The sequence below is a fragment of the Heptranchias perlo genome, chromosome 27, assembly GCF_035084215.1.
Source record: "Heptranchias perlo isolate sHepPer1 chromosome 27, sHepPer1.hap1, whole genome shotgun sequence".
In the NCBI taxonomy this organism is placed as follows: domain Eukaryota; kingdom Metazoa; phylum Chordata; class Chondrichthyes; order Hexanchiformes; family Hexanchidae; genus Heptranchias; species Heptranchias perlo.
Window position 1 is genome coordinate 5,645,035 of NC_090351.1, and position 72,089 is coordinate 5,717,123.

The 72,089-nt window shown below is 44.7% G+C and overlaps 1 protein-coding gene and 1 long non-coding RNA gene across 2 annotated transcripts; one reads left to right on the plus strand and one right to left on the minus strand.

Moving 5' to 3' along the window:
- The first annotated feature begins 736 nt into the window (after nt 1–736).
- Nucleotides 737–28,210, plus strand: si:ch211-105j21.9 (sialomucin core protein 24-like). Its single transcript, XM_068007797.1, has 4 exons — nt 737–962; nt 14,423–15,056; nt 18,908–19,075; nt 26,180–28,210. The coding sequence occupies exons 2-4, from the start codon at nt 14,447–14,449 to the stop codon at nt 26,407–26,409; spliced, it is 1,008 nt and encodes a 335-aa protein (XP_067863898.1). The 5' UTR covers nt 737–962; nt 14,423–14,446; the 3' UTR covers nt 26,410–28,210.
- Nucleotides 28,211–43,629: 15,419 nt separating this feature from the next.
- LOC137344671 (uncharacterized) lies at nt 43,630–58,691 on the minus strand. Its single transcript, XR_010968427.1, has 4 exons — nt 58,655–58,691; nt 58,086–58,235; nt 57,651–57,737; nt 43,630–44,958 (listed from the first exon to the last, which is right to left on the minus strand). It is a non-coding gene; the product is annotated as an uncharacterized lncRNA (long non-coding RNA).
- Between the last annotated feature and the right edge of the window lie 13,398 nt (nt 58,692–72,089).

Consider the following 72,089-nt stretch of genomic DNA (forward strand, 5'->3'; position numbering starts at 1 on the left):
AAAGCTTGTGAATTTAAAATAAAATTGCTGGACTATAACTTGGTGTTGTAAAATTGTTTACAATTGTCAACCCCAGTCCATCACCGGCATCTCCACATCATGTATTTCTGTACACAGAGGGTGATCAATAACTGAAGAATGGCTGAGCTGAAGCATCTGGACTCATTTAAGAAATAACTCAATGCTGTATTGGGAACACAGTAAGGTTGGTATTTTGGCAAAGGGGCCGAACAGCCTTCTTTATCATCTTACCTTGTGCGGTCTCCATTATATTGCAGTGCTATTGAAACAACCTTGAATATCATTTTGTACCATTTGCACAGAGCGACAAAGCGAACAACTAAACACTTTGGATGGCATCAACAAGGATACCATTTTGGGCAGTTTTTCTGTCATTAGTTTATGAAAAAATATGTCAAAAGGACTTTCATAAGAAACCATCTTCTTCTTTTTGATTGTCTAGATTTCACTGTCCCCAAGAACTGTAGGAAAGCCAATCTTAATATACCTGTTCCTTCCATCTAGTAAATATTTACTGTAATTCCTTCCCTCCTAGTAATCTTTTTCCCAGTAAGTACAAGTGAACCGAAACGCAGCAGTTACAACTGACCCAGCATCATAAAGTTTCAACCCAGGTGTGCCACTCCCAGCAGTTGTAGTGGTGAAACACACCAAATTCCAAGGCCCTCCTCCTGCTTACGTAGAACCAGTTCTGATCCTGCTGCTCCCTACTGCTCTCTCTCTCTCTCTCTCTCAGCCTCTGGGGAGTGAGAACAATGAAATGCCCCGGAAATGACAGCAAGGCAGGACTTGTTATTACTCCAGCAGTGAGACCAGGTGCTGCGGTTTACAGTCAAGCTATAGGTACATCAATCTTCAGCAACTTTAACACTTCACAAAATCACCAAAACTGGGCAGCAGAAAGGAACATTGTCTGAAACTCTACCGACTTTGCAATTAAGGTAAGTTTGGTATGGAATTTGTTTCAACTTAGAACCCTGGCTAGTATTTAAATCAACAGGAAATTATGAGTAGGCAGTGACTGCCTGTCTGTCTTTTATGGGAGTGACCATAAGAGACAAACAGATTGTTTAATAACCAGTAAGAGTTATATAAGAATAAGTGGCTTTCAAATTAAAAAGTTTAGTGGCTTACAACGTTCAACAATGCAGCATTTGAATCTTTTTTTGGCTCATTCGATACTGTTGGCAGATCTGGTTAGGGCTGGGGGAGGGGAGTAAGAAATATTTACAAATAACGTGCTAATCAGCCTCGTCGAAAGCTTCGAAGGTCAGTTTGTAAAGTGATAATGCTGCAAGTTCCTAGGGTTTCCCATCGATGGTACAGGAATATTATTCAGGCCTCACACTCTCATACTGAACAGTATTTTGTGCTGGTTCTTCAGTACATTCAATATCATTACTGCGGAAATCAGTTAATGATTTACAACAAAAAAGGAACACAGGATCTTGGAGTTAAGCTGTGAATAAAACCCATTATTAAATAGAAAGTTAAATCTAGTGGTAAGAAATGATTGGGGCTGTGCAATTACAGTCTAGTGTTTTGAGGTGAAATATAATTGCTCTGTTATAATTTTAATGGGATTTTTCTCTTTGAACATAAGCAGAGCTTTCTGTTGACAAACTTTATTTCATCCATTGAAGTACAGATCAATGTACAACAGCGTCATCTGTGTACTTTGGTGAAGTTGTGTCTAGTTATTGATATCATTTTGTAGGAAAGTTTAAGCTCATTACCTACAAGCTTAACGGCCAGTGGTTTTGACAGTTTTCTCAGACATAACCAGACTGATGACGGCCATACCTGAGCCCATGTGCTGGCCTCAGTGCTGAGTATCAGTGGTATCACGTTGGCTTCTTGTACATGAAATGTGAGTGGTGTTATTGAAAACAGGTTGGCTCGGCTTCAAACCACATGCACACACCCAGAGCGGGTCACAACATGACACAAGTCATAAAAATGTGAGTTACCGTGACTACTGAAAACTGGGCATTAATATTCACTAGTCATTTTATGTCAACTGATCTTCCATTCAGTATAAACAACATAGTAAACTATCTTTACATGTTGCAGAAAAATCATTGTGCATTTGCTGGAAGATATGTTTAGAACTGTGAAGATTGAAGATTTGTGATCAGCTTTAATTGTAAGATTGAGCACTGACAGTGACCCTCTGACCTCCCTGTTTCTTTCTAAACCAGTTGCCACTTGCTATCCATGGGATGTGGTACAGGAAACAAAATATCTTGCAGTTTTAAAACTAAATCTTGGTCAGGGTTGCTACTTTAGCCAAGGGCAACATCAAAGAGAGCCCTGGTTAGTGATAGACAGACAGTGGGCTCTAGTGCTTTCTTTGTTGCTGGTTAAAATTTATTTAAAAGACCAACAATAACAACAACAACTTGCATTTAAAAAATGCCTTTAACATAGGAAAATGTCCCAAGGCGCTTCACAGGAGCATTATTAAACAAACGTTGATACCAAGCCAAAGAAGGAGATATTAGGACAGATGACAAAAAAGCTTGGTCAAAGAGGTACGATTTATGGAGGGTCTTAAAGGTGAAGAGAGAGATAGAGAGGAAGAGACTTAAGAGGGGGATTCCAGAGCTTAGAGCCTGGACAGCTGAAGGCACAGCCGCCAATGGTGGTGCGAGTGGGAGATGCGTAAGAGGCCAGAATTGGAGGAATGCAGAGTTCTCGGAAGGTTTGTAAGGCTGGAGGAGGTTACAGAGATAGGGAGGGGCGAGGCCATGGAGGAATCTGAACAGGAGGATGAGAATTTTAAAATTTGTGGCGTGGATCAGGAGCCAATGTAGGTCAGCGAGCACAGGGGCGATGGTGAACGAGACTTGGTGCGGGTTAGGCAAGAGCTGGGTCGGATGATATTACAGAGGTGGAAGGATGTGGTCTTTTTGATGGGGCAGATGTGGGTCGGAAGCTCAGCTCAGGGTCAAATAGGATGCTGAGGTTGCACAAGGTCTGGTTCAGCTCAGACAGTGGCCAGAGAGAGGGATGGAACAGGTGGCGAGGGAATGAAGTTTGTGGTGGGGACCGAAGACAATGGCTTCAGTGTTCCTAATGATTGATAGAAGCTCATCCAGGACTGGATGTCGGACAAGCAGCCTAACAACACAGAGGCAGCGGAGAGGTCGAAAGAGGTGGTGCTGAGGTAGAGCTGGGTGTCATCGGCATACATGTGGAACCTAATGTTTTGTTCTCGGATGATGTCGCCGAGGGACAGCATGTAGATGAGAAAGAGAAGGGGCCAAGGATAAATCCTTGGGGACTCCAGAGGTAATGGTGTAGGGGTGTGAAGAGAAGCTATTGCAGATTCTCTGGCTATGATTGGATAGGTAAGAGTGGAACCAGGCGAAAGCAGTCCCACTGAGCTGGACAACGGAGGAGAGTCGTTGGAGGAGGATGGCGTGGTCGACCATGTCAAAGGCTGCAGAGTGGTCGAGAAGGATGAGGAGGTATAGTGCACCATAGACACAGTCACAGACGATGTCATTTGTGACAATGATTAGAGCTGTTTCAGTGCTGTGGCAGGGGTGGAAATCTGGTTTTAGTGGTTCAAACATGGAAAGATGGACACGGGTTTGGGAGGCAACAATACGTTCAATCATTAATGCCTCCACGTCATAAAGCACAGGAGTAAGGACATAACCACAGTCCTAAGGGTAGATTTTACCAATTCATGCTACTGGCGCAGAATTTGTCCCCTGGAAATCGGCTCAACAGAAGAATTTGAATTCATAAGATCTACTCTCTAGTTTTCTTAAAGAAATTACCAGACAGTCCACTCAAAAGCCAGACTCTGTGTTCTGTAACTGTACAAGTGGCACCTCTGAAATCCAAGGCCATTGGGGTAAAAAAGAACTAAGCATTATTGTCAATGTTAGATTATTTTTAGATTATTTCTTAGTGGTCACAGCACACACGGGGCTGAGGTCAGTTATTTCTAGCTGTTTCTGCAAACTGGAGGGAGTATACATTACAATTCTGCTAACAGTCACACCCCACAGAAAGGTAGAGACACAGAGATTTCACAAAGTTAGGGTTAGGGTTAGGGTTAGGGTATGCAGGGTTTGATTGCTGCTATTATCCATGAATGAGAACAATTCTAACAGGATATTCTAAGCATTTAGTGGAGATTGCTGAACCAAGTTGTCCAATTCAGTTCAAAACGCCTAGTCACAAATTTGCCGTGCGATTGCACTGGGAAATCAGCATAATACAGGTGGGTAGGTTGGCAAAGTGAGGCGGGAAACCATTATGCCTGATGTGAGGGTGGATTCCTTATATGCCTGCCCCCATCTGCAAAACATACTGGGGAGAAATTAGTCCTCATTACATCCGTTTTCCAGGTGGAATACTGGGGCAAAAAGGAGCAATTTTGGGGCACAACGTCCCGTACCTGATCTGCACCTACATTATGGGCACTGCCATTTGGTAAAGGCAGCTTTCCAGGTATCCCTGGTGCCCGCTTGACACAGGCATTAATCTCCTTGCATGTGTTAATGAGGAGTCTAATGCCTGTTTAAGGATCCCTCAGCAAAATTGGTTATCGCTGAGCAGAGAGTGCTATGCTCAGATTGTCAACTGCTTGCAGCGGCCTAACCAGCGGCCGCCAAAAAAGGGCAAGTTTTCAAAATTTAACTTACTTGCATGTGGAGCCAGGAGGATCAGGAGTGCTCAAACCGGCTCCACAGTACTCCTGAGGGCCGCTGCCGGCTTGCGATCACCCCCATTCTGTTTTCCTCCCTTCCCCTTTTCCTGGATTTACCCTGAGGGCTGCTGATGATCAGAAATAGGCTGATGAGGCCTGAGACCCAATATTGGTTGAGCCTCGAGTCCCCAGCTTCAGACATGGGCTTGGGGAGCACCAACCATTTTGGACCAAAAATGGACCTAAACAAAATTCCAGGCCATAATGACTCTTGTCTAACTCTGATTCCCGGACCATTGGGCCTACTTATGATTTGGAAAGGTGTTGCTGTGATTTCCCTCCATCATTAGAGGCATCAGTGGCAACATATATGGCCTTGGTGCCCGCTGAAATAGTTAGTGACCCTAATGTGGGAAATAAGTGGGATAAAGGGTGCAACCAAAAAATGGGCAGATGATCAACTACCATTGTGGTAGACAGAAAATTCCGAGTCTGTATGCGATTGATGTGTTGGGATCTTTGTGGATTCGATTGGCTGCTTTGTTGGGGTGAAGATGTGGGTCAGTTCTGTGGGAGGGGCAGGACAATGATTGTTAACGGACAGGTCTGTGGCCCACGAGCTTCCAATTTGGGGGCTTATATTTGGTTGGCTGCACTCAGTCTACCCGTCAATCTGAAGCCAGCAGAGATACTGAGAGAATCTGTGACTCCAGCATAGCATTTGTCATGTAAGAGGTGAGACGCCACATCTCAGGGATAAAATTTGAGTTGGGGTTTAGTGCAGGACATGTCTGTTATTTTGGCCTTTATGAGGTGAACAGTGGTTTGTAATTACTGTAAATATACTGTTTGTACTTAATATTGTTAAATACATTAGTTTGTTGATTTACAGTCTGCTGGAATGTAAATTCATCCACCTACCAGAGACAAGGAGATGACCTGACTGCCTGTGATATAGTACAATGAGCCGGAATACAGTGGCAAAGGTTCTCTGTTCAAACCCTGAGTCTCACTATATTTACCGAGATATTGAGGTGGACGAGGGGCACTCTGATTCTTAGGGGGTGCCAGGTCAGCTCACCAGACTGGGCACTGATGCTGAACCTAAGGGCATACCCTGCATCAGTGATGGCTAGCTCCAGAACTGACTGTTTATGGCAGACGCATGTTGCCCATTAAATATCATTGAACCATTTCTTGGCCACTCTCACGGGATTGTTTTTTGTTGGATGTAATACTTCTCCAGGTAACTGCGCCAGACTCCATTTTCGATTGGGATACAGTCGTTGTTTGTGGTACCAAATTGCTCCCTGCACCCCCCACGCGCCCAAAAATGGGAGTGCCCGAATTTTTAGGCCATGACATTTCCAGAGGTACATATCAAGGAGTTAATGGAATAAAAGTGTTTACAAGTTTGAAAAGCAAATATGAAAGTTGCTACGTATGTGCTCACTTTAGGTGGTGATTTGAAAGTGCCCAAAGTGAGGTCAACAGATTCACCTACAGGCTGCTTCCAGGCGTCTGTAAAACTTTTCTTTGCTGCTGAACAATGTAAAGTCATACCTGTGATACACAGAGATATTAAAAAGCAGTTTTTAGTGCAGCCGGTCCTACTCCAGCCGTTCCCCCAGATGTTTCCCTAGAATTATTCCCACCTAGGATAGACGTCCTTGTGATTACAGAATTTTAGTTTTTCCACTTGGGGGTTTTGCATTAGTATTTCACTTACTAACTGATCTCAATGAAACTCTTCCAAGTATCCAATTACATTGACCTTAAAAATAAAATAATTTTGTTCGCTACAGTGCCAAGCAAACGTTCCGTCTCACTTCACCCATTCCCACAATAAAGAAAACAAGTTGAAAAAATGGCAAGTGTTTCTACTGACTGAAACTGAGGAAATATAAATCACTGGGCAAAGTGGCTACAATCACTTTACTCCAGTATGACGTTCTGTTCCAGGGATACATTCATCTCACCCCTTGTGACAGCTCAATTGTGCAGTCAGGCACGTGAATCACTGGAGGGTTTTCTCCAGACCTGGTGTCAATGCACATTTCACCGTCACTCCAGAAACATTAGTGACACCTGTGGCACTAGGCAGGGTGCAGTCCAGTCAGGCAAGGGCTTCAATTTAAAAAATAATTTCTGGCACACTAGCTAAAGCTGATGCTATTGAAACATAAAAGAGTACGGTGGGGGAAAAACTGCTCCTGGGTGCCCCAGAAACCTTCAAAGATGAGTTTAAATTATGTTTTCACCTTTTGCTTTCTGTTGAATGTACAGTTTTCCACTAGGACACCACATTCTGCAGGGCATTCTGGAGGGGGAGGGTGAACAGCCACTCGTCGTGGTCCATATTGGTACCAACGACATAGGTAAAAAAAGGGATGAGGTCCTGCAAGGTGAATTTAAGGAGTTAGGAGATAAATTAAAAAGGACTTCAAAGGTAGTGATCTCAGGATTACTACCAGTGCCACGTGCTAGTGAGTATAGGAACAGGAGAATAGACCGGATGAATGCAGGGCTGCAGGGATGGTGTAGGAGGGAGGGATTTAGATTCTTGGGACATTGGGACCGGTTCTGGGGAAGGTGGGACCTGTACAAGCGGGACGGGTTACACTCGAGCAGGACCGGGACCAATGTCCTCGCGGGGGTGTTTGCTAGTGCTGTTGGGGAAGGTTTAAACTAGAGTGGCAGGGGGATGGGAACCTGAGCGGGGAGTCAGAAGGGAATAAAGTTGAGAGCAGCAAGAGAGGGGAAGACCCAGGGGAAATCTACAATACAAATAGTACAAACAGTTGTTCAAGAACAAGTGAAAGGGAAAAGCGTAGAGCAGTGGAAAGAAAGTGTACTTTAGGCACGACAGATAAAATAAAAACTAGAAGGCGTAAGGCGATTAACCCAGCATCAAAGCTGAAGGTCAGGCTAGGGTGTGTGGCCCAACTAAGAGTTCTATATACAAATGCACGGAGTATAAGGAATAAATTAAATGAACTACAGGTTCAAATTCAAATTGGAGGGTGTGACATGATAGCTATTACTGAGACTTGACTGCAGGATGGTCAGGATTGGGAACTAATTATACCGGGTTATAAGGTCTACAGGAGAGATAGGGAAAATGGAAGAGGGGGAGGAGTAACCTTAATGATTAGAGATGAAATCACTTCAATGATAAAGGAGGATATAACGAGAGGTAAGCAGCCAACAGAGACCTTATGGGTTGAATTGAGAAATAGGAAAGGATCTAAGACTATAGTGGGAGTTGTGTACAGGAGCCCTGGCAGCAGCTCTGAAGTGCTAGATTGTATAAATGCAGAGATTAGACAAGTGTGTAAGAAAGGCATAGTGGTCTTAATGGGGGACTTTAACCTTCACATAGATTGGGAAAAGCAGACTAGCAACTGTCAGAAAGGTAGTGAATTTCTTGAGTGTGTCCGGGATAGTTTTCTATAGCAGTATGTCCTAGAAACAACAAGGGGGCAAGCCATACTAGATTTAGTAATGAACCAGATTTAGTTAACAGCTTAACTGTGCATGAACATCTATCCAATAGCGATCATAACATGATCGAGTTCAATGTAGTGTTTGAAAGGGAAAAAAGTGAATCAGCTGCTAAGATTCTAGACTTGGGCAAGGCCGACTTCAATGGGATGAAACAGAGACTGTCCACAGTAAACTGGGCAAATCTGTTGATAGGTAAAACGACTGATGATCAGTGGGAAATGTTTAAAGAAACATTTAACGTGATACAGAATCGGTTTATACCCCTGAGGGGCAAGAACTCTACTTGCCAAAAAAAACAGCCATGGACAACTAAAGAGGTAAGGGACAGTATAAGACATAAGGAAAGGGCATACAAAAAGGCAAAAAATGGCACAGATCAACAAAGGGTCACAAAACAGATAGTAAGGGCTACAAAAAGAGAGTACGAAAAGAAACTCGCAAGGGATATCAAAACCAATACGAAGAACTTTTATAGTTATATTAGGAAAAAGAGGGTGGTCAGGAGCAGTGTTGGCCCCTTAAAAACTGAAAGTGGGGATATTGTCATTGACAATGGGGAAATGGCGGACATGTTGAACAATTACTTTGCGTCAGTATTTACAGTAGAAAAAGAGGATAGCATGCCGGAAATCCCAAGAAAACTTATATTGAATTGGGGACAGGGACTCGATAAAATTAACATAGGTAAAGCAACAGTAATGAAGAAAATAATAGCACTAAAGAGTGACAAATCCCCAGCACCAGACGGTTTCCATCCCAGGGTTTTAAAGGAAGTAGGTGAGCACATTGCGGATGCCCTAACTATAATCTTTCAAAGTTCTCTAGATTCAGGAACTGTCCCTCTGGATTGGAAAATTGCACATGTCACTCCGCTTTTTAAGAAAGGAGAGGGAAACCAGGGAATTATAGCCCAGTTAGCCTAACATCTGTTGTGGGGAAAATGCTGGAGTCTATAATTAAGGATAGGGTGACTGAACACCTCGAGAATTTTCAGTTAATCAGAGAGAGCCAGCATGGATTTGTGAAAGGTAGGTCGTGCCTGACAAACCTGATTGAATTTTTTGAAGGGATGACTAAAGTAGTGGACAGGGGAATCTCAATGGATGTTATTTATATGGACTTCCAGAAGGCATTTGATAAGGTCCCACATAAGAGACTGTTAGCTAAGATAGAAGCCCATGGAATCGAGGGAAAAGTACGGACTTGGTTAGGAAGTTGGCTGAGCGAAAGGCGACAGAGAGTAGGGATAATGGGTAAGTATTCACATTGGCAGGATGTGACTAGTGGAGTCCCGCAGGGATCTGTCTTGGGGCCTCAATTATTCACAATATTTATTAACGACTGAGATGAAGGCATAGAAAGTCTCATATCTAAGTTTGCCGATGACACAAAGATTGGTGGCATTGTAAGCAGTGTAGATGAAAACATAAAATTACAAAGCGATATTGATAGATTAGGTGAATGGGCAAAACTGTGGCAAATGGAATTCAATGTCGACAAATGTGAGGTCATCCAGTTTGGATCAAAAAAGGATTGAACAGGGTACTTTCTAAATGGTAAAAAGTTAAAAACTGTGGATGTCCAAAGGGACTTAGGGGTTCAGATACATAGATCATTGAAGTGTCATGAACAGGTGCAGAAAATAATCAAGAAGGCAAATGGAAAGTTGGCCTTTATATCTAGAGGACTAGAGTACAAGGGGGCAGAGGTTATGCTGCAGCTATACAAAACCCTGGTTAGACTGCACCTGGAGTACTGTGAGCAGTTCTGGGCACCGCTCCTTCGGAAGGACATATTGGCCTTGGAGGGAGTGCAGCGTAGGTTTACGAGAATGATACCCGGACTTCAAGGGTTAAGTTACGAGGAGAGATTACACAAATTGGGATTGTATTCTCTAGAGTTTGGAAGGTTAAGGGGTGATCTGATTGAAGTTTATAAGATATTAAGGGGAACAGATAGGGTGGATACAGAGAAACTATTTCCGCTGGTTGGGGATTCTAGGAGTAGGGGGCACAGTCTAAAAATTAGAGCCAGACCTTTCAGGAGTGAGATTAGAAAACATTTCTACACACAAAGGGTGGTAGAAGTTTGGAACTCTCTTCCGCAAACTTCAATTGATACTAGCTCAATTGCTAAATTTAAATCTGAGATAGATAGCTTTTTGACAACCAAAGGTATTAAGGGATATGGGCCAAAGGCAGGTATATGGAGTTAGATCACAGATCAGCCATGATCTTATCAAACGGCGGAGCAAGCACGAGGGGCTGAATGGCCTACTCCTGTTCCTATGTTCCTTTGTTCCTATAGCCCCACCACCAGAGCCAGTCACAGCTATTACATTATAAAAAATGGTCAACAGAGTTGGGAGAGACAATGCATGTAAGTGGAGAGCTGCCATTGTGCACCAATGTATGTCAGATGTTTTATGATAGATTGACCTCAAATTAGCACACTGTCTGGTGCTGTTCTACAATCCAATTTCAAGCTGGATCATATCACACGTGAACTGTCAGTGTTTAAACAACGTTTTGGGGGCCCAGTCAGTGTGTCAGCATGTTGGATGTGGAAGAGTAACTGTTGAGGTAACTTTTGGGGAACAGATGGTCGAGTTGGTCTGTTGAAAATCCCATGTTATGTTTTTCTTTATAAAATATTAATTGTGAAATATAAAAGTGCTTAAAATTAACCTGAATCTATCACTTTTAATGTAAAAATTCAAAATGTTTCCACCTCTTCACCCGTCAAGAAATGTATCACTAATTTTGTGCCTTCAACATTTGAATTTCCTGCTCAGGCTGTTATGTTTTTATTTATAAGAACATAAGAAATAGGAGTAGGAGTAGTCCATATGGCCCCTTGAGCCTGCTCCGCCATTCAATAAGATCATGGCTGATCTTCGACCTCAACTCCACTTTCCTGCTCGATCCCCATATCGCTTGATTCCCTTCGAGTCCAAAAATCTATCGATCTCAGCCTTGAATATACTCAACGACTGAGCATCCACAGCCCTCTGGGGTAGAGAATTCCAAAGATTCACAACCCTCCGAGTGAAGAAATTTCTCCTCATCTTAGTCCTAAATGGTCGACCCCTTATCTTGAGATTATTCCCTCTAGTTTCCTCCGATATGAGTGTAAGAATATTGGCCTAGAAATTGGATCGCGCAGCCCATGCAAATCAGGGGCTGAACGCCTATTTGAGGCCCTTTTCCAATATTGGATCGTGACTGACAGCAGCAGGCACCGTGTATGTGGAGTCAGTCTTCTCAGGCAACAGCGGCCAAACCAGAGGTCTTTAAAGAGACACAAATAGGCCGATCTCACTAGTCCCCTTGCTCATCACTTTTGGCGCGATGGTTCATAGTTGCTGCTGGGCTCGTGCTCAAAGTCAGGCGCGAACCAATTTCTAGGCCATTGTGTGTACACACAGCTGAAGGTATAAACCCAAGTAATTACTTTCTTTCACATCTCAGGACTGTTCTTGAGTTCTCAGCTTTGGGGTGGGGGGTGGCGATTGATCAGCTTTTGTTAGTTTTCTAGGTTGGCCTGTGTGCTATAGGGGGTATAACTGTCTGCCTGACTCAATTGTTGTAGTTTTAAATACAGTACACAATACAAGACACCCTTAAACCACAAGCCAACATATTCTTGTACCGAAGGAATGCTGGCAATAGTGCTACCATTTATATCCTATCAGTTGAACTGATAGGAATAACAAACTTTCACATGTAGTTAGCTGTGGCTAAGTGGTAGCATGCTTGCTTCTAAGTCAGAAGGTAATGGGTTCAAGTCCCACTCCAGAAACTTGAGCATGTAATTAAGGCAGACACCTCAGTACAGTGTTAAGAGAGTGCTACACTGTTGGAGGTGCCATCTTTTGGATGAGACATTAAACCGCGGCCCCCTCTGCCCCCTTAGAAATTGAAGACAGACACACCTATTAAAAAGTCTCAACACTGAATCATCCTATCCTCGGTTCCCTGGCAACAGTTGTTACAGACTGGGCTTTGTGCCAAAACCTTCGCTTGTGTGAATGGCTAGGTGATACCTCCCACAGGTAAAACAAGTCTTGCATAAACTGAAACCAGCACCTTTATTCTCTCGCATGATTTGGAGTTAACTATTTCTCCCCTCTGAGTCAGAAGGTCATGGGTTCAAGTCTCACTCCAGAGACTGGAGCACATAATCTAGGCTGACACGTCAGTGCAGTGCTGAGGGTGTGCCGCGCTGTTGGAGGTGCCATCTTTTGAATGAGACGTTAAATCGAGGCCCCGTCTGCCCTCTCAGGTGGATATAAAAGATCCCATGGCACTATTTCAAAGAAGAGTATGGAAGTTCTCCCCGGCATCCTGGCCAATATTTATCCCTCAACCAACATCCCTAAAAGAGAATGTCTGATCATTTAGCTTATTGCTATTTGTGAAATCTTGCTGTACGCAAATTGGTCACTGCGTTCAATGCATTACAACAGTGACTACATTTCATTGGCTGTAACTCTTTGGGACATCCTGTGGCCATGCTATATAAATGCAATGATGTGGAGATGCTGGTGATGGACTGGGGTGGACAAATGTAAGGACTTGCACAACACCAGGTTATAGTCCAACAGTTTTATTTTAAATCACAAGCTTTCGGAGCTTACCTCCTTCATCAGGTGAGTGACGAAGGAGGTAAGCTCCGAAAGCTTGTGATTTAAAATAAAACTGTTGGACTATAACCTGGTGTTGTGCAAGTCCTTACATATAAATGCAAGTTCTTTCTTTTAAAAAATCTATCATTCTGCTGGTTTCTCCCAGCTAGCTCTTAGAAAGACAAACACCGGGAACTTCCACATGGATTTTCCTGATCGGCTGCTGTCACTTTGGCAGAAACCCAAGATAAACCCTGTAAATGGGGTTTCCGCTGAACTCCCGCCAATTGGGAGAATTCTCGAGGAAATTCTCAGTGACAATCTCTGGTAGTACATAAGTCAGTTTCTTCTTCATTATGGAGCCCTATCCACCCCAATCATGTATAGAGGCACAGTTATGAGAAAACTGATTAATGGACACTTGGCCTGATATTTATACACTGGATCCCTTCCCTTTGATGTAGAAACAGGTTCTCGACAAACAGGATCTGCACAGACTAACGTCACATTAAGCAATGTGTTCCTCTCAATGGTGTTCGCACCTTTACAAGAAGCCTGGTTTTAACAACCAAATATAAGGACCCTCCCTTTGTACTGCTATAGGACGATTTTCTCAGACTTTGTGCACTTACTGTACAATACCAGTTTCCTGTGGATCAATTCTGTCTGTGTGCTTGTATTGGAGATTCTCATTGCTGTACTGCATTTAATTTCACTTCTCAAACTTGTACACTAGGATCATAAACAGAGCTTGAGTCTTAACAACAGTTGAAAATTATATTTTCAGACTGTCATCACCAAGATGAATTCACTTAAATTAGCTCTGCATAGGATCCCACAGAATAAAAACAATGCACCATTTTTTGGGTAATTAGATATGGATACAAAACAAGAAAAACACATTTAGCTCAGGCATTTGCATTAAATAGATTGAAGAAGGCTAACTGCAATGCAACCAGCCTTGTATATTGATGATCCGCAGACTAACTTTACCATAGAACAAAGGAAGACCAGGCTGGCTGATGTAATTTTTTAATATAGAGTTACTGTATTTAAAGTCACATAAAACCAAAGACAAAAGAATCTCCATTTTTGTCACAGTAGTACGTGTGGATATCAATTGCTGCTTAATTAGAGTTAAATTCATTTCAAATTTCAAACAGAGGATATTTTTACTATTATTCAATCCAATTTAGATTTGCTGCAATCTCTACGCTAGCTTTTCTAGTGAAGCTGATCCATAAAAGGTAGTTTAATTTGCATGAAATACAATGCACCCTCCACACTATGAATTGGGGCTGCTAGTTCAATGTGCGGAAAAGCCATGGCTGTGTTCAGCATCATACCCTGAGCATAGGTAAGTGGAATACATATTCAGCAGTGCAGCAACACTATCAGGGCATTTACGAAGGCAAGTTGTTGATTTGCAAGTCAAAAATACATGATGATCAGGCGAAAGAGATACCTTTATTAGATTTTCTATAAGAGAGGGTCTGTCTTCATGCAGGATAACTCATTTCCTACTGCTACGATTTTTGTCATTTAGCTCAGCACTGGAAGTCATGTGTAATCCATTACCCATTCTCTATATTTTACAGGGTGAACTTGGAAAATTGAAGGAAATGACGAGCTACTGTACATTGAAAGCAGTAAAAGGAAGTAATATGAGACCCAGGATTTGGCTAACTGCGTTTTACACTTTATTTACACTATGTGTTGTCGTCCTAGCTGTGAACTCTGCTAACGCAACAGAGCAAAAAGTTACTGCCACAACTGGTTCCCTTGGCAATGAGGGTAATTCATCTGAAGATCTTAATACAACTGCTACTTCTAACAGCCGTTTTGGAACTGGACCCAAACAGAACATGACAAGTAACAACATGACCACCTTAACCCCTGGGACTACTGTTGCCACATCAACCAATTCAGTTGAGCACTCTGTGCTTGATAGTTCTCAGTCTCCTATGACACCAACACCCACAGTTCAAACAACAGCACCACGCCATGTTTCAAGTCACAGCGCACCTAAGTCCTCTCCAACTCCGACACTTAATTCAACAGCTATAAAGAGCCAAGTTACCACAACGAGTCAAGTCTCTTCATCAATATCAACACCTGTATTGAAGCCTACACAGACAGAATTCGCTGTAACAAGTAGGCAACCAAACAGCACTGATGTTACACAACCTTATACAGGCTCATTGTATTCAATCCTAACCACTGGAACTTCAGGTAAGTCCTAACTTCTGACAATGGAATCAGATATTTAAAACGACATGTTCTGGGATTTTTTGATCATATTTCCACTGAAAGGATTTGGAAAAAGATTTACTTTTAATGTTCGATTTTTAAAAGCAATGAGTATTCTCACAAATTTTTAATAAAAGGCACCTGGATGAAAGGTTGTTAATATTCTAAACATATGTCAGCCTTTTTGTGTAATCAAAAAAACCTCATACCCATTGTATTGGAAAGCACTTTGATCTCTCAGTGTAAAGAAATTTAAGATAAGGGTGTGGCATAGGCAGAGAGAGAGACATTTGAGAATGGAAGGGTAGTCAGGTTTGTTAATTGTAAACAATTTTACAACACCAAGTTATAGTCCAGCAATTTTATTTTAAATTCACAAGCTTTTGGAGGCTTCCCCCTTCGTCAGGTGAACGATGTTAAAGGGAAGGCTGAGAGGCCTTTGCTAAGGTGAAGAGGTGCTGGAGGTTAGTTAGAAGACCTCTTGTTTAAATAAAGTAAGACAGCCACTAGTGTGGACGAGCACAGCGTTTTCTTTATTTTGTATTATTACACAAAATTGTACCAATTGAACAAAGTGAATCGGATCATAAATGTTGCTCTGTATGTTCACCTTACTTTGAAATAAAGTAGCTTAACGGCTAATAGCCTGACCTAGTATTAAATCAGTCTGCCTTTGAAAAGAATGGACAAGCACATAGGAGGAAGGGGAGAAAATTAACATGAACATTTTTTAAAAAGCTTTTAAATGACTGTGGTCAATAGACTAAAAAGGAGAAGCAACCTATGATGAAAATATGTCCTCCTTCACTAGTGTTCCTGTTAATTCTTGATTATCAATTAACAATTTTTAGGAATGAGTAGCAAATCTGAACTATACTAGTGGGAAAGTAGGCAATTCTGGTTCAGATCTCCATATATCCCTTTGAAATAATAAATAAGACTGCTCACTTCTGCAACATTGCCCACCTCCACCTCAGCCTAACCCATTCACACCAACAGACACTTTGCCCTGAAATTACATCGACAGCGATCCTGGCACTTATGCTGGGATCATGCCCGGCGATGTCCTTTAACACTGACCCCCACCAGGGTTTGCAGGATCAATGGGAGGACACCTCGTTTGTCTGGAGCCGGCAGGCACATATGTGACCATGGCTGAACCTTTGAGGCCCTGTTGCACCATACCAGCAGAAATTCAGTTGCGGGTGGAGGTTTGCCGAGCTACCCACACCCCCCCGTCTCCAGCAATGATATGATCAAGAGGCCCATCCAGAATTTTTTTTTAAATTGTCTTTTTCGGGGATCCAGGCCTCTTACTTCTGATTCAAAGAAAGCACACTCTATATTTGACCCAATGAACACCTCTATACTTGATCCAATGAGCACCTCTATATTTGATTCAAAGTATCCCTACATTTTCTTCAAAATACTTATCTATTTTATTCAAATTATGCCTCCAATTAATTCACTGTACTCCTCTATTTAATTCATTGTACTCCTCCATTTAATCCATAGCTCATCTGCTACTGAAACCCTCATCCATGCCTTTGTTACCTCTATACTCGACTATTCCAACGCTCTCCTGGCCGGCCTCCCATCTTCCGCCCTCCATAAACTCGAGCTCATCCAAAACTCTGCTGCCTGCATCTTAACTTGCACCAAGTCCCGTTCACCCATCACCCCAGTGCTCGCTGACCTACATTGGCTCCCGGTCCGGCAACGCCTCAATTTTAAAATTCTCATCCTTGCTTTCAAATCCCTCCATAGCCTCGCCCCTCCCTATCTCTGTAACCTCCTCCAGCCCTAGAACCCTCCGAGATCTCTGCGCTCCTCCAATTCTTGCCTCTTACGCATCCCCAATTTTAAATGCTCCACCATTGGCAGCCATGTCTTCAGCTGCCTAAGTCCTAAGCTCTGGAAATTCTGCTCTAAACCTCACCGCCTCTGTATGTCTCTCTCCTCCTTTAAGATGCCCCTTAAAACCTACCTCTTTGACCAAGCTTTTGGTCACCTGTCCTAATATGTGGATCAGTGTCAAATTTTGTTTGATAATGCTCCTGTTAAGTGCCTTGGGATGTCTTACAATGTTAAAGGCGCTATGTAAATGCAAGTTGTTGTTGTTGTAATACTCCTCCATTTAATTCATAATACTTCTCCATTTAATTCAATTTATCTAGAAAAGGGAAGACCGAGGCGTGACCTGATAGAGATCTTTAAGATTATGAAAGGGTTTGATAGGGTAGATGTAGAGAAGATGATTCCACTTGTAGGGGAGACCAGAACTAGGGTTCATAAATATAAGATAGTCACTAATAAATCCAATAGGGAATTCAGGTGAAACTTCTTTACCCAAAAAGTGGTAAGAATGTGGAACTTGCTACTGCAAGGAGTAGTTGAGGCGACTAGCATAGGTGCATTTAAGGGGAAGCTAGATAAACACACGAGGGAGAAAGGAATAGAAGGATATGTTGATGGGGTTAGCTGAAGAAGGATGGGAGGAGGCTCATATGGAGCATAAACACTGGCATAGACCTGTTGGGCCGAATGGCCTTTTTCTGTGCAGTACATTCTCTGTAATTCTATGTAATTTAATCCATAGTACTCCTCCATTTAATTCACAGTACTCCTCCATTTAATTCACAGTACTCCTCCATTTAATTCACAGTACTCCTCCATTTAATTCACAGTACTCCTCCTTTTAATTCACAGTACTCCTCCATTTAATTGAAAATAGTCTCTATTTCTTTTTCAATTTGCCCCTCTATTGCATTCTAAGTAAGCCTCCAATTCATTTCAAATATGCTTTCATTTTACTCAAAATGCTCCTCTAATTTTGATTGAAAGTATCCCTATTAATTTGAAGTACTGCATTTTGTTGTAATTTTTTAAAACAGTTAAGAATATGAAGCTGTATTTTTTTCAATATAAAACTTAAAAGTCATCACAACACCATAGCCTGGAAGTGCCTGTTAGTGATATCAGTGTATATTAATGGAGGCATCAATCCATTTTAGATAAGCTAATGCTATTGCTAAAATAACAGATGGGGGAATGTAATATGAGCATCTTAAGTATTTGTCCTCCGATATCTCTTCTGGCCTTGTGCATAACTAAATAGGTTTGCAATCAATGTCACACCTGCTAGTAATAAATGTTGCTACTAACATTTCCTCGATGTGGCACACTTGCCAGTACTAATTGATTATGGTGATAATTAACTATGTCAAAATTCAATCTCTTCTCTCAAAAGACAGTGGGGACGTGGATTTTTAAAACAACATTAGGACTTTTTCAGATAAGATGATTGTGCGTGTGTGTTTGCTTGGGTGGATATAAATTGACGTCTCATGGCATTGCTCACAGTGAGTCAGAGGATCTACAGTAGGGGTGTTTAATCAAAGTAGGGGATAACATCAGGGCCACTGATTTACAGCAACTGAATAAGTCAAATTCCATTTTTATTAAATAGAATTGTTTTTTTCTCCCCTATGTACTTTGGAGATTGAATTTCTCAACTTTGCCAGGTATTCTGTGAAAACGGTAACTGAGTGGACTTTATTTTATATATATTCCTTTACCTATGTATTTCACTCTCATCTCTTACCATCCTTGAAGCTGATGTAGCAAGATACACCAAGTGAAATGGGTCAGGGTTTGGGCGGAAGGCCAGAGCCATCAAAACTCCAGCCCACTATATGTAAACACACTTAGGAAGCAATGTGTGCATTTGAGTTTAATATTTTTCACAGAACACCTAGGTAGGCCAAAGAAAATTAATTTGTATCCAAAGAAAAACAATGAAGAGGTTAATAGTTCTAACTATTTTTTTCTAGGCTCAGTGTTGCATCTGAGAAAGCAAGAAATAATTGTGACCATCTGCTTGAGCACCATTCTTGGCGTGGTCATTCTAACCATTATTATGTACAATGTCACCAAATGCAAACGAAGGAGAGCACAGTATTCACACCGCCCTCTCTACACCAGTTCATATGAGGAGCCAGGTATGTACAGCAACACAATCTGTCTAATCTATGTAGCTAGGAAGTAGAACAAAATAAACTAAAATGAAGCACTTTGGGCCTTTGATAGTAAAGTCAGGCTTATTATTTGTGTTACAATTCAATTTTCCCAACATTTGCTGTCATGTTCACAGTTAGACAGCAGTTTCTGTAAGCACAACAAAACATGCATCTTTATTCTCCACCAAGTATGGGTTAATATTAGGGTTGCCAACCCTCCAGGATTGACCTGAAGTCTCCAGGAATTGAAGATTAATCTCCAGGGCACTGCTGCGATCAACTAGGAGAAAAATCAACGGGGCATTAAAAAAAATTGTCATTTTTCATTTTCTTTGAACACTTTCATTTATTAGCTATATTAATGGTTGGAGGCCAATCATCTCAGCATCTCAGCCCCAGGATATTGCTGCAGGTGTTCCTCAGGGCAGTGTCCTATGCCCAACCATCTTCAGCTGCTTCATCAATGACCTTCCCTCCAACATAAGGTCAGAAATGGGGATGTTCGCTGATGATTGGACAGTGTTCAGTTCCATTCGCAAGCCCTCAAATACTGGAGCAATCCGTGCCAGCATGCAGCAAGACTGGACAACATCCAGGCTTGGGCTGATAAGTGGCAAGTAACATTCGCGCCAGATATGTGCCAGGCAATGACCATCTGCAACAAGAGAGAGTCTAACCACCTCCCCTTGACATTCAAAGACATTACCATCACCGAATCCCCCACCATCAACATCCTGGGGGTCACCATTGACCAGAAACTTAACTGGACCAGCCATATAAATACTGTGGCTACAAGAGCAGGTCAGAGGCTGGGTATTCTGCGGCGAGTGACTCATCTCCTGACTCCCCAAAGCCTTTCCACCATCTACAAGGCACAAGTCAGGAGTGTGATGGAATACTCTCCACTTGCATGGATGAGTGCAGCACCCCATCCACCACCCTAAACATTCACTCCCTTCACCACCGGTGCACAGTGGCTGCAGTGTGTACCATCCACAGGATGCACTGCAGCAACTCGCCAAGGCTTCTTCGACAACACCTCCCAAACCCACGACCTCTACCACCTGGAAGGACAAGGGCAGCAGGCACATGGGAACAACACCACCTGCACGTTCCCCTCCAAGTCACATGCCATCCCAACTTAGAAATATATCGCCGTTCCTTCAACGTCGCTGGGTCAAAATCCTGGAACTCCCTTCCTAACAGCACTGTGGGAGAACCTTCATCACACGACTGCAAGGGTTGAAGAAGGCGGCTCACCACCACCTTCTCAAGGGCAATTAGGGATAGGCAATAAATGCTGGCCTCGCCATCGACGCCCACATCCCATGAACGAAAAAAAATATTGGAGATGGGGGGAAATAGGCTGTTTGACTGAGAGTCAAGAATCATCCATTCGGATATTGAAGAGTCTGTTCATTTCCCAATTGGTGCGCCATGAGGATGGACATGTTGGACAACAAATAGCCAGCGTGTGGGGTGGGGCAGTTGGAGGCAGGAGGTCATGTGATGAAACCTTGTGAAATATGTCCAACCAGAGATGGTAACCCTAGTTAGTATGTCCAGGTTTAATGACTGACTCCTAATCACAGTAAACTGAGTTCTGCAGAATACATAGGATACCAACCGTGGTCTCCAGTCACCTTCGAAGGAGGAAAGTAACACTTTACCAGATCTTGTAAGAAGTTACAGGGGCGTCTGACAGCATTGAACCTGAGAAGGTATCTACAACAACATTAGTACAAACGTATGGCATCCCTTTGTCCACTATTTTAAACAAATTAACATGTGTTAAAATAGCTGACAGAAGAATGTAATTGAAAGCATACTTCCACTATTATTGGCAACAGCTCATTCTAGGCTAATATTTCAAAGTATTGTTTGTTAGTTTTTATTACTTTTTCTTGGTAAATTAAAGATTTAGACCAAATTTCAAGTAAATTCACTCATATAATGACATTTATACTAACATTTACTACAGAAATAAAGTATGGAGCAACATATTAAAAGCAATATATTAGAGCAAGAACTGCTGTTTATTATCTATAACAAAATCATAAGTCAATTATTGAAGAATTCCTTTGTTCATTATTTGTAGCAAAATTATCAATGTGTTCTAAAAGAATATATTTATAATTTCGTTAGAAATACTCGCTGGAGGAAATCTTCACAAACGCATTTGCTGTGACAAAATACAAGAAAACGTTAATAAACTTGCAGAATGGATGTGTAATTGACACATGAATTTCAATATAGATAAGTGTGAAAATTCTCCAGTCCTCTGGCACCATATGGACTTTCAAAAGGCGTTTGATAAAGTGCCACATATTAGGCTTGTCAGCAAAATTGAGACCCATGGAATAAAAGGGGCAGTGGCAACATGTATATGGAATTGGCTAAGTGACAGGAAACAGAAAGTAGTGGTGAACGGTTGTTTTTCGGACTGGAGGGAGGTGCACAGTGGTGTTCCTCAGGGGTCGGTACTAGGACCACTGCTTTTTTTGATATATATTAATGACTTGAACTTGGGTGTACACGGCATAATTTCAAAATTTGCAGACGACAGAAAACTTGGAAGTGTACTAGGCAGTGAGCAGGACAGTAATACACTTCAAAAGGACACAGTGGGCGGACACATGGCAGATGAAATTTAATGCAGAAGTGCGAAGTGATACATTTTGGCAGGAAGAATGAGGAGAGGCAATATAAACTAAATGGTACGATTCTAAAGGGGGTGCAGGAAAGGAGAGACCTGGGGGTATATGTGCACAAATCTTTGAAGGCGGTAGGACAGGTTGAGAAAGCGATTAAAAAAGCATACAGGATCCTGGGCTTTATAAATAGAGGCATAGGGCTCGATTTTTGGACGTCCGAGTGAGTGGGTTCGTGGCGGGGGGGGCTCCGAAAATTGGGCATGCCGGCGGGATCCCACTTAAGGCAATTAATGTGATGGTTCAGGTCGTTAGCAGACCTGATTTGTAGGATATTTTAGGAGGGGTGGGATTTTCAACTAAACTGAGAGTGTTTCCCCTACTGGGGGAAACACTCCCAGTTGAAATGGACGTGTTGCAGCCACCAGCCTGTGGCAGCTGCAAAGGTCCATTTGACAGGTGGCGGGGGAGACCCTCGCTCATTGCAGGAGGCCACTTTGTCACTTTGGACAAAGTTTGGCCTCCACCACCCTCCTCCTAACAAGAAAATTCACAAACTTGCAACCTCAACCCCGGTGTGCAGACACATTTACCTACCTTGCGGACCCCCTCAAACATACATCTTCTGGATGGGGGCTGCCATAGCTGCAGCCATGACCTCCTCGGAGGACGAACAGCATCACCAGCCTCGCTGGCCACGCCGTCCACCTCAGACACATGGAGCTCCACAACACAGTGCTGTGACACATCCACCTGTACAGCAGGAGGGAGGGCTACCGCAGAGAGAGATGCATCGCAGAAGGCACTACCCTTGCCACAGGGTCTACAGACCGAGGCTCAGCTTCCTGGACCTCTCTGAGCAGCAGTGCATACAGAGGCTCAGAGTCACTCGACATGTAGTTGTACACATCTGCCCTCCTTCATGCCGAGCTGCTTCCGGCTGGCCCGAGCACCATCTTCTTACCTGTCGCTGTCAAAGTCACCACTGCCCTCAACAACTTCTCCTCCGCATCCTTCCAGTGTGCCACCGGGGACATCGCTGGCGTCTCTCAGTCGTCTGCACAAAAGAGCCCTGCAAATACACCAACACCCACTCTGCAGATCGGTGGCATCAGTTGTGGGGTCTTCATGCTGATCCTCAGGAAAGGGCATTATTGCACAAACCATTCAAGATTCGCAAAGACGTGGCAGTAGTGGTGCCAATATAATATGTAATGTGAGTTGATCAGAAATCAAATATAAGTAAAAACCATGACAAATCCTCAAACACTCTTGTGCAGCCCCTTCATGCTCACGACACATTTGCCTTATGCTTCCTACTGCACATATGTGATGCATGCACTGTGGCTGCAGCACAGGTAGTGGCAGGTTGGGTTAGGCTGACCGTGAAAGAGATGCATGAGAGGGTGAGTATAAGACAGAGCCATGAGATTGTATGAGGATTGGGTTGAGTGGTAGTGGTGGGATGAGTACTGGGGAGGTGAGTAAGTGCAGGTAAGATGAGGATGAGCTTTGAGTGGGTGTGAGGAGTGATGTGATAGAGTAGTGTTGGCAGTGCAGAAGGAGATGTGGGGTGGGGGCAGTGATGTGGCAGACGGAGTGAAGGGGAATGAGTAAGTGTATTCACTTCGGTTGACCTACTTAGGTCATTCGAGCGCCTCCTGCACTGTATGCAGGTGCGTGATACGTTGGTGGTGCTGGTGATCTCCTCTGCCACCTCGAGTCAGGCCTTCGTGGTGGCAGAGGCAGGCCCACTTCCTCCTGTCCACTGGGTGGAAGATCTCCCTCCTCCTCCTCCTCCCCCCATCCAGTAAGACCTGGAGTGAGGCATCATTAAACCTGGGAGCAGCCTTCCCCCTGGGCTGCTCCATGCTGTAATTTTGCCTATTTTCTGCAGCATCAGTCAGTGGAGGACTGCCTCTTTAAATAGGGCTCCTCCAACTCACAGCCTATGATGCGGGTGCGCAGTCCGCCCGCTGCACAGCTTTCCGGCGCGAAATCCGGAAGCCAAGGTAAGTGCTTTCAATTAGGCTGCGATCGCGTGCGGAGCACCCCGAATTCACTGGGCGCGTTACCCACGCACCCAGTCAACCCTCCGCTGCCAACCCTCCTCCCTCCTAATATCGAGCCCATAGTGTACAAAAGCAAGGAAGTTATGTTGAACCTTTATAAAACACTGGTTCGGCCACAACTGGAGTATTGTGTCCAATTCTGGGCACCGCACTTTAGGAAGGATGTGAAGGCCCTAGAGAGGGTGCAGAAAAGATTTACTAGAATGGTTCCAGGGACGAGGGACTTCAGTTACGTGGATAGACTGGAGAAGCTGGGGTTGTTCTCCTTAGAGCAGAGAAGTTGAGAGGAGAGTTGACAGAAGTGTTCAAAATCATGATGGGTTTAGATAAAGTAAATAAAGAGAAATTGTTCCCATTGGTGGAAGAGTCAAGACCTAGAGGACACAGAGTTAAGGTGATTGGCAAAAGAACCAAAGGCGATGTGAGGAAAAATCATTTTATACAGCGAGTAGTTATGATCTGGAATGCATTGCCTGAAAGGGTGGTGGATGCAGATTTAATCATGGCTATCAAAAAGGAATTGGATAAATATTTGAAGGAAAAAAATTTGCAGGGCCACGGGGAACGAGCGGGACGAACTGGATTGCTCTTACAAAGAGCAGGCACAGGCTCGATGGGCTGAATGGCCTCCTTCTGTGCTGTAACATTGCTCTGATTCTATGTGTGAGGTGGTGCATTTTGGTAGGAGGACACATACTCCTTGGATAATAAGAATCTAAATGGAGTAGAGGAGCAACGGGATCTAGAGGTGCAGATTCACAAATCATTAAAAGTAGCAATGCAGGTTAACAATTCCATAATAAAGTGCAAACAAGGCATTGAGGTTTATTTCTAGAGGAACAGAATTCAAAGGCAAAGAAGTTATGTTAAACTTATATAGAACCTTGGTTAGACCACATTGGACTACAGTGCCCAGTTCTGCTCTTCATATTACAATAAGGATATAGAGGCACTGGAGAAGGTGCAAAAAAGATTCATAAGGATACCCAGAACTGAGAGGTTTTAATTATCAGGAAAGACTGAATAGGCTAGGGTTCTTTTCTCTAGAAAAGGGAAGGATGAGGGGTGACCTAATGGAGGTGTTTAAAATTATGAAGGAGTTCGATAGGGTGTTTGTGGGGAAGATGTTTCCACTTTTGGGGAGTCCAAAACTAGGGGCCATAAATATAAGATAGTCACTAATAAATCCAATAAGGAATTCAGGAGAAGCTTCTTTACCCAGAAAATGGTGAGAATGTGAAACTCGCTACCACAAGGAGTAAGTGAGGCGAATAGATGCCTTTAAGAGGAAGCTAGATAAACATGCGGGAGAAAGGAATAGAAGGATATGTTGATAGGATGAGATGAAATATGGTGGGAGGAGGCTCGTGTGGAACATAAACTCATGCATTTACCAATTGGCTCGAATGGCTTGGTTCTGTGCTGTAAATTCTATGTAATTCTATGTGTTGCTACACTTGGAAACCTTTAGTTTCAATGGGGTTAATTTTAAATTTTGAGCAGCTGAGCAGGTGAGCAGATCCTTAGCCCAGGGGCAAAGAGGCTAGAGCCATTTTGAGGCCCTGGCCACATTTAAATGGAACCAACGAGTTGTGGATGCCAAACGCATGCTCTGATGCAGCTCTGCAGACTCAGGCCGGCCCAATATCTGATGGCCCAGAGGCCGCCGGGCCAGCAGCAAGTATGGCGGGTGGGGGGGAGGAGGAATTGTGGAGGGATCTGAGCCTGGGGCAGCAGCGGCCGAGATTCCTGATTCTCTAGGACCCGCAAAAATAATTTAATAGTTACCTTTCTGGGGCCTCTTCGCCTGTATCACCAGTGAAACTGGTCGGAGAGTTCACGGTGCAGGTTCTGACCAGTTCTGCCCTGAAATGACGAATGGCTGCCCTGTGGTTAGGGTTGCCAACCCTCTAGGATTGCCCTGGAGTCTCTGGGAATTAAAGATTCATTTCCCAGACACTGCTGTGAGAAACCTGGAAGAAAAATCTGAGGAGTATTATAAAAAAATTGTGTGTTTTCTTCATTTTCTTGTGAACAGTTTAGTTCCTTAGTTATAAAAGTAGTGGAGAAAGGAGGAAAAAAGGCTGTTTGACTGGGCGAGGCTGTTGGAAGCCACGTGATGACACCGCCAGGAACATGTCCAATCAGAGTTGGCAACCCTACCGGTGGTAGGCCCCTCTGAAAGTGACAGCAGGCTGATAGTTGGCATTAACAGGATGACATGTCTCTTCATCCTATTTTCAGCCCATTACTGTCTCGTTAATGCTGATTTCGGCAAGTTAAAATTGATCCTAATATTTTTCGCACGTTACACTGTTTCTGTGAAGTGTATGATTTATAAATGTCTGTTTTCTTTTGTGTAGGAGGAAGTTACAATATTCCAGATGACACTTTAGTAATTTCAGGAGGTCTTTACGATGAATCACGCGTTTATAATCCCAACATGACTGTTCTTGAAGAAGATGATGAGATCCACAGTGAATATCCTGCATTTAGCTCCAAGTACAGCCAATTCAGACTGGAATTTTTACCGGAGGAAAGTGAGGCCACAGATCAAAGACCTTCCTTTGACACATTTAAAGCAGAAACATAGACTCATTATAACCTGCTGCGCAAACTCTGAGGACTGACTTACCCGTGTTTCACTTCTAGGCTTTCATCGGGAATGAAATAAATGAACAATAGGTAGATTTTCATACACTTTGGCCCTTGGCTGTTAGAACAGAACTTCCAAACTAAGCATCTATCCTGCAGTGTGTGTGTGCCTCTGTATCTGAACCCCAGACTCCAACAGATGAGTGTGTTTATGCCTTGGTGCATTTAGAATAAATGTGCAAATCCCATTTGTACAACAACCATCAAGTACACATGCTCTAATTTTTGAAAAATTAATTCAGTTGGTAAAATGGAAAAAAGTCTTATTTTCCAGAATTTTGAAAAATGCCTAAAAATGGGGAACAGTATTTTTTTCTCATGCTGTGCACTTAATTTATTTAAAGCAAGCTTCCCAAGGAAATCATTTCTCTCTGATTACTGAGGAGGAAGATTTCCTCTGTGTGCTCCATGTAGCAAAATAGTAAGTGTGTCCTTTACAAATATGTTTATGATTTTGCTGCAACTAGCACACAGAAGAAAATATCCATCTTTGTTTAGCATGCTTTTGTTATAAATACTTTATAAAATCCTGTAATGTTTAGCAATACCTGTGTATGATGTGAATGTATGTAACACAATCATGTTACAATCCTTACAGTTTAATTGCCTTAAGAAATGTCTTCGAATACTTTACTTCCCTTGATTATAAAGACATAAGTGACCAAATGCTACTCCTTGGTGCAAACTTCTTAATGAGCATAAATCAGGTATAGGCAGTCCAAATTCATATCAATGCACCAATAAATTTATTTCCTATAGGAGAGCAGGGAAATCAAACATCAAAATGTCTGAAAACTATTGGTAACTTGAATGTACAAGTATGTGTCCTCGATGGATACTTTAATTTGCCTGAAAACAAATCTGATCACTAAGCTGCTTTCAGCTGCGTGTTTGTGCGTATGTCCTAATGCCATTTTATGGCTACCAGCAAGAATGGGAAATTGTCACTTGGGAGCTTGCAGCATCTATCCATGCCAACCTGTTCCCTCCACTGACTACACAATAGCACTCTCGTGGCTTTGTTCATGGTGGACAGGGAAGAATGACAAACTGAACTTGGGGACAGAAACTATTTGCACAGATGGAAACACTGCCTATTCTGCCTTAAACAGTAAATTATCACTCTTAAAATAAGGATTAATTGATTCTGAAACTGTAAGTAAATTCATCCGCATTACAAGTCCACTTCTTATTGATGTGCCTAAGAATAGACTTAACAATAGGTACAATACTGAGACTTCCAATGGTATAGGAAAATGGCAGGTTCCACTGGAGCCAGGTAACAATGATGTAATCTTTTTTATTATAGAGGAAGGGCTGTAATTGGCGGGTATATCTTTCAGCACAATGTTTAAACATATCTCTGGGGTCTGAAACCTGATTGCAATCTATGTTAGAATTAAATAGTTTTATTTTTATAAATAATTTTATATCCTGACATGTTTATTAGTGGGTTTGTCCTCAATAATTGTTAAAGTTAAAACTTTAGTACAATCTAACACGTGCCTTTTCTTATTTCGTAGCTTTCTACTATTTATCTTCAGCAGCTGTGTTCATTTGCATCCCAATTTACCAAAATAACATCTAATATTGCGCTGCAATAAGAGAGTGAATAAGCTATTATAAGTATCTCTTAGTGTTGCCTGTACAATGCATTGGGGAATGTCTTTGAGGTTGTATTTAATAAAAGATGAGAGCTACTGACGTATAATTAATAAAGGATGTGCCACTGCTCAAAACTTAAATATATTGGGGATGATTTGAAAACAGAGCCGGGAAGGGGGCGGTGGGCTCAAATTGAGGTTGGGAAACCCATTAGTATGGGTTTCCTGGACGCCCTTACGTTTTTGAGGTAAGGACGTTTTTTATTTTTTTTGTCAGTTTCCTGTCCGCTGACAGAGTGGTCTCAGTCGGACGGGAGACAAGCCAGGGAGAGGACATGTTCAGGTAAGTCAGCAGGTAAGTTTTGTTTGTATGGATGTGGGTGGGCATGGGGGGGGAGGCATGGGTGGGCATAGGGGCATGGATGTGTACGGTTGAAATAGGTTGGCACAGGAGCCGCGAGTCATGGGGATGGGATTGGGGGTCAGTCACATGAGGGGGTGTCAGGATCGGGAGTCATCGTCGGGGTCCGCAATTGTAGAGGGGAAGGGTCGGGGATTGGAGTTGGGGGTCGGAGGGGAGGATCTGGGTCGGGAGATTGGGGTCGGGGATCAGGGTCAGGGGTTGGAGGGATCGGGATCGAGGGATCGGGGGTCGAGGAATGGGATCAGGAGACCGATCAAGGTCGGGGGGGGTCTACGATCGGGGGTCGGGGGTCTATGATTGGGGGTTGGGGGTCTGCGATCAGGGATCGGGGTCCGCAATCGGGGAGGGTCCAAGATCGTTGGGGGGACAGTGCAGGTAGGCTTGTTGGGCCTGGGGGAAGCACTCCTGCTCCTCCGGGCCCACAAGCTGTGCCTTTCTAGGCACCTACCTGTTAGTCTTGGGCCTTCTCGCCACCTTTCATGAGGCGTAAAACAGAAGGCCCGGGAATCCCGGCCCCCTGGGATTGAAATCGGGAATTGGTGAAAAATGGAGGCCTGAAGCCTCCTTGAAAGGTTTTAATGCCCAACCCGCCTCCTGGGAGCGGGTTGGTCGCCCACCCCTCGTCCTGCCCTGGTGAAAACCATAAATGGGCAGGTTGGGGGCGGGTCTGAAATGGTGGCAATTTTCAATGCCCCCCCGCCCCAACCCACCTGTTTTTTAATTTGAAAATTGAGCCCATTATGTTGATTGCATCATCACTGTTAGCTGTATAATCCTCTGTGCTCTTATCTGTTTTTGACAATTTAACTGACTAAAACTGTCATAATCTCATGGGACCGAGTTCTTAAATAAAGCCTAAAAAATGTATCCATGAAAAACATGGAGTGGGGGAGGGGATTCTAAGGGTGTTTCCGGCGGGAAACCATTGGTTTTGGTTAGTTTCCCGGCCGCCGGTGGCAGTATGAGGCCACTGAAGCTCATTAATATGCCTGCTTCTCCTGGCCCACAAAGGGAAGTAAAAGACTTACCTTGATTGGTCTCTTAGGCTTCCCGATCCTCTTCACGCTGGCCTTCACCTGGCGTGAAAGGAGCGGCAGCTTCCCCATTCAGACCAAAGTTAAAATCGTTGTTGAGGCCCAATGATGTAATTGGATCCAGATTAGCATATGTGAATTAGGACCCCGCTGGCTTTGGCCGGCTTACATGCCTGTCCAGAAACCTTCTTTAAAATCAGAAATGGTGGGATCCTGGAGACTTTCCGGCAGGCAATTAACCCAGGGCATTTTAACCACCAGATGAGTAGGGTTAAAATCCCTCCCACAGAACTGATCATGTTAAACTATACTCTTTCTCATTTAAAATATTAAATATCCAGTTCTGCATTGCTGACTCTGCAAGCCAAACTTAACTCCAGATAAGACAGCAAATCCCTCCTATGTAAATTTGAGATCAGTCTAGAACTGTTGAGTGTGAAGTAACTCCAAGCTTTAAATAGCAGCTGAGTGAATGGGTGTACAAGTGAATTACCTGCCTACTGTTGACATCAATCGGACGTAGATTCAAGTGGTTGACTGAATTCTGACATAAATGGGCAATTTCTGACATAATCTTCAAAAAGATTGAAATTAAGCCTCCAATTCTTTATAAAACAAACAAAAGCCCTGGAACAAGATCTGAAAGTTGAACAAAGTTTGTATACCACTCAAAGTTCTAGCCTATCCACAAGGCTTCTTGGGGCCATGTCTGCTGGATATGAACCCCAAAGTCTTTAAAGGGAGTATCCATTACCAGTGTAACAGATGATGATTGATTTTGTTATCTGAGCCATGAAAGCACATTGAATCAATAGGAACATGGGCCCAGAGTCTTAACACCAGGGCAGTCTGATTCATTCCCATCAGCTGAGGCTTTGGGCGTGATTTTAGCATGGCGGCGGGATCTCAGCAGGGGAGTCAATGTGCGTATGGGAAAAAAATTTCCTACCTTTCTGCCCGCAATCGCGACTTAATTGAAGGCCCTTAATGTGGCTTTGGGGTTTGGCGTCCGCGTTGCGCAGCGGGTGCACTGTGCAACCAAATGGCGGGCTGGGAGGTGGATTATTTAAAGGGCCATTGCAAGTTTGGCTTTTAAGGATGAAAGGCAGAATTTAAAGAGATGGAGCAGCACAGGACCAAACCAGCACCCCGATTCAGTGACACCTCACTTGAGTTGCTACTGGCCGGGGTGAGGAGGAGGAGGGGCATGCTGTATCCAGGGGATAGGAGGAAGCACCCTGCCTCTGCCACTAAGAAGGCGTGGCTCGAGGTGGCAGAGGAGGTGACTAGCAGCAGCAATATATCCTGGACTTGGGTGCAGTACAGGAAGTGCATCAATGACCTAACCAGGTCAGGAAAAGTGAGTACAGTTACTGATTCACCTGCATTCTGTGGTGCACATTACCCCATCCCACCGCCCCCCCCCCCACACACACTATGCCCCGCAAAGTCTACTCCATCACATCACTCCTCACACTCACTTAAGGCTCTGTGTCAAGTTACCTTCACTTTCTGTGCACTTCCTTACCTCCCCATTTGTGCACCCACCATTCCCACTCACCCCAATCCTGATGCAATGTTATCAATGTGTCTGGTAGTCACCCTCTGATGCATCTCTTTCATTGTCAGCCTCACACAAAGCAATTAATCCATTGGGTAACCCTGTCACCCTCACTCACTCACATGTCTGTACTTTCTCCCCAGTAAGAGAAGAAAGCGCAAAATGCAAGGGAGAGGAGTAGGACTGGAGGGGGAACACCACAAATACTGGCACTGACAGAGGCAGAGGAAGCAGCCCTGGAAATCAGCCGAACGGTGGAGTGCCTGGCCATCGGGGTGCCAAGACTGGCACTCTGCAAACGTCTGATGACAGAACTTTAACATCCCTCACTCACAACATGAATTGATATTATCAATTGTAAACAATTTTACAACACCAAGTTATAGTCCAGCAATTTTATTTTAAATTCACAAGCTTTCGGAGGCTACCTCCTTCCTCAGGTGAACGATGTGGAAATGAAGTCCTCGAAATGAAGTCGCATTTATAATTCACAGAACAATGCTTGGTGATAACAGACAGTTTTTTCAACTGCCCGTTGCCAAGGCAATCAGTGTGCAGACAGACAGGTGTTACCTGCCAGGTCTCAGAATATACAAATCACCAAAAAAAACAACAAACAAAAAAAAAACAGAGATAGAGAGGTAGAAACATAGAAAAGACAGCAACTGACCCGTTATATTAAAAACAGATAACATTTGTTCGCTGGTGGGGTAACGTGTAGCGTGACATGAACCCAAGATCCCGGTTGAGGCCGTCCTCATGGGTGCGGAACTTGGCTATCAATTTCTGCTCGACGATTTTGCGTTGTCGTGTGTCTCGAAGGCCGCCTTGGAGTACGCTTACCCGAAGGTCGGTGGCTGAATGTCCTTGACTGCTGAAGTGTTCCCCGACTGGGAGGGAACCCTCCTGTTTGGCGATTGTTGCGCGGTGTCCGTTCATCCGTTGTCGCAGTGTCTGCATGGTCTCGCCAATGTACCATGCTCTGGGGCATCCTTTCCTGCAACGTATGAGGTAGACAACGTTGGCCGAGTCACAGGAGTATGAACCATGCACCTGGTGGGTGGTGTCCATCCTGGTGGTGCAGGAAAGGATGCCCCAGAGCATGGTACATTGGCGAGACCATGCAGACACTGCGACAACGGATGAACGGACACCGCGCAACAATCGCTAAACAGGAGGGTTCCCTCCCAGTCGGGGAACACTTCAGCAGTCAAGGACATTCAGCCACCGACCTTCGGGTAAGCGTACTCCAAGGCGGCCTTCGAGACACACGACAATGCAAAATCGTCGAGCAGAAATTGATAGCCAAGTTCCGCACCCATGAGGACGGCCTCAACCGGGATCTTGGGTTCATGTCACGCTACACGTTACCCCACCAGCGAACAAATGTTATCTGTTTTTAATATAACGGGTCAGTTGCTGTCTTTTCTATGTTTCTACCTCTCTATCTCTGTTTTTTTTTTGTTTGTTGTTTTTTTTGGTGATTTGTATATTCTGAGACCTGGCAGGTAACACCTGTCTGTCTGCACACTGATTGCCTTGGCAACGGGCAGTTGAAACAACTGTCTGTTATCACCAAGTATTGTTCTGTGAATTATAAATGCGACTTCATTTCGAGGACTTCATTTCCACTTCGTTCACCTGAGGAAGGAGGTAGCCTCCGAAAGCTTGTGAATTTAAAATAAAATTGCTGGACTATAACTTGGTGTTGTAAAATTGTTTACAATTGTCAACCCCAGTCCATCACCGGCATCTCCACATCATGGATATTATCAATGATTGACCTGTTGCACACCTCAGTATGCTCATCATAACATTACTTCTGCAATAATTCTTAATATTGCTTTATGTTCTCTTCTAGGGTCTTCAAGGAGTGAAGACATTTACGAGGGTGACTCCTCAGAGGAGCTCCCTGCCTCTGAGGCGCACTGTCACATCTTAGTGAGCCTTGCACCAGCGCAGATATTTACACCTCGGTGGGTTCTAATACAGTGTTAGTTGGGTTGTCACCTGGTGAGTCACCACACACAAGTGAGCATGAGCAGACACTGGTGGCAGGGGCAGCGGTGGTGAATCCGCATCGGTGGGCGCACTCCTCTCCAAGCTCTGCTCAGCTGGGCACAGATGCTGAACCCCAGGGGTCATTTTTGAATAGGAGAATGATGGAGGTACAGACGCACCTTTGCGATGTATTGGAAGATGTGCCATGCTCAGTCTCCACATTAGCGCAGAGGATGGAGGAGTCAACCTCCGGCATTAGTGGACTGGTGGCGCAGGTAAGTGCGGGAATGTCTGCGATGGAGAGAATGGCAGCCTCCATGGCACTTCATGCATGGCTCACAAATGGTCCATTCAGGCCTTGGCAACGGCCATGCAGACTCAGGGTGATCAACATTCTGCCTCCTTTACAGGCTGACAGATACATTAGCACTGCACATGTCCTCCAAACTGTTGTCCAGCAGAGTGGTAGGAGTGATGTTGCACTGGCCCTGGAGAGGGATGATGGAGAAAGGGGACATGGAAGTGGGCACCCCACTCAAAGCGCTCCCACGTCTCACCCGTTGCACCCCCTCAACCGGTACCCGCAATGCTACCTCCTCTCCCAATGGCCGAGTATACCCCTGAACAGGAGCAGGTGGAACAGTCTTTGGAGGGGCCCTTATGGGCTACAAATCCCAGAGGAAAGTATCTAAGCAGTCATGAATCTGAGCAACCTACCACAACCTCTGCTGAAGCCACAAGGGATGCACCACTTATGAGTAGGAGGAAGAGGAAGTCTAAGGTTTTGTAATTACCAAGGGAATGTACAAGGGTGGATGACAGAATGTCATGTTTTTCATTGATATTTGGTTTATATTAAATGCACATTAAATGTTATGATTCTCACCACCACTGCCATGTGTTGCCCATTCTTGAGTTGCTTTTGTAAAACCGCCTTTACATGTGCTTCATAATGAATAATGGTGAGACTTAATGTCACCCATTGGGTGGATTTACAATGGGCATATGTGTGGCTGTAGGACTGTTTTGTGCAACCTGGGGGTGGGGGCCTGGTATTGGCGGTGGTGGTCATTCCAGGTGGTCTGAGTAATTGGCTATCTTCACTTTGCAGATCTCCTTATGAGAACCTATCAAATATGAGTGACTCCCTGGCATCACAAGCAGCCAGGTGAGACACTGCTCTGCCGATGGTTCGCCCATCGTCCATCGTCCCGCTCCTTCTCCTTCTCCTCGTCTTCTTCAATTTTGATGGCTGGTGTGGCTGCTTCATGAGCTTCATGAACGATGTTGTGCAGGATGCAACACATGACTGTTATTCTACACACCCTCGCTGATGCGTACCGAAGGGCTCCCCAAGATCAATCCAGGCACCTGAAGCGCATCTTCAGTATTCCTATGGCTTGTTCAATGACAGACATGGTGGTGATGTGACTGACGGTGTACCGCTGCTGTGCCTCGTTGGTGGGATTTTTCACAGGTGTCATGAGACATGTCTGCAGGAGGTATCCCTTGTCTCCAAGGAGCTAGCCCTTAAGTCTGTCTTGTGCGTGGAAGAGGGCTGGGATGTTGGACTTGAGCAAAATGAAGGCTTCATGGCAGCTGCCAGGTAATTTAGCACAAACCTGCAGAAACCTCTTCCGGTGGTCGCAAACCAGCTGCACATTGATGGAATGATATCCCTTTCGGTTTATGAACAGTCCTGGCTCATGTGGAGGTGCTTGGATTGCTACATGTGTGTAATCAATTGCGCCATGTAGCCGTGGGAAGTCAGTCAAAGAATGGAAATCCACTGCCCTCTCAGTCTGACTAATGTCATTAATGAGGAAGTTGATGTAGTCGGATGCCCTGGCAAACAAGCCATCCGTGACCTGTCATATACACTTATGTGCAGGCAACTGAAGGATCCTGGCGATGTAACATGTGGTGCCTTGGAATTGTCCGGAGGTGAAGAAATTGAGGGCAGTGGTGACTTTAACTGTGACAGGCAATGCATGACCATCAGGCCCAGCCGGGAGCAGCTCTGCATGAAGGATCCTGCAGATGCCTACAACCTGGAGACTCAATCTGAGCCTTCACAGGCACTGCTCCTCGGAGAGGTGCAGGAAGCTCAGCCTCTGCCTGTAGGCCCTCTCATGAGGGTAGTGCCTCCTGCAACCTTAGCCCCTCCATTGGTCCCCTCTCTGATCTTCTGCAGGTCCTTGTGGTGCACCTCCGTCTTGTGGAGCTGCAACTCCCAGAACTGCATGCCGTGCTTACTGCAGATGCTGTTGTGCCTCCTCCTCAGATGTACCGCTGAATAAATCCATTGCCTCCCCCAATCTGATGGTGTCAGTTTGAGGGGGTCCAAAATGAGGTAAATATGTGTGAACACAAGAATTCTGAGTGTGAACAAAGAAATCTCAGTCTAAACATAAAGAACTCTCAGCCAAAGGTTTGTCTGAGAGAGCTTATTGCTTTGCTGCAAAAACTCACCTTTTCTTCACGTGTCAATCACTGTTGACAATCAATGTTCCAAATGGCTGCCAGCTGCAACTCGTCTCCGTTCCATGGCATGTTTCAGAGGCCACGGGAGACACGTTCAGGTAGAGTTAAAATCGTTTGTCTGCTTCAATACACTAACATTTAATTCACTTCACTACTTCAAATCCTTAAATGCCCCTTTAAATGTCATCCCACCGGCTTTAAGTCCCAGCGGTACTTCCGGTTTCTGAAACGCGCGCACACCCAGATGCGTCTGGTTGAAACATGGAATTTGTCAGGTTGGAGCAGGAATTCGTTCCCGCTCCAAAATTTTAAAATTTTTACTGCCCCCCCACCCCCCGCCCCCAACCCATCCGTTCTTTGGGGTTAAAATTTACCCCTTTGTTTATCAGGTTATGGGTTAGAAGATTATTAAAAATCAATTTCTCATCTTTTCCCCATTCCTGAAGGTACTGACTCTTAGTGGGTTATGATTGCATTTATACAGAACCCTCAGTACCTTGCCCAAGTGGCTATTCTTCATATGTTAGCATAGACAAGGAGTGCCAGCAAGCCGTTTAACCATGTGGGATATCACAGCCAAGCATTTTCCTCTTCTCAGTCAACATCCACACATGTGCACTTTCCAGCAGGAGTCACTGGATAGCAATCAGAAGTGGGAAGCTTAGCTGAGTTTTTTCTCCCATGCCTCGCCATCAAACTCAGGAACATTGAGACCATTTATAGAACCTGGCTGAGATCAGTTAATCAGCACAGACTAGGAATCAAACTTTAACCTCCTGGACTAGAAACAGAAAAAGTTGGAAATACACAGCAGCTCCACTGGCCTTTGAAAGGAGAAAAGCCAGTTTGGGCTGGATTTTCGTGGGCCCACTGGCGAAATGACAGAGCAGGAGCTCCGCCCACCCATGTGATCCCAACGGCACCTGACGACATTTTCTTTGAGGGTAGGCCTCATTTATTATGAAAGACAAATTTAGATGGAAATCCGACTCCTGAATGGTTGTCCGCTGCTGAAAGGGAAGGAAGTTGAGTCAAGGGCAGCAGTTTAAAGCCCGCTGCAACTTGAAGAGTCAGAACAACAGTAGATGGCTTGGCGGGGTGGGGGGAGGGGGTGGAGGTGGCGGTGTAGCATGGGGAAAGAGCTGCAACTGTACCTTAAGGAACAATTGCAAAGGCAAAAGGAAGACCACTATTGGAGTATCTACAATAGTCAAAGCCTCAAGGATTTCAGAAGCTGTGGTGGAGGTCATGTTGACAGAGATAAAGGCAAGTAGAGAAAGGCTCTTTGGCAACCTGGGAATGATACTCCAGAAATAGGAGGTTCAGGCAATTTGGAGGGAGGTGGCTCTGGTAATCCCAATTCAACCACACAATGAATGTCCATTCAGTGGTGGAAACATTTTAATGATCTCACCAGATTGGCCGAGGCAAGTGAAAGTACAAGGTTCTTAGCAGTTGCTGAGATACTGCTGGAAGTATGATTCACCTCCACATCATCCAGAACCAAATAGTGATAATGCAGAGATGAATGAGATCATTAATAAGAAAAAGATATCCTCAACATATCTTTCATTGGCGCACCACTGTTCCATATCACATTTTTATATGTACTTTTAATGAGAAAATCATCTTAAGATGATTCAAAGAAGCTTAATCAGAAAAATCGTTACTGAGCCAAAGAAGGAGATAGTAAGAGGGATGACCAATGCTTGGTCAAAGAGGTGGGTTTTAAGGAAGGTCTTAAAGAAGTAGAGGGAGTAGAGAGGGGGAGGAGTTTAGGGAGGGAATTTTAGAACGTATGGCCTAGATGGCTGAAGGGGCCAATGCTAGGGAGAAAGGAGGAGGGTTCAATAACAGAGACATGGCTCAAACAAATGGAGGAATGGGCATTTAATATTCCTGGCTACAATGGGGGTAATTTTAATCCCCAAGAACGCATGGGTTGGGGGCGGGTGGGCGTTAAATATAGTTTGTTTTCGGAGCAGGGCCACATCCCGGCTCCATCCGCCCCCTTCCAGGTTTAACCCAGGCACGTTTTGGATGCGAATGCGCAACAGAAACCCAGAAGTCCCATCCCTACTTAAAGCTGGCAGGCTGATATTCAAAGGGGCAATATATCTCATTGCGATAGTTGAGGCACTTAATTTTTTGCAGGAGGAACAGGAGTGCTTCATCCAACAAACCCAACAAGCCCAACAAACTCACTTGGTGTGAACGGACCCTCGTGATCGGCTGACCTCGCCACCGATGGTGGATTTCCCTGATGGTGGACCCCCCATGGTGGACCCCTCATGGTGGACCCCCCATCGTGGACCCCACCATGGTGGATGCCCCCCTGATGGTGGACCCTCTCCCTCCAATGGTGGACCCTGCCATGGTGCATCCCCTCTCCAATCTTCTCCAAGGTTGACCCAATTTCATCCACATCCCTCCATCTTCCCCACCCCCTGCTAATTTCATCCAAGGCTCACAATCTCTCTCTCCCTCCTCTCTGATTCATGGCTCCTTTGCTTTCTGACAGGCAGCCAGCCAGTCAATCTGGCTGCCTGGTGCATGGGAAACCCGGAAGCACAAATACTTACCTCCAATTGAGTTGGGATTGCAGATTGTGACATACTCACTTGACTTCTGGGTTCCCCACGCGAATATCTACGCACACACTGGGTTCCCAACTCCTAACTAAAATCATGTCTAATGTATTCAGGAAAGATAGAGACTGGAAAAAAAGGTGGGGATCAGTACGGATCAAAGATACTATTATAGCACTGGAAAGGGATGATGTACTTGAGGGTTCAAAGACAGAATCTATTTGGTTAGAATTAAGGAACAATAAAGGAGCTATGCTGCTGGGTGAAAACCACAGGCCACCAAATAGTGGGAAGGAGATAGAGGAGCAAATTTGTAGGAAAATTGCAGAAAGATGCAAGAACTATAGAGTAGTGATAATGGGGGACTTCAATTGTAATAATATAGACTGGGAAAATAACAGTGTAAAGGGCAAAGAGGGAGGAGGGAATTCCTGAAATGTATGCAAGAGAACATTCCTGATCAGTGTATTTCCAGCCCAATAAGGAAGGAAGCAGTACTGTATCTGGTTCTGGGGAATGAAATGGGGCAAGTGCAGTCTGTTTCAGTGGGGGAGCATTTGGAAAACAGTGATCACATTATTATTAGGTTTAGAGTAGTTATGGAAAAGGACAAGGAAAAATCAAATGTTAAAATACTCAGCTGGAAGGGAGCCAATTTCAGTGAGTTGAAAAGGGATCTTGCCCAGGTAGATTGGAATCAAAGACTGGCAGGTAAAACAGTAAATGAGCAATGGGAGGCCTTCAAAGAGGAGACAGTTTGGGTACAGACTAGACACATTCCTATCAGGGGGAAAGGAAGGGCATCCAAAGCTAGAGCTCCCTGGATGACTAAAGATGTAGAGATTAAGATGAAACAGAAAAAGGAGGCTTATGATAAATGTTAGGTTCATAATTCAGTAGAGAACTAGGCTGAATACAAAAAGTACAGAGGAGAACTGAAAAAGGAAATAAGAGGGGCAAAGTGAGTGTATGAGAATAGATTAGTGGGTAACGTAAAAGGGAACTCAAAAGTCTTTTATAAACATATAAATTATAAAAGGGTAGTCAAAGGAAAGGTGGGGCCAATTAGGGACCAAAAAAGAGATCTTCTTGTGGAGGCAGAGGACATGGCTGAGGTACTAAATGAGTACTTTGCATCTGTCTTCAGTAAAGAAGAGGATGCTGCCAATGTCATAGTAAAGGAGGGGGTTGTAGAGAAATTGGATAGAATAAAAATAGATAAAGAGGAGCTATTTAAATGCTCAAAGTAGAAAAGTCACCCAGTCTGGGAAGCTGAGGGAAGTAAGGGTGGAATTTGTGGAGACTCTGGCCATAATCTTCCATCCTCCTTAGATATGGGAGTGGTCAGAGGATTGGAGGATTGCAAATGTTACAACCCTGTTCAAAAAAGGGGAAAGGGATGAACCAGGCAACTACAAGCCAGTCAGACTAACGTTGGTGGTGGGGAAACTTTTAGAGACAATAATCCGGGACAAAATTAATTGGCACTTGGAAAAATATGGGTTAATAAATAAAAGCCAGCACAGATTTGTAAAAGGCAAATCATGTTTGACTAACTTGATTGAGTTTTTTGATGAAGCAATATAGAGGGTTAATGAGGGTAGTGTGGTTGATGTTGTGTATATAGACTTTCAAAAGGCATTTGATAAAGTACCACATAACAGACTTGTTCGCAAAATTAAAGCCCATGAGATTAAAGGGACAGTGGCAGCATGGATACAAAACTGGGAGTGCAGGAACGGAGAGATCCTGGGGGTATATGTACACAAATCTTTGAAGGTGGCAGGATAAGTTGAGAAGGCTTTTAAAAAAGCATACGGGATCCTGGGATTTATTAATAAAAGCAAGAACGTTATGCTAAACCTTTGTAAAACATGGTTAGGCCGCAGCTGGAGTATTGTGTTTAATTCTGGGAAAGACACTTTAGGAAAGATGTCAAAGCCTTAGAGAGGATGCAGAAGAGATTTACTAGAATGGTACCAGGGATGAGGGACTTCAGTTATGTGGAGAGACTGGAGAAGCTGGGGTTGTTCTCCTCAGAGCAGAGAAGGTTAAGAGGAGAATTGATAGAGGTGTTCAAAATCATGGACAGTTTAGATAGAGTAAATAAGGAGAAACTGTTTCCAGCGGCAGAAGGGTTGGTAACCAGAGGACACAGATTTAAGGTGATCAGCAAAAGAGCCAGAAGCGACATAAGGAAACATTTTTATACGCAGCCAGTTGTAGTGGTCTGGAATGCACTACCTGAAAGAATGGTGGAAGCAGATTCAATAGTAACTTTCAAAAGGGAATTGGATAAATACTTAAAAGAAAAAAAATTACAAGGCTATAGGGAAAGAGCAGGGGAATGGGACTAATTAGATAGCTCTTTCAAAGAGCCGGCACTGGCCTCCTCCTTTGCTGTACCTACTATGATACTATGACCTGCCCATTTCACCAACAGACCTGCTCACATGTGCACCACCTAAACTACCATGGACGCCCATCCTTGCATCTGCTGCTACCACATTCTACAACTGCTGAAACAAAAAACTTTCTGGGCAAGGTTGAAATAAAATGCAACCAATTGTCCTAAAAGTGATCAGTGCATGTGTGCAGTGTTTTTCACTTCATTGCTTCCCCTCAGTGACATGATAATTTTTGTATATCCTAGAACCTATACTAACACTACTTTTAGGTGTTTCTCCCAGTGGAAAGAGTAAGTGAAGTGGCTGGGTGTCCATAGGAGTCTCTTAAGATTCAGGTGGCCCTTCACTTCCTTGTTCAAGGCTATGAGATAGACTTGCTATTGGTTCTGCCATCTTCACTGCTGCAGTGGCCGCCTGGTCCTACTCATTTTCCGGTACATCTACTGTCAGAACTACATTTGATGGTGTCCTGGAATACAGTAGCCCCATCCATACTTACTCCTATCACTGCTGAGCAGTACATCAACAGACCAGTGATCTGCATGGGAGCAGACTTCTGCACTGCAATGAGGACAGTAAAGCCCTGCATAATGGCTCTTTCCATCTGATCCTCCAGCATGTTCAAACTGGGAAAAAGGGCCAGTCGTTAGTTAGAGCCCAACGCCTCTATTGCAGTGGTCTTAACATTCACTACTGATGCCTCTACTGTGCTTAGGAACTCTGGCCTGGTGTTGATAGGCACTCCATGATGGACTGCATTACTGATAAGTCTTACTGCACTATTGGACTCCTCCCTATTCATTGCCATGCCTTGCAGGGTGTTTAACACAGCCTCAAGTTACTCCATAAAACAAGCATGCACATTATTTTTATAAGCAGCCCCTGTGAGATTAAAATCCCTAGGCTCTTCAACTGAAGAATCATGCAAGTTGGCCCTCCAGGCAACAGGCTCCTGCTCATCCGTTTGCTTCTCTATTGGCACCTCCACTTGCCCCTTGTCATTCACGCCCAATGTTCCACCTGGTGCATCCTCCTTAAATTCATTTTCTAAACCCCCTACCCCGGGATGATATACCTTTGCTGATGTTTGCAACAGGTGGAGTGCATGATGCTGGCTGCTGTGAAGTGATACCTTCTTCAAGGAGACTCATAGCTCATGTCTGGTTATTGGGGTGCCTATAGAAAGAGAAAAGAGAGATATGTTAGAATTCTTTCTGCATGACAGCCCTTGAAATATTACTTACATAACAATACACTGTGAAGTGTGGTTTTGTGCTTGAGTGTGAGATGAGTGAATGAATGAGTGAGTGAGTGAATAGGTAGAGATGAAACAAAATGAGGATGTGACTAGCCCTCAGCATGGGGGAAGACATCCTGTCCCACTCCATCTTCTCAATGCCTGGGACTTCAAATGTGGCTTCCTCAAAGCTACTCAAGGGCTTGTATATCTGGGGCTCTCCTCCAGTTCTGGTCCGGTTCCTCCTGTTATAGGCTGCTTTGTTATGCAAATAGAGTAGTACTGTTGAGACGTTGGAAGAGTCAAGAGCATGTACAATAATACCCAAGTACACATGCTTCAGCCCATTGTATGTGTGTGAATACGTTAACATGCATGATGCAGCTAGGTTTGTCAAAATTATTATGAAGCCTTTTTAAGGCATTAATGAAAAACAGTTTCAGTGATAAGTTGGAGGTGCACTCTGTAATTTAGGTCGCTTAGAAATTAATGCCACCGTCACTGTCACAGCCACAAGTAGTGCTACCCAAGTCCTGGTGCGGGCCTACAGTTGGTGCTGCAACAGGTGACATAGCTCAGTGACAGGGTCCCTCGTGAAGCGGAGGCATCTCACACACTGCTGCTTCATCACGTTCAGGTTAGGGAATGTGGATCCTGAATACAAGCTTGTTGTAGGATCTTGTGCCACCCCCTCCTTCGCCCTCTTCTAACAGCATCTCCTGGTCTGTGCATTCTTCCTTGCTGGTGCTGCTCCTCCTCAATGGTAGATACAGCAGAATACCCATTATAAAAATAATCCCCACAGCCTTTTGCTTAACTAATAGCCTTCCATGTGGAACTTTATCAAATGTCTTTTGCAAGTAAGGTTTATCACTTCCTTAGGTTGTCACTTATTCCTCAAAGAAATCAAGGAGGTTGGTCAGGCAGGATCCTCCCTGTCCAAATCTGTGCTAAGTGCTTTTTACTAGATTGTTGTTATACAAATCCAGGAAATCCTTGTTTCTTCCTGATAATCGATTCCATTATTTTACAAGGAATGGAACTAAGACTAATAGGTCTCTAGTTGTCTGTGTTTGTTTTGTCACTTTTTTGAATATTGGCACCATATTAGCCTGTTCCAATCGACTGGTCTCTCCCCAGTGTATACTGATTCCCTCGTAATGATCTCTATGAAGAGGCCGGATTTTGACAAAGAAATCCTTGTATGAGCTATGACTCTTGTCACCAGATCAGTAATCACCTGCACCAGCCAGACTGCACTTACAGCCCTGTGAAAGTTGCCAAAACCCACAATTTTTTTCACTACGAGCTTTTTTCAAGGTGCCTAAGTCTTGATTGACATAGGTCAGCTTGATGTGCAATGCTGCATTTGTTAGGTTTGTTTGGCAAGACATTCCAATTCATTAATTTTGGAATGTCCACCTGGCAGCAAAATGAGAGAGCATGGCTTGCAAGGTGCAAGGTGGGTAATAGATGGAACTTGTATGGCCATCCAAGTGCCATCTATAAATCTCCTATAATATCTCAACAGTAAAGCATTCCATTTTTCAAATGTGCAGCTTATAAGCGACATGTAAAATGTAATTGTACAGTGGCTTCCTAGAATAAAGGTGAATGCACGCCAATATGTGTAATGGCGTCATAACAATATGTATGAATGTACACCTATATAGTATCTTCATAAAACATGAATCCCCTTCTTGAGAACCCAACATAAAAATTAAAAATATGGACATTTGTAAATTTTGCAATTTAAATAATAGAAAAAAGTTTAAAGTATATTTTCAATTTATTAACATCTATGAATATTATGGTACACTACAAACATTCAAATATTTTAAGAACAAATGTTTCTTTCAGTGGTTTAACACCTTCTTTTGATATCACTATCATTGCAGTGTAGGTTAGCAACTGTTTCAGGTGCAGATTCATCTGTCAATAACAATTTATGTTTGAATTTACTTTGAATTGGCATTTAACTGAACTATGCAGTATAACAGAAACTCATCTATCAACATAGAAAAGTGAGAGATGCAACCAACTTGTCCAAGTGCAAACTGTAGCAATCAGTCAACAGACTCAATTATATTAATTATATTAATGACCTAGATTTACTGCTTTAGCCGACTTGGCAAGGCAAGACTTCTACCTGCCACAAAGATGTGCCCTTATCCGAGCTACATTTCTGGCCTTGGAGGCAATTTGCATAATTTTGACAGGCTCTTCAGCTACTGGGGAGTCTGCCTGCAATGGGGATGAAGAATGGCTGTGTCAGCCCTCTTAAGGCCTGCCACGGCATAACGTTGCCAGCAGACGTAACCTTGCTCCTATAAATTTGAAAATTAAAAAAAAATGCATTTGCTATGCAATTGACCATTTAGTGATAGATTTCATGGATAATTAGGCCATTTAAATGTTAAAGGCCATTTAAATGTTAAATGGCCTTTGTGCCACTTATAGCAACCAATGCATCCCTTACGTCCACTATTACTATGGTATAAAGGATGGGAATATGTTGTGAGAAACCTAATGGCCGAAAAAGGGACGAGGACATGGCAGACTACATCCGTGTCCAATTCTCCATCATCAACTGTGACAGTCTGATCCAGAAGTCGGTTGAAGATCTTGGTCCATAACTCCAAATAATGGAAAAAACGGTTTTGTAAAAATTGCAACAATATTGATTTCTAAATAAGTTAAAGAACTTGACCATATATTTTTTTAAATGGTGAAGTTAAACAGTTTATTCATAAATAGAACCTCCTGCCAAATGTTTTGAGTCATGTTCTGCTGGATTTCTCCATAGGATGCTGAAAAAACCCAACGGATGGAAGATCATGTTTATAGCAGATTTGAAGATTTAAATATAAAATTAGAGCTTCCTCCTCTTTAAATATAACAAAAAATATGAAAACAAAGTATATTTGAATTTCAAGAATAAACAGGACTTTTCTGGGAAGTTCAGTGAAATCAAAACAAAATAACTAAACAATATATAAATAAATTCAGAATATTTTCTCAGCTGTTTTCATTCTTTTCTTTCTGCTTTCCTTTGTTACAGCTTCCCACCCAGCTTCTCGCATCTTTTTAACAGCAGCCAGTTTGAGGGCACTGCCATAGGTTTTGGGCATTGCTGGGCTGGTCAACTGAAAAAAAACATGATAAGGGAAACACAGATCAGAATATTTATCATAACAGTACAAAGTTCATAAAAGAGCAACAACTGATGCTAATAAACTGTACTGCAATTTACTAATGGCTGTGCTTAAATTACACATGCTCGTCTTATAAGATCTTTTACTATTAATACAATTTGCAATTTTGAATTAAATAACTTCAATTTAAAACATTACTACAAAGGCTATTTTTTTGTGGATTGAAAACAACAGCTTAGAGAAAGAGAATGCAGATTTCTAGCTGTAAATTATTACAATTAGGGGTCGACAGTATTATTGACAAGGTGGAAATTTAAACGGCTTAGCAAGACACAAAGGGGTTCAATTTTCTGATTATCCGCTCAAACTTCAGCAGAAGATCTGTGGAAACGCTGGAGAAATGGCATAAATGGCATTTATGCCGGACTTAGAGGTGAGAATATTACCATTGAGCCAAGGGGTCAGCCTCAGCTCAGTGGTAATATTCTTGACTTTGAGTCAGACAGCTTTAGAGTCAAGCCCTCACTCCAGAGATTTGAGTACATAATCTAAGCTGACTTTTCAGTGCTGCACTCTCAGGTGGCTATAAAAGATCCCATGCTGACTCAGATATATATCACTGTTCCCTTATTATGGCTGAGTCAAAATCCTGTAATTCTCTACATAACAACATCATGGGACATTATCACAAAGACTGCTGCAGTTTAAGAAAGCCCATTATCATCCTCTCATGGCAACTCTCAATAGACAATAAATGCAGCCAGTGTCACCAAAATGCATGCTCGATACAATGTTTATATGTATTGATCTCCTGCAGTGTTGTTTACAGCGAGTCAAGACCAAGTTCAGTGTTCGTGTGGAGCAGAGGCCGGAGGATAATTGGATCAAAGCACAAAAATGAAATTCAGTGCATATTTTCAAGTTATCATTCTTTCCTTATTTTTATATAATGGGCCAGAATGTACTGTCAAAATAACGGTGAGGCGTTCGTCGATATTTATGCATAAATGGTACAGCAACTTCAGGCGGGGAACACATGCGTGGTTAAATGTAAATATCCAAAATTGCTGTAAATGGCATTTTGCTGTCTGCCTCACCATTGACGTGCACTGATTGTCATGAAGTTGCTGTATTTGCACAGTAGTTACGAACTAAACCCGCCGCAGATATTTAGAGCTAGTAATTAGTAGGGTAAGTATCCTTTTAACGATGTGATAATTGTTAATTACTGCCAATCAATCTCTCTGGTACTGAAAATTAACTATTACAAGTGTGGAGTCTCATTCCTTCAGGTTTTGAATTTTTCAGGGAGATTTTAAAAATGTCAAATTTTAAATTAATTTTTTTTTACCTTTCCTTTCTGAATCTTCTTTTCTTTCTTAATCCAATCTTTCTTTCCCTCAATTTATTTCTCTTTCTGTACCTAGATTGACATTGAATTCACTCCCTTTAATTCACCCTCCTTCTCAGTCCTTTTGTTGTCTATTTCCCAATCCTTAAATCTAATTGATTAAGGAGATTCCCTGTTGGTTGCCCTGTGCACTCAGGTCCCAGATGCCCTGGTTCCCTCGCTGCGCCGTTATCAGCTCCCACTTTCAGCAACTTTGTGAGCAACATTTTTTTGAGCTGAAGGGTGCAGGGGCAAGTCTAATTAATGGCAGACACCATTAAATGCCCTGCTCCAGCAAAATCTGGCCCGATACTTTGATTTTACATCCTTATTTTTATATAATACTTTGATTTTATAGTGTTAGAGTGCATGTTCCATGGTGTTGCTCACAGGAGGTTATATAAAATATTATTTGAAAAGGGTAAATGGTATAATGGAGAATTGTAGCCTGAAATTCTGTGAGGGTTACCCCAATTTCTCTGGGAATTCTGCCAGTCTCTTGCTGGAGTTACAGCGGGAGACCAGTGGAACTCCCGTGGAATTCCACTGATTCCATATAGCTCTATAATCTCTGTCATTATAGAGCTATATAGAACTGATAATAAAATAAATGTAAGCAATTGGAATTGGAATTAAACTGTACATTAGAAGGTTTATATAATTATAGAAGTTTGGTAAAAAGGACGAGAGTAAAAATAAATCAATGTGAAATATATAAATTGGACAGTAAAATAGTTACATCTCTTTATAACGTGCATGTTTAAAATGTGTATTTTCTTTTCTATCATGTATATGAACTATTGAACATAACTTTTATGTAATACCTTGTATACAAATGGTATAATAATTATTATAGTACATGTCCCAGTGTTGCTCACAGTAAGTTATATAAAATGTTATTTGAGGGTACGGTATGTTGGAGGCCCGAAGCGGATGCCGGACCCAGCAGTTCTGAAGGTAGTGAGGCCCGGTTGATTTTAACTTGAGGGCCACATTTGAATATTTGAAGTCGGTGTCCTGCTCGAAGCTGGCGGGAATGATGTCAAGGCGGGTGGGAATGGGAATTGAGGCTGGAGCCGGCTGCCACCGGGGACCTAAGGGAACAGGTCCCGGTGTACGGTAAGTACTGGGGGGCGAGATTCAAAACAGATGCTGATGTGGGGACGGTGAGGGAGGGCCTGAGGATTGCTTTCTGCTCCTCTGTAGGGTACAAAATTGTGCTTATCTTGGCTTCTTCTGGCCATTCTGTTGCATCCCGCCAGGTTTCTCTGACGGGTTTGACACTGGGCTGGCCGCCCCTGTGTCGTTGTGAAAATCACGTGGGGCACCGATGACGTCAATGGGCAGCAACTTTTCAATTTAAATTAGGCCCCTGTTTGCCTGCAGCGGGAGCCTCGGCTGACTTCAAAGTCGGTAAAGATAAGATGTAGCTGGGTGGGAACGGTGCGACCTCAGGCTGGAAAGTGGACTCAACCTGCTCTTAACCCCTCCCATGCACCATTCTCGCTGGGCGAGGGGGTGTTAATATTGACCTCGTTATCTCAGATCAAATAACATTTTGGAGAAAAGTTGAAAGCACACAGAATAAATCCTTATTGGTATCTCTGGGTACAAAAGCCGTACAAAACAAGTTCATTACAGCTCTAAAAAGCTAATGGGACGTGCCTATAGTTGATGAAGCAGTAATTCACATAATATCTGATGCCATTCTCAAGAGAAAATCATTTGTAATTGTCAGTCTCATTGACAGAGGCTATCATGGATGCGACTTCTTTGTCACTAAGATTGAGACCACCTGTTCAGCTGTTTCAGCCGCATCGCCCCTTTCCTTTGCGCACTGTCAAACCTTCACCAAACCTTGCTCTTGCCCTAGCCCTGAACCCACATCTTTCTCTAGTTTCTCTCATCTCCCTTCATGTCCTCGCTGAGTTCATCTCGTCCATGAGACCCACCTGCTGCTCCCTTAACCACATTCCCTCCAAACTGCTGACCACCCAACTTCTCTCCTTGGCCCCCATGTTAGCTGACATTGTAGATGAGCAATGGCAAACATCTAAAGAAATATTTCAACATTCTCAACGAATATACATTCCAGTAAGAAATAAAAACTTCACGGGAAAAGTGATTCATCCGTGGCTAACTAAAGCAGTTAAGGATAGTATTAGATTAAAAGAAGAGGCATATATTGTTGCCAAGAAGAGTAGTAAGCCTGAAGATTGGGAGAGTTTTAGAAACCAGTAAAGGATGACCAAAAAATTGATAAAAAGGGAGAAAATAGAATATGAAAGTAAACTAGCAAGAAACATAAAAATGGATTGTAAGAGCTTCTACAAGTATGCAAAAAGAAAGAGAGGAGCAAATGTAAACGTGGGTTCCTTAGAGGCTGAGACAGGAGAAATTGTAATGGGGAATAAGGAAATGGCAGAGACGCTAAACAAATATTTTGTATCTGTTTTCACAGTCGAAGACACAAAAAGCATACCAGAAATAGTGGGTAACCAAGGGGCTAATGAGATTGAGGAACTTAAAGTAATTAATATTAGTAAAGAGAAAGTACTGGAGAAACTAATGGGACTAAAAGCCGATAAATCCCCTGGACCTGGTGGCCTACATCCTAGGGTTCTAAAAGAGGTGGCTGCAGAGATGGTGGATGCATTGGTTATGATCTTCCAAAGTTCCCTAGATTCTAGAACGATCCCAGCAGATTGGAAGGCAGCAAATGTAACCCCGCTATTCAAGAGAGGAGGGAGAGAAAAAACTGGAAACTACAGACCAGTTAGCCTAACATCAGTCGTCGGGAAAATGCTGGAATCCATTAGTGGTAACAGGGCACTTAGAAAATCGTAAAAATGTTCAGGCAGAGTCAACATGGTTTTATGAAAGGGAAATCGTGTTTAACAAACTTATTAGAGTTTTTTGAGGATGTAACTAGCAGGGTAGATAAAGGGGAACCAGTGGATGTAGTATATTTGGATTTTCAAAAGGCGTTCAATAAGTTGCCACATAAAAGGTTGTTACACAAGGTAAGGGCTCATAGGGTTGGGGGTAATATAATCGCATGGATAGAGGATTGGTTATCGGACAGAAAACAGAGAGTAGGGATAACAGGTCATTTTCAGGTTGGCAGGCTGTAACTAGTGGGGTGCCGCAAAGATCGGTGCTTGGGCCTCAGCTATTTACAATCTATATTAATGACTTAGAAGAAGGGACCGAGCATAACGTTTCCAAGTTTGTTGATGATACAAAGCTAGGTGGGAAAGTAAGCTGTGAGGAGGACACAAAAGCTCCGATATTGGAATGGAGGCGGGATGGCAGCGGAGGTGTGAATGGGTGCGCGGGTAAGCCGCCCAATAAAAAATGTCCACTCCCCACGCGATGGCGATTAAATTGGTGCCACTTAACGTGGCTTCCGGGTTTGCCGTCCGAAAGCTGCACAGTGGGCGGACTGCGCGCCCGCATCACAGGCTGTCAACTGGAGGAGCTCTATTTAAAGGGGCAGTCCTCTAATGGCTTTTCCTGGAGCAAACACCCACACGCGACAATGGAACAGCACAGGGGCAGGGCAGCTCCAAGAATCAACGATGCCTCACTCCAGGTGCTAATAGATGGGGTGAGGAGGAGGAGGGATATGTTTTACCCAGCAGATGGGAGGAAGTGGCCTGCCTCTGCCACCAAGAAGGCCTGGCTCGAGGTGGCAGAGGAGGTCACGAGCAGCAGCAACATCTCGCGCACCTGGGCCCAGTGCAGGAAGCGCTTCAATGAACTAACTAGGTCAGCCAAAGTGAGTACACTTACTCATTCTCCTACATTCCGACTTTCACATCGCCGCCTCCACCCCCAACTCATTCTCTACTGCCAACACTACTCTATCACATCATTCCTCACACTCACTGAAGGCTCATCCTCAACTTACCTGCACTTCCTCATGTCCCTATTAGTCACCCCACCATTACTACTCAACCCAATCCTCATCCAATGTCATGGCTCTGTCTCATACTCACCCTCTGATGCATCTCTTTCACGGTCAGCCTCACCCAAACTAATGCATTAATCGGCTGGCCACTTCACCATCATTCACTCACACGTCTGTTTTTTCTCCCTTTCTAGAAGAGAGCGCAAAGTGCATGGGGGAGGGCGAGGACTGGAGGGGGAACGCAACAAATCATCGTCCTTACAGACGTGGAGCAGGAGGCACTGGAGCTCAGCCGAACCCTCGAGTGCCTGTCCGTTGGGGACGCCGAGGCTGGCACCCCACAAACGTCTGGTGACACAACTTTAACATTCATCACCACAATATGAATTGATGTTAACATGCCTTGCCATCTTCAGCACCTCAGTATGCTTATCGCAATATGACACATCTATGATCATGCTTAATATTGCCGTCTGTTCTTACAGGGCCTTCAGTGACTGCTGTGATGGCAGAGGGCGATTCCTCAGAGGACCTGTCAGCCTCTGAGGGTGCACCGTCACAGCTTAGCGAGTCATCCACCAGCACAGATACCCACACCTCAGTGGGTCCAGTCCTTAGTTAGTTGGGTTGGCACTTGGTGAGTTACCACACAAATGTGAGCATGAGCAGACACTGGTGGCAGGGGCAGCTCCGGACAGTCCACATCGGTGGGAGCACTCCTCTCCAGGCTCTGCTTAGCTGGACACAGATGCAGAACCCTGGGGGCCATCCATTAAAAGAATGATCGAGAGACAGCAGCACATTTGCGAGGTACTGGAACAGGTGCCACGCGCAGTCTCACAATAGCGCAGCGGATGGAGGAGTCCAATTCCTGCATCAGTGGAATGGTGGCACAGGCATGGGAGGGAATCTCTGAGATACTGTCACAAGGATGTGAGGGAATCTCTGAGATAGTGTCAAAGGGATACGAGGGAATCTCTGAGATAGTATCACAGGGATGTGAGCAACTATTTGAGATACAGTCACAGGTAAATGCGGGAATGTCTGCAATGGAGAGAAGGCTAGCCTCCATTGAGCTTCAAGCGCAGCTCACAAATGAGTCCATTCAGGCCCTGACAACAGCTGTTAGGGCTCAGGCTGAACAACATTTCTGTCGTCTTAAACAGGCAGACAGATACACTAGCACTGGCCTTACAAGGCATCACACATGTCCTCCAAACTGTTGTCCAGCGGAGTGGTAGGAGTGATGTGGCCCTGGCCCAGGGGAGTGATGATGGCGAAAGGGACATGGGAGTGGGGAAGCCACTCAAAGCATTCCCACGTCTCACCCGTTTCCCCCTCTCAACCAATACCCACAATGCTGCCTCCTCTCAAGGTGGCCGAGTTTGCCCCTGCACAGGTGCAGTTGGAGCAGTCTTTGGAGGGGCCCTCACGGGCTCCAGAACCCAGAGGGCATAGACCCAAAGCATCTAAGCAGTCAGAGCATGAACATAAGCATCCTACCACTACCTCTGCTGCAGGCATAGGGGATGCACCACGTAGAAGTAGTCGTAAGAGAAAGGCGAAGGTTTTGTGAGCACAAAGGGTATGCACAAGGGTGTTTGACAGACTGTCATGTTTTCCATTTATATTTAGTTTTTGTTAACGTGACATTAAATTTTATGATTGTCACCACTGCTGCCACGTCTTGCCCATTCTTGACTGGCTTTTGTGATAGGGCTCTTTCTTGATGCCACTCATTGGGTCACTTTACAGCGGGTGTATGTGTAGTTGCAGGACTGTTTTGTGCAGAGAGGGGTGGGCGGCCTGGTGTGGCTGCTGCTCTTTCCAGGTGGTGTGAGATCTGGACTGTTCACACTTTCTGATGTCAGGAGAACCGGTTCACATATCAGTGACTCCCTGGCCTCACGAGCAGCCAGGTGAGCCGCTGCTCTGCCCATGGGTTCCTCCTCCTCCATGTGGGTGGCAGAGGTGGATGGGGCCTCCTCAAGCGGCACCCCTCTCTGTTGTTGCCCTCTGTGCTCTTGTGCAGGTGCCTCTGGTGCAGCACTGTGTTGTGCAGCTCCAAGTGGCGGAGGTGGACGCCGTGTCTGGCGAGGCTGGTGATGTTGCTTGTCCTCGGATGTAGTGGTGAATGCAACCATGGCGTCCCCCCCATCCTGACGGTGTGAGTTTGAGGAGGTCTGCAAAGTAGTTAAATATGTGTGAACAGAAGAATTTTGAATGGAAAGTAAGAATTTGCAGTAAAAATACAAAGATCTCGCAGCCAAAACTTTGTCTGAAAGAACTGAGTGCCCTGCTGCAATAAGTGACCTTTGCTCCCCATCTGTCAAATGAGCATTTGAATGTCCACTGGCTGCTGGCTGAAACACATCTGTTGCGACATGGAGTGTTTCCCACAGCACGGGAAACACGCTGAAGTAGCTTCAAAATCGCACCCCTGCCTCAATGTGGAGAAAATTAAGTAATTCAGCTACTTAAACTATCTAAACAACTGTGTCAAGTATCATTCTGCTGGCTTTAATTGCCGTTGGGACCTCCGCATTTGGGAGGCGCACGCGCGCACTCAGAAGCATTAGTGGGGAAACCGGAAGTCTGCGGTTGGAGCCAGGTTCCGAACCCTAACGCGATTTCCTCGATTTTTGGAGCCCAACGCACCCACAATTTCCTGGCAAAATTGAGCCCAAAGAGTCTGCAAAGGGATATAGATAGGTTAAGTGGGTGGGCAAGAAGGTGGCAGGTGGAGTATAATGTAGGGAAATGTGAGGTTATTCACCTTGGTAGGAAGAATAGAAAAACAGAATATTTTTTAAATGATGAGAAACTATTAAATGTTGGTGTTCAGAAAGATTTGTGTGTCCTCGTACAAGAAGCACAAAAAGTTAGCATGCAGGTACAGCAAGCAATTAGGAAGGCAAATGGCACGTTGGCCTTTATTGCAAGGGAGTTAGAGTACAAGAGTAAGAAAGTCTTACTACAATTATACAGGGCTTTGGTGAGACCTCACCTGGAGTACTGTGTACAGTTTTGGTCTCCTTATCCAAGGAAGGATATACTTGCCTTGGAGGCGGTTCAACAAAGGTTCACTAGATTGATTCCTGGGATGAGAGGATTGTCCTATGAGGAGAGATTGAGTAGAATGGACCTATACTTTCTGGAGTTTAGAAGAATGAGAGGTGATCTCATTGAAACATATATGATTATGAGGGGGCTTGACAGGGTAGATGCCAAGATGTTGTTTCCCCTGGCTGGAGTGTCTAGAACTAGGGAATATAGTCTCAGGATATGGGGTCAGCCATTTAAGACTGAGATGAGGAGGAATTTCTTCACACAGAGGGTTATGAATCTTTGGAATTCTCTACCCCAGAGGGCTGAGTCGTTGAGTATATTCAAGGCTGAGATAGGTAGATTTTTGGACTAGGGGAATCAAGGGATATGGGGATCGGGCTGGAAAGTGGAGTTGAGGTTGAAAATCAGCCATGATCTTATTGAATGGCGGAGCAGGTTCGAAGGGCCGTATGGCCTACTTCTGCTCCTTTTCTTATGTTCTTATATTCTTATGGTTCCATAAGGTGCTGTCCCCATCTCTTTTAAAACTGCTGTCACCAATCTGCTGCTCAAAAAAATCCACTGTCAACTTCTCTGTCCTTGCTAACTACGGCTCCATCTCCAACCTCCTCTCCAAAGCCCTTAAATATGCTGTCGGCTCCAAAATCCATGCCCAATTTTTCTGCAACATGTTTGTATCTCTCAGGTTTCCACCCTTGCCACAACATTGAAACAGCCCTAATCAAAGTCACATATGATATCCTGTGAATGTGTTTGTGGTGCATTATCCCTGCTCATTGTTCTTGAACTTTCTGCAGCCTTTGACACAGTTGGCTATACCATTCTCCTCCAATGCCTCTCTTCAGTTGTCCAATTCAGTGGGTCTGCCCTCACTTGGTTCCACTCCTATCTTTTCAATTATAGCCAGAGCATTTCTAGCAATGGCTTCTCTTCCCAACCCTGCAATGTTACCTCTGGAGTCCAGAGTAAACTAATGAAAGGTATAGATAAGGTTGAAGTAAGCAAGCCATTTAACCTGGACAATGAGCATAGACTAAAAGACACGAAAACAAAATTGCAAGCCTCAATAAAGGTTAGAAAAATCTTTTATCCCGCCACCAGATTGTGTACATATCGAACCAACTCCCAGAAAAGGCAGTTGATTAAAGGTTACATAGAATGTACAGTACAGAAACAGGCCATTCGACTCAACAGGTCCATGCCGGTGTTTGTGCTCTACACGCATCTCTTCCCTCCCTACTTCATGTAACTCTATCAGAAAATCCTTCTATTTCTTTCTCCCTCATGTGTTTATCGAGCTTCCCCTTAAATGCTATTCACCTCACCTACTCCTTGTGGTATCGAGTTCCACATTCTAACCACTCTCTGGTTAAAGAAATTACTCCTGAATTGCCCATTGGATTTATTAGTGACTATCTTATATTTATGGCCCCTAGTTCTGGTCTCCCCCGCAAGTGGAAACATCTTCTCTACATCTACCCTATCAAACCCTTTCATAATCTTAAAGACCTCAATCAGGTCATCTTCTCTTTTCTAGAGAAAAGAGCCCCAGCCTGTTCAATCTTTCCTGATAGGTATAACCTCTCAGTTCTGGTATCATTCTAGTAAATCTTTTTTGCACCTTCTCCAGTTCCTCTATATTCTTTTTATAATATGGAGACCAGAACTGTTCACAATACTCCAAGTGTGGTCGAATCAAAATCTATACAAGTTTAACATAACTTCTCTGCATTTCAATTCTATCCCTCTAGAAATGAACCCCAGTGCTTGGTTTGCTTTTTTTATGGCCTTATTAACCTGTGTCACTACTTTTAGTGATTTGAGTATCTGTACCCCCAGATCCCTCTGCCCCTATTTAGACTCTTATTATCCAAGCAGTATGTGGCCCTCTTATTCTTCCTACCAAAATGTAATACTTCACACTTATCTATATTGAAATTCATTTGCCAATTACATGCCCATTCCTCAAGTTTATTAATGTCTTTCTGCATTTTGTTGCAGTCTATAACTATACCCCCCAATTTGGTGTCGTCAGCAAATTTTGACGTATTTAAAAGGGAGCTGCATCAACATTGATGAAAATGTGTTTGAGGGTTATAATGATATTGATAACATTTGTTGAACACTTGGGAACACTTGTTCCTTAAAGTAGAGATCAGAAGCTAATGATGTTAGGGTAGGGGGAGGGATGGAGTCCATTATAGAATACATGGGCCCAAATTTTAACCCCACGAACAAGTGGGTTGGGGGCGGTAAAAATTGTAAAAGCTAAAACCCGACCCCAACCCGCCCACTTCTAGTTTTAATGGAAGCGGGTCCAGGGGCAGGCGACCAACCTGCTCTTAGGAGGCGGATCGGTCAGTAAAAGCTTTTAAGGAGGCTGCAGGTCTCCATTTTGACAGCTTTTTTTTTAACTCCTGGGGGCTGGGATCCCTGGCCTTCTGCTTCATGCCACGTTAGAGGAGGCGAGAAGGCCTAGCTCAGCAGGTGCCTTTATTGCACTGCTTGTGGGCCCGAAGGAGCAGGAGTGTTTCCCCCAAGCCCACAAGCCTACATGCAGCGATCCCACATACGTAATCGACCAACACCCCCACCATCTCCAACCCCCCCCGTAAGCCCAACCCTCCACTCATCATCTCTGACCTCCCATGATCTCTGACCGTCCCCCCGGTGACCCCCGACCCCGATGACCAAATCCCCGGTGGCTGATCCACCCCCAATGACTTCCTCAAATGACCGACCCCCCTGATAACTCCCCCAGTGACTGACTCCACCAATCACTCCCCCTCGATGACTCCCCCCGATGACCCCCAAGCCCCTAATGACTGGCCCTCCCTTTGACTCCCCCCCAAATGACCGACCCCCCAGATGACCGACTCCCCTGATGACCCCGACCCCCCGATGACCAACACCTCCGATGACCAACACCCCCAATGACTCCCCCAGATGACCTACTCCTCTGATTACCAACCCCTCAATGACCTCAACTCAATGACCGACCCCCGATGACCCCCAACCCCCCCAATGACCGACCCCCCTGATGACCCCCAAACCCCTGATGACCGACCCGCCGATGACCCCAACCTCTCTGACTCCCTCCAATGACTGAACCCCTTGAAGATTCCCCCAGGTGACTGACTCCTCTGATTACTGACCCCCCTGATGACCCCAACCCCCAATGACCAACCCTCGATGACCCCCACTCCCCCGATGACTGACCCCCCCGATGAATCCCTCCAATGTCTGAACCCCCTGATGACTCCCTCCAATGACTGACACCCCTGATGACCCCCAACCCACCTGATGACCGACCCCCTATGACCCCCAACCCCGCCCCCCGATGACCGACCCTCCGATGAATCCCAATCCCCCGATGATCCCCAACCCCTCTGATGACTAGCCCCCCTGTTGACTCCCGCCCAATGACCAACCCCCCAGATGACCGGCCCCCCGATGACCCCAACCACTGATGACACCAACCCCTCCAATTAACAACACCCCCGATGACCGATCCTCCCCGATGACCTCGACACCGACCCCCCCATAGGACCGCTCCCCCCATCTAAGACTTAACTGCTGGCATCCGCTTCCTGTGTCCTCTGCCGTTCGAGTGATGGCCAGCCTGTCAATCTAGCTGGCCTGTTGGGCGGGAAACCAAGAAAAAAAATTAAATGACCCCCACATCCAGGTTTCCCGTCAGAAATTTCACCCCCCCTAGCCCCGCCCCCTTACCGGTTCCAGGTTTAAATTTACCCCATGGTCTCTGGATGGACCAAAGCTGATCTTGATTTGGTCTTTCTAATGTACTTAAGTGCTGAACAATGAACAATTTTCAGTGCTGAGTGCCATTTTCCTTCTTCTAGTTTGAACTGGCTGAGGGCAACTGATACAATAAAAGATTTTGTTCTATCAAATTTGAAAATTGTTTTAAGTGACTTTTTAACCAAACCCTTTCATATTAGATTATCCACGTAGATACATAGAGGTTTATCTTTTTTTTTATTCGTTCATGGGATGTGGGCGTCGCTGGCAAGGCCAGCATTTATTACTGGCCAGCATCTATTACATTGTGCTAGGCAAAAATGCCCAGTTTAAATATTTCTCTCCGGCCACATCCTACTGTGAACAGAAGTAACTAAATTAAACTATTATGTAGGTCAATAGAGTTTGTCGATTGCAATTCCAGCTTGAGAAATAAATGAAAAAGATGGGAAAATTGAGAGATCAACTTGAATGAGATAGCTCTCTTATGAATAACTACTTGTGGTGTGTCCTCATGAATATGTATTTATAAATTTAATTACAACGTACCTGCTGCAGTGGCTTTCCAAAGAAACAAGCAGCTTCTGAGTTTCCTTTATACAATTCTCTGAACATTTCAGCTTCTGGAATCATGCTCTATTTTAAATGATTTTTTTAAGAAGAAAGTGCAGGTTAACAATTCCAATTTATACAATTTATTCTTTCTATGAATCTACACAGATAACTGAATTTTATTTCATCATAAAATATAATTTGAATTTTATATTTTGTTTTCATTACAATCAGCTTTTCTGAAAAACATCAATACTCTTTGTGACTGTGAATACTATTTTCTGGTGAAGTGAACCCTGATCAGCAATGTTGGTAAAATGATGTGCATTGTGTAAGCTTCAACAACTTGAAGAGTTGAAATGACATATTGGCCCATAAATTGCTCTGAGCGGCGAATGAACGGCGCTTGCTGCTCCATAGATTAATACTCACCTACTAACTTACTGCGTTTTTACTGCGGGAACTTCCTCTAATAGGAAGCTGAGAAGAGCCCAGTGTTAACTTCAGCAAAGCTGGGTCCCATTGAAGAAGCGAGAGGATTGATCTCTCCCCTCGACCAATGATTGCAGCATCCTTGAAAAGCTGCAAAAGAGACAAAACCTTGAAGTACAAGCTGCAACGTAAAAACCAGGAAGTGAAAACCACAACAATAAAATCATTTGTGAAAACAATGAAAAAAGAGAGGGTAAGAAATATCGAATTAAATAAAAGAGACAGAAGGAAAAAGTAAAAAAAAATGTTTTTTAAATTTAAAAAACAATTTTTTAATGACTAAAAGCTAATAAAATAAGGAGTAATGAGACTCCACATTTTTAAAAGTTAATTTTTAATTGTGTGGCAGTCATTAAGACTCACCGCGCTGTTAAAACATAGTTTAGACCTGATGGGGGAAAAATTAGATCAGGGCCGTTTTCAGGCGGGGGTAGCGTGATGCGTTAGTACCCCGCGCCCGATGGCCCCTATGCAGGCAGCGCATGAACTTTGTGCTGCCTGCTACTTACCATGATATCTCCACCGCCACCCGCACTGCTGAGAGGCTGCACGGAGAGTGAGGAAGTTGGAAATGGGGTGTGCACAGCACACATCATCAGTAGCCTGCATCGCTTAAAGATGCAGGTGCACATTTCAAATAGCAGGTACACTGTTTACTAGGAGGAGGGAAAGATCGCCTCGAGGATAGCAGGATCAGCACGAGAGAGGGCTCCATGCTTCTCCGATGATGCACTGGAGGCCCTGGTGAAAGGGGTGGATGAAAGGAGGGCCAACATGTGCCCGCAGGGTGGCAGGAGACCCTCCAGACTGCAGCTTCACAGGCATTCGCAAGCTGTGGCTCAGGACGTCAATGCCAGGAGCACTGCACCACGCACGCGGGTGCAGTGCTGAAAGAAGTTCAATGATTTGACACGAGTGGTCAAGGTGAGTGAATGCAAGTGTCAAGTGGCATATCCTACCAACTGCACCACTGCTCCACGCATCACACACCCCATCACAGACCCACCAACAAACGCTGCCCATCCATACGCAATGCTGCACTCGGCATGATGCATCTCACCCGCACATTGTATCACACTTGCAGGCCACACAACTACCAATCACAAGTCACACAAACTGACAGCTATTCGACCACGATAGGCACATCACCCACACACCTTGCAGGATACTCACTGACACACTGTCCTCTGTCTTGCAGGAAAAGGTGGTGCATAACAGCTGGCATCCAGAGGAACCTGAGGGTGGATGAGCACGTTTACACGTCTTCACCCCGCTAGAGGAGAGAGTGCTTCGGATCATTGGGCAGGCCGTTGCTGTATCCGTGACAACATGCCACGATGGAGGTCCCGATGAAGGGGGTCTCTGCATAACTAATGCTCCTTCTCCTTTCCCACATCTCCCTCCCCCCATAATCTTTTCTGACTCACGTGCTGCAGATGCTGTCAGCACGCACATCTTACTTGATCCTCTCCCCACTCCACAACTCAACCTGTTTCCCTTTGTCATTGCAGATACCCAATGTGGCAGCACCGTCCGAGGAGGAGGAGGATGGGGACGCTGAAGCCACACTGTCACTTGGTCTGACACTTGCTTCCACCAGCTCAGAGATTGACACTGCGCATCCTTTAGGGGCTAGGTTAGAGGAGGGCTCTGCACATAGTGAGACACCGAGCACAAGTGCGCAGGAGCTGGGGCGGGGGGAACGGATACCACAGGTGCCAGCTCGCCGGAGGGCGAGGTCGCTCACTAGTTCTGCTGCAGAGGAGTCAGATGAGGACTTCGATGGGCCAGGCTACAGAAAACGGCTGATGGGTGTACACCACTGGAAAGCCTGCCAGAAAGCCTGCGTACAATGAGAAGGGGCATGGAGGAGTCCAGCTCCAACTTGGCACAGGGCTTTGTGCAGAGCTTGGAGCCCATCCTTTCCAACATGGAACGGGTGGTTACCTCCATCAGCACACCCGTGGAACCCACCATGGTGCAGCACCTGATGACTGATGTTACAGCTTCCATTGCAGCACGAACATCTGCCATCCAAGGTCTGACTGCTGCATTTGGAGCTCAGGCTGCTGCCTTGGAAGCTCAGACTGCTGCTAATGTGGATCTGGGGACCACTGTGGAACGGGGCTTCCTGGGCGTCACAGCACTCCAGCAATCCGTTCTCCAGCTGATCACCAGAATTTCTGAGGTGCCGCCCCGTGCGAGTTGCAGTGGTGCCGTGGCAGTTGGACCTGCTGTCCTCTCTCAGGACGACAGTATTCCTGCTCCCACCCCTGCCACTCCGCCAGTGCCCCTGTTGTTGCCTATCGGCCAGCCAGGCCAGACTGCTGCAGCCCATGCTGAGATGGTGCAGTCTGAAGCCCGGCTGGCCGATAGGCAACAAGGTCGTTCTCCAAGGCCATCTGCATGCTCCTCCATTGAAAGCTAGCAGCATCCCACCACCCACGCTCCAGCCACTGGGGAAGCATCTTATAGGAGCACTAAGATAGGTAAAGGCACACGAACAACAGGCACTAAGGGAATGCACAGGGGTGAATAGTTCTATTATGTTTGCATAATTTCATTTATTCATTGATAAATGAGACTTTGAATCTGCATTTGGTGGTGGTTTTTATTTATGCAATGAGCTGAGGGGGAAACCAATGTGTAATCAGATGATTGTCTTGTGGGAGCGGAAAGGTGGGGAGTGTAGGACTGTTGGTGAGTTGGGGGATGTGTTGACATTATTGATAGCGGGCATGGATCAGGCGAGCACGCAGAGGCCTCGAGTGTGGTTCCTGTTGCACCCTTGCGTCTTCCTCCACTTCCTCTTCTGGCTCCACCCCCTTCTCCTCATCCTCCTCCTCCTCAGCCTCTTCCTCCTCCTCCTCCATAATAAGACCATAAGAGATAGGAGCAGGAGTACGCCATTCGGCCCCCCGAGCCTGCTCCGCCATTCAATGAGAACATGGCTGATCTGATTTTTATCACAACTCCACTTTCCCGCCTTTTCCCCATATCTTTTGACTCCCTTGCCGATCCTCCTCAGCCTCCTCCTCCTCCACCTCTGGCTCAGGGTCTTCTCCAATCATTGGTGGCAAAGGCTCGTCCCTCATGATGGCGAGATTGTGCAGCATGCAGCATACCACCACAAATCTGTCCATCTGCTCAAGGGAGTATTGCAGGGCTCCTCCAGACCGGTCTAGGCAGCGGAAGCATTGTTTGAGGAGGCCTATGATGCGCTCCATGATGTTGTGTATGGCAGCATGCGTCTCATTATAGGCCTGCTGTGCACGTGTGCGTGGGTTCCTGACCGGTGTCATGAGCCACAGCGTGAGGGGATAGCCCTTGTCGCCCAGTAGCCAGCCTTTGACTTGCCGAGTCGGGTGAAAGATAGCTGGCACGTTGGACTGCCGCATGACAAAGGTGTCGTGACTGCTCCCAGGGTAGGGGGCATTGACCTCCATGATTCGATGTGTGTGATCGCACACCAGCTGCACGTTGAAGGAGTGCAAGCCCTTTCGGTTGACGAAGGTAGCCCAGTTGATATGCGGGGCATGCAGGGCAATATGCGTGCAGTCAATGGCACTCTGCATCATGGGGAAGCCAGTAATGCGAGCGAACCCCCGTGCTCGCTCGTTCTGCTTGTCTCTGTCGAGAGGGAAGGTGATGAACCTGTTCCGCATCTGGTACAGTGCGTCTGTGACCTCCCTTATGTAGCAGTGCACTGCATACGGCGAGATGTTGCACATGTCACCAGGAGAGGCCTGAAATGATTTTGAGCTGTAGAAATTCAGCGCCACGGTGACCTTCACAGCCACAGGCAATGCTGTCCTTGCCCTGCTCTGAGGCTGCAATTGTGGCCGCACCAGTTGATAACTATCCGTCATGGCTTCCTTGGTGAACCTCAGGTATTGGATGCAATCCTCTTGGTCATGTTGAGGAAAGAGAATTGGTCCCGGAAGGCCCTCATTGGGTAGGGCCTCCTGCTCAGTGCGTCTCCTTGTCCTCCGTCCTCTTGCAGCTTGACCTGCTCTGCGTGGCCTCTCTGCATGCTCCCAGTTGTGCTCAATGCCCAGCGGGAGCCCTAGCAGACCGCCCATGGTTGTCAGGAATGCTATTCAACCACAGTTGTAACTTAAGGCAGTACCTGCCAAACCACTCTCAAATGTACTCTAGGAACTCTCAGTAAGAATAGGGAGTTTCAAAAAACACTTCCTACTCTATCAGCAGCCAGAAGCAATAATCAAGCAACTAACCTGCCACACCTACATGGCCCCTTTAAATAGCGCTGGTGGGGGGTCCTCCAGGTACTCTAAGAAATGTTCAGATGGTCGGGGTTAAGGCTGTGCGTTGAGTTGTGCATTAAGGTCCAAAATGGTATCTATCGCTTTAAATCAGTGTTGTACACCGATTGCATGCATTTTCTCCCTACTTTACATGCTTCCAGCACTCAGTATTTGCACATGCGCTAACTCCTATACCAAGATGGTGTCCGGCGCACGTCATGCTGGAAACATGCGTGCGCATCCAAGACGCCATCTTGGGTGTCAGAAAGGCCATGTAGCGCCAAAACAACAGGCGCTACATGGCCCAATTTAGCACCCGATATATTTAAGTGTACCTCTTTTGTGGTGATATTACTTAGTTTCCAGCTGGGCAGAAGAGCAAGTTGGCGCTGGTCCATTCATTCTGTTGACTGTAGCCAGCAATATCCCTTTAACACAAACCTGTCAGATTGCCAGCGAACCAGGAAGAGCAAGTTCTGGATTTCCGCGATTGACTGCGCACGTGCAGACCCTGGAACTTGCTCTTTCATTTGGCCACTAACAACAGTGAGTGCTATTGAGCTCAACGTTCTTTTTAAAGCAATTTCCAGACCAATAAATCCTAAGAGTGAATCTCAAATGGTTTTATCAACATCATCTCAACCATCTGATATACAAATGTTTGGAACACTCTCAAGAATGCATTATTCTGTACAACATATGCAAAGAAGGGGGAAAATTCCTCTGGTCTCTAATTGTATTAATATCATAAATTAGTCTATGAAGATTTTTGGTGAAATTGTGCAGATGCTCCTTTAGAACATGTTTACGATTTCACCAGAAATTCCTAACTGAGGAAATGCTTTATGAGCACGTTGCAACCAGAGGAATCCTTACCATGTAGTGATTTCTCATCTTTTACCTTGTTTAGAGAATCATAGAATTTTACAGCATACAAGGAAGCCATTTGGCCCATCGCATCTGTGCTAATTCTCTAACAAAGCTATACACTTAATCCCATTTTCCTGTCCTTTTATCATACCCTTTTAAATTTTGCTTTTTTTTCGAATATTTATCCACTTTTCTTTTAAAAGTGATTGTGGATTATGCTTATATGTTACTTCTGTTAGGGCATTCCATATCCTAACCTCTCCCTTTGTTCTTTTGGTGATCACCTTAAATTAGTTACCGTCTAATGGAAATAGTTTTTATTGATTTACCTTATCAAACACCTCATAAAATGATATCTTCTTAAGCTTCTTTGTTCTAATGAAAAGAGTCACAGGCCTAGGAACTGGGCGGTGTAGTGCTAGTTTTTCGGGCCCTCCGCGGACATCTAAGGCCCCAGGTGGATCACATGGACGAGATGAACTCAGAAAGGATATGAGGCTGGAGTAAAAGGACTACTGATTCATACCTCATGGTTGAAACAAAAGATTGATCACCATGGAAACCTGCATAACCTGGCTGTCAACACTCCTGAACACGCTTCAAAAATTCTTCCCCCTCTTTGCCCCTTACTATCCCAGTCTATATTAGAATAGTTGAAGTCCCCCATTATCACTACTCTATGGCTTTTGCTCTTCTCTGTAATTTCCCTGCAAATTTGCTCCTCTATCTCTTTCCCACTAGTACAGTCATTGGAAGGGGCTGGCAGAGGAGGGAGGGTGGCAGTCAGAGGGCAAATGTGTCATTGTCCTGAGGGAAAGCACCATAATCGAAGGCCTATACGAGCAATGACTATGCTGCTGGATATTATTTCACCACAGCCATTGATCAGATGACAGCAGAACTAATGGCACCAATGAGATTAGACAACCTGCTTCATAGTTCTCTCTAGACGATCTTGTGAAGCAGGAAGAGATAGCTTGTTCTACCCTGGAACCTCAGGTGTGTAAGGCAGGGGTCTGAACATTCATCAGAGAATTACCAACTAGTCTTAGTACCTCTAGCATGGGGGCGCCGTTGAACAAATCTCTGCCTTGGTCATATGATGGTTTGTCCATCGTCATCAATGATGACAGCCTATGATTCCCTCCATGTGCTGCATGGTGCAGTGCAAGTTGTAAAACTGTCATGCAATTCTGCACACGTGGCATCTAGCTGACTCCTCCATATAAATGGATACTTGCAGCACAATGTTTTCCAAAGCCCTAGTGATTGCTACATAATGATTAGAAAGTATCCTTTTAAAAGCAGGTCCCATGAGGACCAGATGCCCAAGCTCATCAGCCAAGGAATGATATGAGCTGTTCTGCTGGAATAGTACGTTCATGTTCTTTCTTTCCCACCAGCAGGTGGTCTTGCTCACTTATGCTTTATGTGCACTGCACTCCCCTCTACATCATGATTTCAATCTTCCTGAGTGGATGTATCTGAGTTGCTGTTTAGAAGTAATAGGGGTATAAATTTGTTGGTGCCTGGATTCAGGCGCAAAGATTGCAATGTGGCCGCAACAAGGCCTGAAGTCGGCTCAGAATTGGGCATTGGGCCTCATCTAAATAATCTGGGCGGGCTGCTGGTGCCTGTTGCGCCTCCACAGGCAGCTTGCCTTGCCGATAATGGCCTCAGGAAAGTGCCAGGGGTGGTGGGGGAGCGAGACGGGGAAGAGGTGCGTGGGATCGTGGCTGGCAGCGGCTCCCAGGATTGCTGTGGAGCCGGAAGGAGCACTCCTGCTCCTCCTGGCTCCACAGGAAGGTTTTTTAAAATTTACCTTTAGCTGGTGGCTGCTCCTTAGGTCGCAGCGACTGCTGAAGAATCCTGAGCAGGGCAGGCCCTACGCCTGCTCCGCTCGTCACAGACCAGTTTCTGTGAGGGATCTAAAACAGGCCTTAGACCCTTCATTTACATATGTAAAAGACCTTGGGGGTAACTTCAACCCCAAGAATGGGTGGACAATATGGGCCAAGTGCAGGCAATTGGGACTAGCTTAGTGGTATAAACTGGGCGACATGGACATGTTGGGCCGAAGGGCCTGTTTCCATGTTGTAAACTTCTATGATTCTATGACTCGGGGCATGTGGGTCGTCAAAATTGTAGATTTTAGCAGCAGGACCGCAACCCGGCGCCAACACGCCTACTTTCAGGTTTAACCCGGGCGCATTTGGATGTGCACTCGCATCCGAAACCCAGAACTTGCGTCCCTACTTAATGTAGGCGGGTGCCTTATTAAAGGGGCATTTACCCATTGAAATAGTTGAGGTACTTAATTTTTTGTGGATTCTAAATGTGAAACTAATTTAACCTCACCTGCATGGATTCCCCATGGATTCTCAATCTCGCCAGTGAAACGGATACGAGATTCACGTAGAAGTTGATTTGACCCTTTAAACCTGAGATCGGCACATCTCGATAAAAGCTCAAGCATTGCAACTGGTCTCTCAGTTCTCTCAGGCAAACGTTTGGTTGAGAGTTCTTCTTATGTTGAGACTGAGAGTTCTTTGTTGAGACTGAGAGTTCTTTGTTGAGGCAGCTTTAGGAAGACTTTGGAGCCTCTCAAACTGACAAGATCAGGATGGGGGGGCGCAATGGATGTATTCAAGAGGACATCTGAGGAGAAGGAAAATGAACATCCACGTCAAGCTGTGTTGGGATATGCTGGTGCATAAGACAGAGGTGCGCAACAAGGACCTGGAGAACAGCAGAGAGGGGATCAACAGAGGGGCCGATGTTGCAGGTGGCACTACCCATGTGAGAGGGTATACAGATAGAGATTGAGCTTCCTGGACCTCTCTGAGGAGCAGTGCCATACGCAGGCTCAGATTGAGTTGGCAGGTGGTCGCAGACATCTGCAGGCTCCTTGAGGAAGAGCTGCTCCCTGCTGACCTGGGGGACATGCATTGCCCATCGCAGTAAAAATAATGACTGCCCTCAATTTTTTCGCCTCTGGGTCCTTCCATGGTGCAATCAGTGACATCTCCAAGGTGCACCGTCTGCACATAAGTATATAAGGCAGGTGATGGATGGGTTGTTTGTCAGGATGTCCGATTACGTGAACTTGCCCCGTGATAACATCAGCCAGAATGAGCGGGCAGTGAGTTTTGCCTCTCTGGCAATCCGAGGACCACCACATGAGCCAGGAATCTTCACAAACCGAAAGGGCTATCACTCCATCAATGCACAGCTGGTGTGTTACCACAGGAAGAGATTTATAAGAACATAAGAAATAGGAGCAGAAGTAGGCCACACAGCTCCTCAAGCCTGCTTCGCCATTCAATCAGTCATCTTCGACCTCAACTCCACTTTCCTGCCCGATCCCCATATCCCTTGATTCTCCTAGAGTCCAAAAATATATCTATCTCAGCCTTGAGTATATTCAATGATTCAGCATCCACAGCCCTCTGGGGTAGAGAATTCCAAAGATTCACAACCCTCTGAGTGAAGAAATTCCTCCTCATCTCAGTCTTAAATGGCTGGCCCCTTATCCTACGACTATGCCCCCTAGTTCTAGTTTCTGCAGGGTGTGTGCCAGATTCCCTGGCAGCTGTCATAATTCCTTCATTTTGCACGAGTCAAATATTCCATACCTCTTTCAGACAGAAGACAGATTTAATGGCTGGCTCATTGGAGACGAGGGATACCCCCTGCAAACTTGTCTCATGACACCTGTGAGAAACCCCACCAATGAGGCACAAGTACGAAACAATCAGAGCGACATGACCACCAAGTGTGTCAATGAGCAAGCCATAGGCATGTTGAAGGTGCGCTTCAGGTGCCTGGATAAGTCTGGAGGAGCCCTTCAGTACTCACCAGCGAGGGTGTCCAGAATAACTGTGGTGTGCTGCGACCTGCACAAGATAGTGCAGCAGAGAGGGTTACAGGTGGTGGAGGACGAAGGCACTCATCAAGCATCCACTGCTGGCGACAACATTAAAGAAGAGGAAGAGGATGAGGAGGGCTAGGGTGAGGAGGAGGAAAATAAAGATGGGACACCCCTCGCCGGACCACTCACGCACATTGCTGCCCGTGATGTCCTCATATCTCACAGATTCTCATGAGAGTTGCAAATAAAGAAATTGAGATACTCAAACTGCCTGTCACAACCACCACCAGCACCAAGAACCCCTCCCCCCAACTTTGCACAAAACAGCCCTTCAACCATGCATACACCCATTTTACTTTTGCCCAATGGGTATCGTCATGTGATGGCATTCATGATGAATTAAATGAAAGGGCGACTTGACACTCACGACGTAATAATGGGCAAGATGTGGAAGTGGTGACAATCAATAAATGTAATGTGTCAATATAAAAAAAGGAGACTTAACAACATAACATTTCTTCAAACACCCTTGTGGATACCCTTGGTGAACTACAATTGCTTTAACTTACGCTATCTACCGCATCTACGTGGTGCATCCCCTGTGGCTTCAGCAGAGATAGTGGCAGGCTGTTCAGATCCTTGCCCTGACTGCTGCGATGCTCTTGTCCTATGACCTCTGGGTTTTGGAGTCTATGAGGGCCCTGCCAAAAACTGCTGCACCTGCACCTCTGCAGGAGCAGACTCGGCCACCTGGAGAGGAGGCAGCATTTCGGGTACTGGTTGAGGGGGAGGCAATGGGTGAGACGTGGGAGCGCTTTGAGAGGAGTTTCCACTTCCATGATCCCTCTCGCCATCATCCCTTTCCCAGGCCAGTGCCACATCACTACCACCACTCTGCTAGAGAGCAGTTTGGTGCAGAACAGTGATGCCTTGTAACACCACGGATAAGGTATCAGTCATCCTGTTTAAGACTGCAGACATGTTGGCATCCAAAGTCTGCACGGCCATTGACATGGCCTGCATAGACTCATTTGAGAGCTGTGCTTGAGGCTCAATGGAGGTGGCTACTCTCTCCATTACAGACATTCTCGCACTTACCTGCAACAAAAATCCACTAGTGTTGGAGTTGGACTCCTCCATCCTCTCCGTTATTGTGGAGAGTATGCATGGCACTTTTTCCAGTACATTGCAAAGGTGAATCTGTACCTCAATCATTCTCCTCTCAATGATGGCACCTGGGGTTCAGCATCTGTGCCTAGCAGAGTTTGGAGAGGAGTGCGCCCCCCGACGCAGACTCTCCACAGCTGCCCCTGCCATCAGTGTCTGCTTGTGCTCGCTTGTGAGTGGTGAATCACGAGGTGACAACCCAACTATCTGGCTAATGTGACGCACTGAAGTGTGAGTATCTGTGCTGGTGCATGGCTGAATGTCCTGTGACGGTGCACCCTCAGAAGGAATGGTCCTCCGAGGTCCTCTGAGGAATCGATGTCTTCCATCTCACCACATTCTTCTTGATCTCGTGAAGGCCTTGGAAGTCAACAGAAAGTGATATTAAGTATTCATCGACAATCTTTTCAATCACCATACTCTGTCAGAGTTCAGTCGTGGATGAAATAAAGTTATCATGCGTGTGAGAGATGTTAAAGTTTTGTTACCAGGCATTTGCAGGTTCCCAGTCTCTGCATGGATAGGGATGCAGCATGCAATGGATAGGGATGCAGCAATCCTACTTATCTCCAGGGCCTCCTCCTCTGCATCTGTTAGCTGGACTATCTATGGTGGTCCACCTCCAGTCCTCACCCTCTCCCTTACATTTTGCGCTCTCTTCTCCTACAAGGGGAGAAAGAACTGACCTGTGAGTGATTTAAGGTGCTGTATTCACTCAATGAATGCATTGCTTTGAGTGAGGCTGACTATGAAACAAATACACAGAAGGCGACTATCAAATAGATGCATCACTTTGCATCAGTATTGGGTTGAGTGGCAGCGGTGGGTGCATAAATAGGCAGGTGAGGAAGTGCATAGAAAGTGAAGGATTGTTGATGCTGAAACTTAAGTGGGTGTGAGGAATGATGTGATGGAGTAGGCATGCCAACACAGAGTGGGGGGTGGGGGGGGAGCTTTGCATAACACAGGATATGAGTGAATCAGCAAATCTACTCATTTTTCCTGACTAGGTTAGGTCATTAAAACGCACTGCAGCCAAGACCAGGGCATCATTCTCCTTCTGCTGACGACTTCTGCCACCTTGAGCCATGCCTTCTTGGTGGCAGAACCAGGTTTCTTCCTCTGATCACTTAGGTAGATGACCTCCCTCCTGCTTCTCACAGCACCTATCAGTACTTCAAGTGAGGCATCCGAGAACCTGGGTACTGCCTTTCCTCTATGCGTTTCCATGTCTTCACTTCCTCCTTTCTCCTCCAAAATCCATTTTTGCATTGACCCTTTAAATAGTGGACTTCAGATCAAGTCATGCTGGTGCGCAATATGCCGGCTGTTCAGCTTGGAGACGCGAAACTCGGAAGTAAAGTTAAGTGCCTTCAATTTAGTTGCGATCACAAATTCCGAAGCGCTCAAATTAAATCCAGGGTTCCCACGCGATTATCTACCCACCCGCTGAGTTCCCGGCTCCACATAAAAGTCATGGCTCTAAAGTCTGTTTTAAACAGCCACCAGGGACGCCTGAAAAATGGCCCAAACATTGGAGTCCTTAAAACGGGTGCAACGAGGTGCAATTTCTACCCCACAGAGTGAGTGTTGGTATTCCATGTGAAGTGCTCACAGGCCTGGTGTCACTGGGACCTAGCTTGGCTTCCTCTGGTACACCTAAGGAACGAGAAATAACAATGGTTCCTTATGAGAAGCCTTCATAACTTCCAATGGAAGGAGTGAATGGTAAAATGCTTCAGTATATGGTTTCTAGCCAGTGAGTGAATGAGAGAACAGGATAACAAGAAAGAGAAGGGCAAAGTAGTTAATATGAACCCTAAGCTGGACCCAGTCCTCTTACCTCCCCATCTCCAGCTCGTCTATAGCCTATTCCCTAGGATTTGCAGGCTTTCCTCTTCATACAGCGTGAACTTGAAGGTTAGAGGGTTCTCCTCCTGTATATACTTGAGGATGTGAAAAGAAAACCTGGCCCATCAAGCCTATCTTATCAATAGATGGTGCAGCTATGCATACTCCCACTCTCACAATCCTTTAGGTAAATTTGGGAAAAACTCTTGGAAATTCCTCTCCAACTCCCTAAAGCAATCAAGCTCCATGAGACCGTGATAACTTCTGCATCTCACTCTATAAATGCAAGTTTGTATTCTTATCATAACATTTCTGAAAGGAGAGTTCATTCATTTATGCATTTTTTCCCATAGAATATTGTGACCTTGTGCTAATCCACATCAGTATGTCTAACAACACAAAGCATAGCAGCCTCTTGTGTTTGTGACTGGTAGCTATCCCTGATAATATAAAGTTGAAATGTTGCCGCTGAACCAAATTTGTTCAATACACCTGATAGGTGGCATTACAGTCCTGTGCTGTATTTTGAAGGTACAGCCTGCACCACTGGCCCATTAAGCACCCTAGCTATTTCGGGCAGCGGTGGATCTAATGGTGGTTATCACTGTTATGATATTGGAGTATGTGATCAGAGGCAAGATATAGGAGATGGAAGCTTTATCATGTTAAGGTTCACAAGTTGTCACCAGCCATCAGGATGATGCCATTAACTTTTGTAGTTCTCCAGTTTCATAGACCTGTACACTGCACCAAAGTGCAATAAACACAATGATTAATAGAACAATTTTAACAATATTATTACATTTTCTCTTTTGCTTTTGAATTGATTAGCTCAAAGTACTATAATAAAGTCACGCAACATTTACAAAGTCACGCAATATGTTCTCTCAAGATTTATCGTCCACTTCTTATAGCGGACAAATTGCATTAACTTCAACGCACCCACTATAAGCGGTGGGGGCTGTATATTTTGTAGACTATGGCATTCATCCTGCATGTCTCTTTAACTACTAAATTTAATTACTTTTATTGGTAGATCACGTAATTATACATCTCCTATTCATAGCGTTCTTGGGGGTTGATCTTTAGATATGGCCTTTAATTATAACATCCAAATGCTGCAACGTAAGCTAAACATAGGATAACACTATATTTTATAAATGTTTCTCAGTTAAAAATATTCACTGCACACAAACTGTTCACTATAATTATTTGCATAACAAAAAGTTGTTACCAGAAGATCACTGTGTTCAGAGCTATCCGAATGTGTATCCAGGTCTAAAACCACTTTTCTCTTTTTCTGCAGTACTTCACCACCAGGTGGCTTCATCATGCCCTTCAGAATCTTATTTTGAATGAAGGGAGGTGTTCTTATTGTATATGTCTGAAAAGATGCGAAGTATCGCAGGTTATGTTTTGCCTTAATCCTTTTAACCTAATCAAATATATATTATGTACAAAATATTTTTTTTCATTCATCCTTCTCAAGAACATACTTCACAACACATATCACAGTACACTGATTTTAAAAAGATTAAAGCAACTTTTAAAAACAAAATAAGTTAACCATGTATGTAATGAACAGCAATTTGCCATGCTAGAAGTTTGTATAAATGAAAGTTCATAAAACTGCCTTGTTTCTTGAATTCAACTGAAATCACTGGCTATACAGATTAGGCTGCACATTGTAAAAGTGTAAGAATAACACACAGAACTGTTTTTGGTTAGTTGAATGGCTGAGGTAGCATGGTTAAACTGGAGAAAAGTCAATTTCTATTAGTTGAAAGACATTGGCAGCCCTGCACCAGTGTTTTAGTGCTCCAGCATTCTGATACTAATCGAGTAATTTTCCAAGTTTGCATTGCATTAGAAGCCTCCCCCACCGTGCTTACATATCGAAGAATCAGGGGTGCACTG

What these genes read in the sequence shown, in the direction of transcription:
- si:ch211-105j21.9 (XM_068007797.1), top strand. Translation starts at nt 14,447, where the DNA reads ATGACGAGCTACTGTACATTGAAAGCAGTAAAAGGAAGTAATATGAGA. An exon ending in CCTAACCACTGGAACTTCAG is followed by an intron (nt 15,057 to 18,907) that starts GTAAGTCCTAAC and finishes ATTTTTTTCTAG; the next exon opens with GCTCAGTGTTGCATCTGAGA. An exon ending in CAGTTCATATGAGGAGCCAG is followed by an intron (nt 19,076 to 26,179) that starts GTATGTACAGCA and finishes TCTTTTGTGTAG; the next exon opens with GAGGAAGTTACAATATTCCA.